This window comes from Coregonus clupeaformis, chromosome 37 (genome assembly GCF_020615455.1).
Source record: "Coregonus clupeaformis isolate EN_2021a chromosome 37, ASM2061545v1, whole genome shotgun sequence".
Taxonomy (NCBI): Eukaryota; Metazoa; Chordata; class Actinopteri; order Salmoniformes; family Salmonidae; genus Coregonus; species Coregonus clupeaformis.
In genome coordinates, this window is record NC_059228.1 from 9811630 (window position 1) to 9883718 (window position 72089).

Consider the following 72089-nt stretch of genomic DNA (forward strand, 5'->3'; position numbering starts at 1 on the left):
GAATTGCTGGAATAAACAAAGGTTAATGAATGCAAAAAAAAAACATGAATTTGCACTGCAAAAAAATAAGCATTTGTAATTGTTTGTTTACACAATGCCAAACACTAATGTTTATAAGGCACCTTGAAAATTCAATAAATAAACTACACATTTCCTACACACAATTAAGTAAGCATTTGTTACCGTTATACAGCACCTTGAAACAAAATGTTCAACTAGTCATAAATGTCTGATTTTATTTAGTAATGTATTTTATGTCTGATTCTAGTGTGCCAATGACCTTGCATGTGATGAGGATGATGTCGGTGGGGTGGATGGGAGAGGGCCGTTAGTTAGTCCAAAAGACCATTCAGATTATCTTAACCTCAGTAACTGAAAGACAACCCCCGACCCAACACAAATTTACACCACTTCAAACTGTCGCCAAAAGATCACACTACATCATCAGCACTTCTTTGAGGTGGGGGTACTGGTTGGGTCCGGAGTCTTGTGATCTATATAAAAGGGCGGTCAATACATTTGGGAGACAGAGCTCTTGAGCACCTTAGTGAAGGAGCATCTATAACTGCACACAGCACACCTACAGATTCTTACACATCTTAGATAGCATCAACCAAACAGCACTATGTGGAAGAACACCAGCATTGGTAAGGAGAGATCACTGGATGGCACAGAATATAGGCTGGATATCAAGTCTGTATTTTTTAGCAGGCCAGGTGAATCATAGATTATAATTATTGTCATTTTTGGGGGAAATGGAACAAAGTTGTTTAATTTTTATTCTTTAAAGCTGAACATTTGCTTTTGTAAGAACATTGGATTTTTGTGGGTGAAACATCAAAGGAACTTTACAGATTTCTGTCTTAGCACCTTTTTTTCTAGAACCTAAAAGGGTTCTGCGGTTGTCCCATAGGAGAACCCTTTGAAGAACCCTCCAGGTAGAATGGTTTTGGTTCCAGGTAGAACCATTTTGGATTCCACGTAGAAACCTTTCTACAGAGGGTTCTACATGGAACCAAAAAGGGTTCTACCTGGAACCAAAAAGGGTTATCCTATGGGGACAGCCGAAGAACCCTTTTGGAACCCTTTTTTTCTAAGAGTGTATGGGGTTTGTTTGCCACTTGTAATGCTGCAAAGTGATATAGAGAGCCACATACTGTACACATTATTGCCTTAGCAACCTATGCTGGAGACAGACTCACTACATGATAAGACCCCCCCCACACCACCACCACCTCTGTCCTGCCATGGGCTCCTGTCTCGCTCCTATCTGACCTGGAACCTGTGTTTTCCCCTCAGATGTCCCTAGACAGGTGGCAGTCACCGGAGCCTTGTCCCGGAGTGCCAACCGCAGAAAGAGGACCAGCTTCTCCAAAGAGCACGTGGAGCTTCTCCGTGTCACATTTGAGACAGACCCTTACCCTGGCATCAGCCTGAGAGAGAGCCTGTCCCAGAACACAGGCCTACCTGAATCTCGCATCCAGGTAAGCAGCTACACACACACAGGCATGCAGGAACACACAAACACACACACGAGTGTAATGGGTGTTGTTTACATTACAAGGGCTCTGTGTTCAAATGTGGTCTGCATGGGTGCTGCTGATACTAGTATCAGGGTTTCTGTTTATCTTTTAAATCACTAAGATGATGTAAGCAGTTTTTATCTGTGGTGTTGTTTGGTCTGATTGGTAGACTGTACAACACTTATAGTAAACAGAGCAGACAACAGCAAGATAAGCCCCAACACTCTCACGATATTCTACAGGTGTTTGTGGGTGGGCTTGGGAAATTATTAACATGGGTACAAAGCAGATCATTATATTTTAGTCATTGGAGTCAACTAACTGCAACACAGTATCTGTTTGCATTTGAGGTGCATTCTAACTGCTGTGTAATAACACAATTGTTTTGTCATCTCTCTCCAGGTGTGGTTCCAGAACAGGAGGGCTCGGACTATGAAGTGTAAGGGAGCTAAGGCCGTGTGGCAGTCCGACTCTGGCTTCCACTCCCCTGGTGAGTTCACCCCTGTCCAGGACCCAGTTTCCCAGCACCGCACCATGGGGACAGGGGCTATCCAGCCTGGCCTAGCCTCTCTGTCCACCTCCCCCTGCCTGCCCCCTGCCTACCCCGTCCAGGTGAAGGAGGAGGTGGAGGACTTTTTCTATGGACGCTGCCGTCCACCCTACCCTGGAGAGGAGGAGACTGGCCACTACAACTCCTTGTTCGAACTGAGGCAGGCCAGGGTGCTGGGAGACAGCTCCAGCCCACCATTTAATAGCCTCAGGCACCAGATGGTTCCAGGAGCCTGGCCCCAGGCAGGTGATCAGACATCCCCAGTGCGGTCCATGTGGAGCCCCTCTCCTCTGGAGGTAAGGAAATACAGCTCAGGCACCAGCCAGGCCTTCCTTTACCATAGCTCAGCCGAGCAGCAGCCCCTCTACAGCAACCCCCAGGAAGCCTATGGAGGCCCCATTTCCCAGACCCAGGCCCCAAACACCCCGGATTCCGGCTGCTGGGAGTTTGGACAAGAGAACACCCCTACGATGGAAGGCCAAGGTTCCCAGTTGGATGGCTCCTGGAGCACGGCTATGTCTACCCCAGAATACCCAGGGCAGGCCCCGTACCATGCCCCCCTGCCAGAGCTCCCTGCCCTGTCCCTGCAGGAGATCCTGAGGGAGCTGGAGGGAGAGTGGTGGGAGGGAGATGGCCTGGACAGCTACCCCCAATGACGACAAACTGGTTAACTGTTGAAATCAGTTATCTAAACTTTTTTTTTACGATGGACAATATCTTTATTATTATAGTATTTTGTATAGTCTTTTGATTTTGTTTGAATAATGTATCAATGTGTATAGTATGAAGAAAATGTACAACATGGGGGTTTGTGGAAAAACAAGAGGGTTTTACTGTATAGCCTGTGTTTCTGGAATGTCAACTATGGACTAAATGTTGTATTCTCAGAGAGAGAAAGGGGATCATCCTTAGGAATTCTACAACGATTGTATTTATTCTCCCATGAACTTCATCCCAATTCATTTTAGGTTATCTATCTATTTATCTATTTATTTATTTATATTTTGTTCTCTGTACTTACATTCTAAATAAATTGTATTAAAACAGTGTTTACATTTGTTTGTTTTATTCTGAAGAACGTTTTCTGAAGAACTCATTGCGTTACAGCAGCTTTGATCAGTGAAGAACTGAGCTGACACCTTTGATTTCAGAGGAAGTAATATAATATCTTGTTGATTCATAAAGTATTATGCCATAATGAAGGGTATTTCAAACATATCAGAGAAACTTAAGTAGGCCTTCAAGATGGTTGTGAGTAAGACTTAAATTTACATTTCTTTACACTCATTTGCATTCGTCACGCATGTGATCAGTTGTCACTCATGCACAGCGTAATGCAACACATCCACTAAGATGGTGGTTGTGAGTCACAGATTCATAGTATGGGAATCCGAGTAGCTGGTCATTGTAGGCCTACTATATCAGTTATAATGCTGTTTCTGACCATAACTCTTAAGTTGTCCATACAAGCTGCTGTGTGAAGTGCCATTTGTCATTGTTCTTGTGTTAAGAGTCACTGGTGGTCAATGATACTGACCGTACCGTATTTTTACGCCAGTTATGTAATTGTGCCACTAGAGGTCAATAGAGAACCATTTATTTTGAATTTCATGGTTATCTCTCAACTCGTCCAGATGTAGTTAGAGATCTACTTTATCTATATGTCTACTACATAAAGGTCTTGGTACATTTTACAACTAGCAACTTAAGCCACAGGGAAGGTGTCACTGTATGAGCTCAAAGACATGCTAGATTACCATGATGACCAATTGAAATTATTATATATCATAGGATACATTTTATAGATTTTAGAAACTTGATTCTGCTTCTATATTATGTATTTCCTCTATTTTGTTTTGTATTTCATGGACCATGTACACTCCCGTGCTGACATTTTCTCAGGTCGCTCTCTCTCAAAAATTCAACCATCAAGATACTTTCTTCCTACTAAAATAAAATATAAATACTTTGGAAAGAATGTACATTTGAAATTATTTAGCTAAAATCACAAACTGTTTTCAATATAAATAGGACAGTCTGTGCCATCCATATTTCTATAGCTCCTGGATATGTCTTAAGATATTGTAAGATTTCTATAGACACCATTGAAGATCCCTCCCATCAACCCATGACCTCACTACAGATCAGCTGAGTAGGGAGGTGCATATTTCTGTTGCTATGACCAACATTTTCCTGTGGCTGCTACCTCTGTAGTCACACCTATACTCCACAAGGGAAAATGGGCTGTGAGACACAATGGAAAGAGAGACGCTCTCTCACACAGCAACACCATTCATTCACAGTAACATCCTTCATTACGCAGGTCATGGAGGAACATGGAGGAAAATATGTGTATGCAGAGGTGAACATAACAAAAGGATTACTCACGTATAGTGATCTTTTGTAGTAGTGTCGGTAATGAGCCTTGATACCTCGGAGACCTAAAGAGGAGACAGAAATGCATGTACGTATGCACACACACACACACACACACACACACACTGTTTTCCTATCCCCTTACGGTCAGCATCAATCAATGGAAGTGAATATGTGCAAAAAGAAAGGAAAGAAATCACAAAGCCGTGAGATGAGGTCTTACGTAAATTAGAACATAGAGTGCAGGACCACACTGAGGGAGTGTGTGTGTGTGTGTATGTGTGTGCACGCGTGCGTGCTTGCATGTGTGTGTCTGTGGATGCATTTGTGTGCACATGTCACATGAAAAGGTCTTATCTAGAAATATGAAGAGCATACCAATCTAATGACAGATCAGCAAAGGAAGTGCTGCAGACTGTCATCTGTTACCGAAGATACTGAGACACTGGATTTAGATTTATTTGCATGGACATTTCATTTAATTTCAATTTTCTCAACAAGAGGTAAATCAAAACAGTCAAACTTTGACTGTCAAAGAGGAGCTACTGGGAAAGCAGCCCTGTCTTTTATAGATGCCTTGACCTTTAAACCTAGTCAGGTTACAAAACAGACAGTTGATATTAAAGTCATCCAATGGGAAATAAGGTCAGCAGCTCACTAATGAACTCATGTAGCTTACCAACATCAAACTTACACCAGTAGCCTAGTTTAGGCCTACTATTCATGCTCTGTAAAATGAAGCAAGGTTTTATATACAGTACATACAGTGGGGGAAAAAAAGTATTTAGTCAGCCACCAATTGTGCAAGTTCTCCCACTTAAAAAGATGAGAGAGGCCTGTAATTTTCATCATAGGTACACGTCAACTATGACAGACAAATTGAGGGAAAAAAATCCAGAAAATCACATTGTAGGATTTTAATGAATTTATTTGCAAATTATGGTGGAAAATAAGTATTTGGTCACCTACAAACAAGCAAGATTTCTGGCTCTCACAGACCTGTAACTTCTTCTTTAAGAGGCTCCTCTGTCCTCCACTCGTTACCTGTATTAATGGCACCTGTTTGAACTTGTTATCAGTATAAAAGACACCTGTCCACAACCTCAAACAGTCACACTCCAAACTCCACTATGGCCAAGACCAAAGAGCAGACACCAGAAACAAAATTGTAGACCTGCACCAGGCTGGGAAGACTGAATCTTCAATAGGTAAGCAGCTTGGTTTGAAGAAATCAACTGTGGGAGCAATTATTAGGAAATGGAAGACATACAAGACCACTGATAATCTCCCCTCGATCTGGGGCTCCACGCAAGATCTCACCCCGTGGGGTCAAAATGATCACAAGAACGGTGAGCAAAAATCCCAGAACCACACGGGGGACCTAGTGAATGACCTGCAGAGAGCTGGGACCAAAGTAACAAAGCCTACCATCAGTAACACACTACGCCGCCAGGAACTCAAATCCTGCAGTGCCAGACGTGTCCCCCTGCTTAAGCCAGTACATGTCCAGGCCCGTCTGAAGTTTGCTAGAGTGCATTTGGATGATCCAGAAGAGGATTGGGAGAATGTCATATGGTCAGATGAAACCAAAATAGAACTTTTTGGTAAAAACTCAACTCGTCGTGTTTGGAGGACAAAGAATGCTGAGTTGCATCCAAAGAACACCATACCTACTGTGAAGCATGGGGGTGAAAACATCATGCTTTCGGGCTGTTTTTCTGCAAAGGGACCAGGACGACTGATCCGTGTAAAGGAAAGAATGAATGGGGCCATGTATCGTGAGATTTTGAGTGAAAACCTCCTTCCATCAGCAAGGGCATTGAAAATGAAACGTGGCTGGGTCTTTCAGCATGACAATGATCCCAAACACACCGCCCGGGCAACGAAGGTGTGGCTTCGTAAGAAGCATTTCAAGGTCCTGGAGTGGCCTAGCCAGTCTCCAGATCTCAACCCCATAGAAAATCTTTGGAGGGAGTTGAAAGTCTGTGTTGCCCAGCAACAGCCCCAAAACATCACTGCTCTAGAGGAGATCTGCATGGAGGAATGGGCCAAAATACCAGCAACAGTGTGTGAAAACCTTGTGAGGACTTACAGAAAACGTTTGACCTGTGTCATTGCCAACAAAGGGTATATAACAAAGTATTGAGAAACTTTTGTTATTGACCAAATACTTATTTTCCACCATAATTTGCAAATAAATTCATTAAAAATCCTACAATGTGATTTTCTGGAGAAAAAAATGCTCATTTTGTCTGTCATAGTTGACGTGTACATATGATGAAAATTACAGGCCTCTCTCATCTTTTTAAGTGGGAGAACTTGCACAATTGGTGGCTGACTAAATACTTTCCCCCCCCCACTGTATACAGTAAATTAATATATGTATTATATGTGTATTCATTAGATTACATAAAAGCAATGCAGATAGTCTCATTTGGAATTTGACTAAATGCTGTTACTTCTCTTCTCTGATTGGTTCATAACACCTACTACACTACATGATTTGAACAGCAAGTATGATGTAATTATTTGATCACGTGACAGCTGCAGCAATTGGGTGAGTTCATTTTGCATGGGCTGGTGCCCTGAGTGGACGGAGTTTGCACATTTTAGACCATTCCATTGGTTTTAAGTGAAATCTCCACTCACCAGGCCCCTTGTCAAACGTTACGATAGCGCTATACTGGAGGTTGAAAGCTACAGCTTCGCAGCTCAGGATAGCCACGCCCCCTGATGCTGATTGGACCGTCGACATCTGGCTAGCGACTATTATCAAAGTGGACATGAACTATAGGGATGTTGTGTGGGAGAATGTATGCATATGTTATCAAATGGAAATAGGGTCGGAGAGAGAAGTCCACGACATCAAATGTTTGCTGGGAGAAACATGTGTAACAAGACAGCTGATCCCACCACTATCAGACAGATGTGTGTGTTTGTTTGTATGTATGTGTGTGCATATTTGCGTGTGTGTGCAAGTTAATTTGTTTACATTTATGTCATTTAGCAGACGCTCTTATCCAGAGCGACTTACAGTTAGTGAGTGCATACATTATCATACTGGCCCCCCGTGGGAAACGAACCCACAACCCTGGCGTTGCAAGCGCCATGCTCTACCAACTGAGCTACAGGGTACTGTTTGTTTTTCTTTTTCTTCCTACTTCTCTTAAGAAAGGTAATGAAGATCATGGGTCTGGGTGCACTAATTCAAGGAGACAGCCCACACCTGTCCAAGTGCAACACAGAGGTCAAGTCATCTCTTCCTATGTATTGTATTTTCACAGCATTCACTCCCTCCTGTGGTGTCTCCATCTGCAAGATCCTCACACTAATCCCTCCACTTCCTCTTCAGGTCATCATGCCATTGTCATACTTTTGTTTTGGCTAATGCAGATTTAGGCTACTGATTTTGTGCAATTATGCCATCATTTGGGATTAATTAGGAATAAAGCCATAGATAAAGTCACTGGATTTAACACCATTATGCGTAGGGTATAGGCTATACCTAAAAAGTTGTGTCTGAAGATGCAAATCAAGTGTAATAACGATGACACATAGGCTATTTGGAGACACTTCAACAACAATATAGCAAAGAATTTGCCTAAAACCTGATATCAATAAACTATCCACAATCTACGGATTTTTACCAAAGCCCATTGGTCTCAGATATAGCCCCGCCTCTACAGCAAGCGAACTCACCTTTTCTATAGTGCCAATGCAAACTAAGCGAGGGACCGAGAGTCAAGGGGCGAACTGGGGAACAGGCTCTGCAGTGGGCTTCCAAGCGCGTCTCGCGAATACATCAACGATAGGGCGGGGGACTGGGGTGAAGCCATTTCGACTGCTGGGACTTTCTAGACTTTTCTGAACTGGTAAATAGCCACCCTGTACAGTGTCTGTGCTGTTTGTGTATGCAATGTGGAAGTAAAACCCATTTAAGGCCACATTTGCAAACTGGACTGCAGCAGGGAGGAAGGAGATATGGAATTTCCATTGGTCTCGGTGAGTCGCACATTTGGTCCTCGTCTCTGGTGATGCCCGTGGTGTGGGGATCTCCGTGCAGCTCAGGAAAACAGGGCGTCGGAGGATGATGGTAATGATAGGATCATCATGGCAAACGGAACTGGTACTATTATGTTGAAATGCGTTGTGGTTGGAGACGGTGCTGTGGGCAAAACGTGTCTGTTGATGAGCTATGCCAACGACGCCTTTCCAGAGGAGTATGTGCCCACTGTGTTTGACCATTATGCAGGTAAAATGATTTTGGAACATGTCATGATCATGCATGAACAGTTAGGCTATGTGTGTGTTATTTCGAATTGAACCTGATCCTTACTAATAAAAGCTGACATCATTATGTTGGTGGTCGGTCTAGTTACAGTTGCATGAGTTTAATCGCTATGCCAATTCGTTTGAATAGTCCCTAAAATTCAATGTTCAGGAGAAGGTTACGTGTCAGAATGGAATGCTTACTTTTTCCACTTTCTTTGTCTCAGATTGCATAGGATTACATCTGTTTCTATAATCAAAACCACTTGTTTGCCTCCTAGGAGAGGGAGGGGATAAGCGATCTCTGTCTGTCTGTCTTTCTCTAAACTAACCTTTGTCATTGCTTTGCAGTGAGTGTCAACGTTGGCGGAAAGCAGTACTTATTGGGACTGTATGACACAGCTGGTCAGGTACAGTGAGTTTATTTTAACTCTGGCTGGATGCCAAGCATGCCACATCCAAGGACACAACCTCTCCCCATGTGCTCCCCCACTGTTAACCAATGGTGCTCTTGACACACCCACAAGCTTGAAATTCTGATCACACTCTAAGCTGTAACAGGTGATGGTTTTCACACATTGCTCTAGTTTCCAGTCAGTCTGGTGTGTGATAGACCGTGGTTGTAGGCCTAGTGAAGCATTTCAATAGGTCTATTATGTAGAGAACAGGGGTCCTATGTCCAGTAGGGATGTTGTCACTGTCCTGTTTATGGGTTGGTTCTTTACAATGTAGCATTCAATCTGCAAGAGTATCACTCAACTCACACTGTACACAGACGCACACAGTCAAATGTGCACATCATCACATTTTCACTCACCACCAGCAAGCTCTCACGTACACACACACTCACTTTTTCCTCTTAGACCTTTAGCTCTGTTTTTCCAAGCTGGGTCTGAAGTTAAGGCATGTCACATGCAGCAATGAATTCTGAACACTCTCCCCTGAACCCGATTTAACTGTAAAGTCCAAATAGGTCCTGAACTGAAACATTATTCACCTGGTGAAAAGGGGAATAGGTTTGAGGTTGAGAAATAGTACAAAAGGCCCATTGTTTGTTCATTAATAAAATATAAGTACATTAATAGTTGCTATTGCCTCCACTGAATCAAAATAATTATTCCCACTCAAATCTGTGGCTAACATAACTAATTCTTTGGAGAAACTACATGATCTTAAAACTACATCTCATTAGTGTTTCACACAGCTTTTTGTTACTCTTTTGTGTTTGATTGCAATTCCATGTCTGGAGCCTTTTTGTTTTAGCTGATTCAGACGTCTGTGAAATGGAGAAGTTTCCCAGATGTCGACTGTGGCCGCAGAGGCCACAGAGAGTAGAGTTACTTCTCTTCAAACGCAGCTCCTCCACTTTGGCTGACCTCTTTATGCTGAGCACAAGGCCAGCTGGTAATGTTTATAGCTTCAGTATCTGTTCAAAGACGGGAGTGCCAGAGAGCTAGAGGGAGGAGAAACCGGAAGAGAGAGAGACAGAGGGGAAAGAGGAATAGAGAGACTGAGGGGCTGGCTGAGAGAGAGGGGGAAAAACAGTGAGGGGGAGCGAAAAACTGCAAATCTGCTCTGGAATCCTGTAATGCAGCCCTATAGGAGGCTCAAGCCGGGGGTGTGGAAGAATGCAATGCTAAATACTGTACCTCTCTCTTGTTGAGGAACCTCATCCAACCCAGCCACCGACCCGCTAATTGACACTCTCCTGCTACAATCCCCACCTTCTGCTCTGCATTAGACATGTTTTATTGGCTCCAAAGACCCTTTAATACTTATGTCCCTGGCAGAGCTAAAGCTCCCAGAATCGTCATAGGGGAAGATGATTAACCATTTGCTCAAAGAGGAGAGAAATTATTCTCATTTCCCTATGTTTTTGTCTGTTTGGCACTTATTCCACCACCTGTGTATTTCATAGATCTATACGTAACACGTTCAGTCACATCTCTTAGCTCTTGAACATGTGGGCCAGAAAGAATAGAATGGATAGTCTTTATTTATTAATTCATCCCCTGCCTGGCTGATGCACTAATCATAGAAAGCTAGCATTGCTGCTGTGGATAGGAGGAGGAAGCAGGAAGTGGATGTTAAGTGCTGTTGTACCCATGGCAACACTGGGCTCTCTTTACTCCTTCTCTTCACTCTCTCCCTTTGTTGCTGCTCAGTTTCTCATTTGCTCACACCCTCCTGCACTCGCACTCCTCACACTCAGTTGCACATGCCTCCGTCACTCTTCTGTGACGGCCCCACCTTTTGTTTTGTACAGTGCCTCGTTAGGTTTTGTGCCCTCCCTGAGATGTGACCCCTAGACATCCCAGCAGGGGGTAGAGCTCTGCTGCCACAGGGCCTTAATCCTCTCCACTCAGCTGAACACCAATGGGAGGTAGCTAGACATGTCATGCCCCTTTGAACACCAATGGGAGCACTAGACATGTCATTCCCATTTGAACACTACAGCTAGATAGAGGCTGCTGATGGATGTTTTAAACTGTTTCACCATTGACCATCATAGGTCTAAAGCTCCATTATTTGGCATAGGATGTAATCACCTTGAATGGGATACCTCAGTCTGAACTATCACTTTAGTCCTGTGTTGGGAAATGCTCAGACAGTTTTGGGGATGAGCCGTGAAGTACTGCAATATGAAATACAGTTACTAGCTGGCAACCAACGACCAGTAAGTTACTGTAAAATTCACAGTAAACCATTTACAGTACAGTGTTCAGACAGTTTTGAGGAAGGGCCATGAAGCGTAGTGCCTGCGCTTGTTATTCTCCTTGCGGCTATGTTGGAACAGGCGTCTCTGACATAGCCGCCGGGCCCGAGGAAGAGTGACTCGCTGATAACATAGACGGTCAAGTCAGTGACTTGACACACACACAGCTGAGATCACATACCCAGCCAGTAAAAAAAAAATGGAAGTATATATGGAGATAGTTTAGTGCCTAAAATAAGGGGGTAAAGAAATAAGGTATAGGACAGACACTTCAAATAAACGTCATGGTGATTTATTTTTTTGACTATCTGTTGTTCCATGTAGTGAATCTGTTATTCAATGCGTTTATATTGGCTAATAGCAGTAATGCTAAATTCAATGTTTCATCCAATAATTTGTAAAACACATTTTTTTTTACCTTAAGGGGTCTTAAAATTCAAAATCAAATAGCTAAACAATCCTTGGTATAACCATCTTAAAACGATATGGCTTTTTCTTTGCAACTCTGCCTAGAAGGTCAGCATCCCAGAGTTGCCTCTTCACTGTTGACGTTGAGACTGGTGTTTTGCGGGTACTATTTAATGAAGCTGCCAGTTGAGGACCTGTGAGGCGCCTGTTTCTCAAACTAGACACTCTAATGTATTTGTCCTCTTGCTCAGTTGTGCACCGGGGCCTCCCACTCCTCTTTCTATTCTGGTTAGAGCCAGTTTGCGCTGTTCTGTGAAGGGAGTAGTACACAGCGTTGTATGAGATCTTCCGTTTCTTGGCAATTTCTCGCATGGAATAGCCTTCATTTCTCAGAACAAGAATAGGCTGAAGAGTTTCAGAAGAAAGTAATTTGTTTCTGGCCATTTTGAGCCTGTAATCAAACCCACAATTGCTGATGCTCCAGATACTCAACTACTATCAAGAAGGCCAGTTAGTTTTATTGCTTCTTTAATCAGCACAACAGTTTTCAGCTGTGCTAACATAATTGCAAAAGGGTTTTCTAACAATCAATTAGCCTTTTTAAATTATAAACTTGGATTAGCAAACACAACGTGCCATTGAAACACAGGACTGATGGTTGCTGATAATGGGCCTCTGTACGCCTATGTAGATATTCCATTAAAAATCAGCCGTTTCCAGCTACAATAGCCATTTACAACATTAACAATGTCTACACTGTATTTCTGATCAATTTTATGTTATTTTAATGGACCAAAAATTGGCTTTTCTTTCGAAAACAAGGACATTTCTAAGTGACCCCAAACTTTTGAACGATAGTGTACATATCTACTTCAATTACCCCTGCACAGCATTCGGAAAGTATTCAAACCACTTTCCTTTTTCCACATTTTGTTATGTTACAGCCTTATTCTAAAATGGATGAAGTACAAATGTTTCCTCATCAATCTACACACAATACCCCATAATGACAAAGCGAAAACAAGTTTGTAGAAATTTTTGCAAATGTATTAAAAATAAAAAAACAGATACCTTACATAAGTATTCAGACCCTTTGCTATGAGACTCAAAATTGAGCTCCGGTGCATCCTGTTTCCATTGATCATCCTTGAGATGTTTCTACAACTTGATTGGAGTCCACCTGTGGTAAATTCAATTGATTGGACATGTTTTGGAAAGGCACATACCTGTCTATATAAGATCCCACAGTTGACAGTGCATGTCAGAGCAAAAACCAAGACATGAGGTCAAAGGAATTGTCAGTAGTGCTCCGAGACAGGATTGTGTCAAGGCACAGATCTGGGGAAGGGTACCAAAAAATGTCTGCAGCATTGAAGGTCCCCAAGAACACAGTGTCCTCCATCATTCTTAAATAGAAGAAGTTTGGAACCACCAAGACTCTTCCTAGAGCTGGCCGCCCAGTCAAACTGAACAATCGGGGGAGAAGGGCCTTGGTCAGGGAGGTGACCAAGAACCCCATGGTCACTGACTGAGCTCCAGAGTTCCTCTGTGGAGATGGGAGAACCTTCCAGAAGGACATTCATTTCTGCAACACTCCACCAATCAGGCCTTTATGCCAAGCGTCACATCTGGAGGAAACCTGGCACAATCCCTATGGTGAAGCATGTGGTGGCAGCATCATGCTGTGGGGATGTTTTTCAGCGGCAGGGACTGGGAGACTAGTCAGGATCAAGGGAAAGTTGAACGTAGCAAAGTACAGAGAGATCCTTGATGAAAACCTGCTCCAGAGTGCTCAGGACCTCAAACTGGGGCAAAGGTTCACCTTCCAACAGGACAACGACCCTAAGCACAAAGCCAAGACAACGCAGGAGTGGCTTCGGGGCAAGTCTCTGAATGTCCTTGAGTGGCCCAGCCAGAGCCCGGACTTGAACCCGATCGAACATCTCTGGAGAGACCTGAAAATAGCTGTGCAGCGATGCTCCCCATGCAACCTGACAGAGTTTGAGAGGATCTACAGAGAAGAATGGGAGAAACTCCCCAAATACAGGTGTGCCAAGCTTGTAGCGTCCTATTCAAGAAGAGTCGAGGCTGTAATCGCTGCCAAAGGTGCTTCAACAAAGTACTGAGTAAAGGGTCTGAATACTTATGTAAATATGATATTTCTGTTAATAAATGTGCAAAAAAATCTAAAAACCTGTTTTTGCTTTGTCATTCTGAGGCATTGTGTGTAGGTAGATTTTTTTTTTTTGGGGGGGGGACAATTTAATCAATTTTAGAATAAGGCTTTAACGTAACAAAATGTGGAAAAAGTCAAGGGGTCTGAATACTTTCCGAATGCACTGTATAGCCAAGTTATCGTTACTCATTGTGTATTTATTATTACGTGTTATTACTTTTCTATTATTTCTCTATTTTCTTTCTCTCAGCATTGTTGGGAAGGGCCTTGTGTAAGCATTTCACTGTTAGTCTACACCTGTTGTTTACGAAGCATGTGACAAATACCATTTTATTTTATTTGACATGTGTTCTCAAACAGTTGGAAATGGACTAGAAAGCAGAAGTATCAGCATATTTTCTGTGAAACATCAGCTAGGTTTCATGAAGGCTATTTCAATTTCCAGCAGTTTTTGAAACCACTGCGCTCACAATAAGTGGTAATAACAGATACTATAGTGGCATCGCCACAAGGTCGTCCAAGACTTCTTAATGATCCAGTGCACAGAATTTAATTCACTTAGATATTTCTGGTTTTTACCTGAGCAATGTTGATTAAGTTAGGTTGTTGAGCTTAAATCAGACATATCAGTCATATTAATGATTTAAGACCGATTTATTTCCTTCCTTCAAGCTTGCCACCTTTGTCCATCACCATTATATCATAACTAGTCTTAATGTGTGCAGTCTGCATATATAATCTCTGGTCATTCAGAGTGTGCTGTAGTAGGACAGCCTGTCAGAATTCGGTATCAGGGAGCGACGAGGAAACGCTTGATCTCATTTACACAGACAGGATCTGTGAATTAGCTATTGGCGCCACACAATAAACTGAGGCCTATCGGAGTTGGCAGTTTGTCTGATGCCTTCCGCACTGCTTCCTGTAAAGTACTGCTAATGTGAAATAATGCCCAATAGCCAGTCAGAGAGAGACCGAGAGAAAAGATGCTGTCTGATGAAGGTCATCTGTAGAAATCTGCACATTCTCTATTTTATAACTACATTCTAATGGCTAAATGTTTGTTTATCACTCCCTTCATATAAAAGTGTTAATTGTTCTCATAAAAAAGCCTGGTAGCTTGGCAGTGTGCTGTGTTGCGCATGGTGAAGTCCGGTAGATAAGCACAGTGTAAGTTAGCGCTCCTTTCTGCCTCAGAGCCTCGGCGAGGAGGAGGAAAAGGATCGCTGCATTTGGAGCTCATTTTCCATACGGTTGAATAATTCATGAATATTAATACTGAGGATGTGGTAGTCTTTTGGTGAATATGATGTAAGGAAGGCTGTTGCTCTCTCTCTCCCCAGTGTCTCTGTTCCCGTCCCCTAACTTCTCTCTCTCTCTCTCTTATTACCCGCCCGTAACGTTTTCCAGGAGGACTATGACCGCTTGAGGCCTTTGTCGTACCCCATGACTGATGTCTTCCTCATCTGCTTTTCTGTGGTCAACCCTGCTAGTTTCCAGAATGTGAGGGAGGAGTGGGTCACCGAACTGCAGGAGTATGCCCCAAGTGTCCCCTACCTCCTCATAGGCACTCAGGTGAGCCACAGCCACACCACCCATTGCCTGTCTCTATACTTTGTCCTGGCCATTTCAAATGGCAAGTTTCACAGAGAGTACTGTATTCACCTGGCATGTGCTGTCCTCATCCACCCTACTCACGCTCTACTTCACATTGACAGGGGAGGGGGGATTATAAAACTGAACCTCCACTTAAATGTACTGTACTCTCTGGTTTATTGTATTCTTAAGACCATTCACGAACATGCATAAAGAAATATAGGTGTATATTTTCCAAATCATTAAAAAGTAGATGGAACTTAATAGTAAGAGAAAATATAACTTTTTTTCTTGACTTTTTCATTTAGTAACTCTCAAATATTTCCGAAAGATCAGTCCACAGACACTTTTCAAACCACACTTATGGGTGTCCCTCCGCCAGCAGTTCCCTGGCCACCAGAAATAGAAAATTGGCATATTGGTGGTGGTGAGTTTAGTGGAGTGGGCCTGTGATTTATCGTTCTGTCAGCTGATATTTACTTCTCTTTTATCAGTCCCACCATAACTCACATTCTCACACGGCATACTTATGTGGACCCAATCAATTCACATACGGACCAGAGCCACAAATCAAACACAACCACAGATGTGTTAATTAATGTTTGCCTCAATAAAGAGTTTGTTGCACGTATCAGTGGGCATGTGCGGGGTAAAGTAGGGTCATTTTTTCCCCCCTTAATCATATCACAATTAACTTTTACCAGTTGAATGTAGACACAAATATAAGACTTTTGTATCACCATTTTCCTGAAATAATGTATTAAAATGTGCAAATGAGGCAATACCTAATTAAATGTGTTTAATTACCATTTTATTTCAGTGGGCTATCTCTTTGAAAGCACTCCTAAGATTATTCACAATGATGTTGGGCTGTTCGCTGATAGGGGAAACTTGCTGAAGCTAAGATTTAAAGTTGGCTTTTTCTAAAGAAACAGATCGTGCCTTTCTCTAAGCAGTAGGAAGCAGATTATTCAGTCAACCTTTTTATCTGTTCTTGATTATTTATCAAAGTGCAGCTGCTACAACTCTTAAACGTTTGGATGCCATCTACCATAGTGCCCTTTGTTTTGTTACAGGCGACAGTTTTGATACGCATCACTGCATCCTGTATCAAAAGGTTGGCTGGACTTCGCTAAAGACCTGTAGATCTCTACATTACTCCCAATTTGTTTACAAGGCCCTACTTCATAAACTTCCGTCTTATCTAACTTTGCTGTTGAAGTATAGACACCTGAGTTGCATAATCTGTTCACAGGATTGGTTAACTCTTAAGGTTCGTAGGGTCTCCACTGAGCTAGGTAAATCTGCTTTTAGTTTTAATGCACCGTATTGCTGGAACAAAATTCTAAATACATTTCATGTTCTGGTGCCGTTCGGGCAATTTAAAGGATTGATTGGGGATTTATTTGTGGATGAATGTAACTGTTTTTTTTGGGTGTGATTTGTGATGTTTTATTTGTGCTTACCATGACTGTGTTTTTGTATTAGTGTGTGTGTGTGTGCGTGCAGTGCATTCGGAAAGTATTCAGACCCCTTGACTTTCTCCACATTTTGTTACGTTACAGCCTTATTCTAAAATGGATTAAATTATATTTTTCCCTCATCAATCTACACACAATACCCCATAATGTCAAAGCAAAAACTTGATAAAAATAAGAAACAGAAATACCTTATTTACATAACTATTCAGACCCTTTGCTATGAAACTTGAAATTGAGCTCAGGTGGGTCTTGTTTCCGTTGAGCATCCTTGAGAGGTTTCTACAGCTTGATTGGAGTCCACCTGTGGTAAATTCAATTGATTGGACATGATTTGGAAAGGCACACACCTGTCTATATAAGGGAAGGGTACCAAAACATTCCTGCAGCATTGAAGGTCCCCAAGAACACAGTGGCCTCCATCATTCTTAAATGGAAGAAGTTTGGAACCACCAAGACTCTTCCTAGAGCTGGCCGCCCAGCCAAAATGAGCAATCTGGGGAGAAGGGCATTGGTCAGGGAGGTGACCAAGAACTCGATGGTCACTCTGACAGAGCTCCAGATTTCCTCTGTGGAGATGGGAGAACCTTTCAGAAGGACAACCATCTCTGCAGTATTCCACTGATCGGGCCTTTATGGTAGAGTGGCCAGACGGAAGCCACTCCTCAGTAAAAGGCACATTACACCATTTACATTACATTTACATTTTAGTCATTTAGCAGACGCTCTTATCCAGAGCGACTTACAGGAGCAATTAGGGTTAAGTGCCTTGCTCAAGGGCACATTTACGTCATTTAGCAGACGCTCTTATCCAGAGCGACTCACAAATTGGTGCATTCACCCTATAGCCAGTGGGAAAAACCACTTTACAATTTTTTTTTGGGGGGGGTAGAAGGATTACTTTATCCTATCCCAGGTAATCCTTAAAGAGGTGGGGTTTCAAATGTCTCCGGAAGGTGGTGAGTGACTCCGCTGTCCTGGCGTCGTGAGGGAGCTTGTTCCACCATTGGGGTGCCAGAGCAGCGAACAGTTTTGACTGGGCTGAGCGGGAACTATGCTTCCGCAGAGGAAGGGGAGCCAGCAGGCCAGAGGTGGATGAACGCAATGCCCTCGTTTGGGTGTAGGGACTGATCAGAGCCCGAAGGTACAGAGGTGCCGTTCCCCTCACTGCTCCATAGGCAAGCACCATGGTCTTGTAACGGATGCGAGCTTCAACTGGAAGCCAGTGGAGTGTGCGGAGGAGGGGGGTGACGTGAGAGAACTTGGGAAGGTTGAACACCAGACGGGCTGCGGCATTCTGGATGAGTTGTAGGGGTTTAATGGCACAGGCAGGGAGGCCAGCCAACAGCGAGTTGCAGTAGTCCAGACGGGAGATGACAAGTGCCTGGATTAGGACCTGTGCCGCTTCCTGTGTAAGGCAGGGTCGTACTCTCCGAATGTTGTAGAGCATGAACCTGCAGGAGCGGGTCACCGCCTTGATGTTAGCGGAGAACGACAGGGTGTTGTCCAGGGTCACGCCAAGGCTCTTCGCACTCTGGGAGGAGGACACAACGGAGTTGTCAACCGTGATGGCGAGATCATGGAACGGGCAGTCCTTCCCCGGGAGGAAGAGCAGCTCCGTCTTGCCAGGGGTTCAGCTTGAGGTGGTGATCCGTCATCCATACTGATATGTCTGCCAGACATGCAGAGATGCGATTCGCCACCTGGTTATCAGAAGGGGGAAAGGAGAAGATTAGTTGTGTATCGTCAGCGTAGCAATGATAGGAGAGGCCATGTGAGGATATGACAGAGCCAAGTGACTTGGTGTATAGGGAGAAAAGGAGAGGGCCTAGAACTGAGCCCTGGGGACACCAGTGGTGAGAGCACGTGGTGCGGAGACAGCTTCTCGCCACGCCACTTGGTAGGAGCGACCGGTCAGGTAGGACGCAATCCAGGAGTGAGCCGCGCCGGAGATGCCCAGCTCGGAGAGGGTGGAGAGGAGGATCTGATGGTTCACAGTATCAAAGGCAGCAGACAGGTCTAGAAGGACAAGAGCAGAGGAGAGAGAGTTAGCTTTAGCAGTGCGGAGAGCCTCCGTGACACAGAGAAGAGCAGTCTCAGTTGAATGACCAGTCCTGAAACCTGACTGGTTTGGATCAAGAAGGTCATTCTGAGAGAGATAGCAAGAGAGTTGGCTAAAGACGGCACGCTCAATAGTTTTGGAAAGAAAAGAAAGAAGGGATACTGGTCTGTAGTTGTTGACATCAGTGGGATCGAGTGTTGGTTTTTTAAGAAGGGGAGCAACTCTCGCTCTCTTGAAGACGGAAGGGACATGGCCAGCGGTCAAGGATGAGTTGATCAGCGAGGTGAGGTAGGGGAGAAGGTCACCGGAGATGGTCTGGAGAAGAGAAGAGGCGATGGGGTCAAGCGGGCAGGTTGTTGGGCAGGATTTTATCTGGAGAGAGAGGGGAGAAAGAAGTCAAAGCATAGGGTAGGGCAGTGTGAGTAGGACCAGCAGTGTCATTAGACTTAACAAACGAGGATCGGATGTCGTCAACCTTCTTTTCAAAGTGGTTGACGAAGTCATCCACAGAGAGAGAGGAGGGGAGGGGAGGGGGGGAGGGGGGGAGGATTCAGCAGGGAGGAAAATGTGGCAAAGAGCTTCCTAGGGTTAGAGGCAGATGCTTGGAATTTAGAGTGGTAGAAAGTGGCCTTAGCAGCAGAAACAGATGAAGAAAATGTAGAGAGGAGGGAGTGAAAAGATGCCAGGTCGGCAGGGAGTTTAGTTTTCTTCCATTTCCGCTCCGCTGCCCGGAGCTCTGTTCTGTGAGCTCGCAATGAGTCATCAAGCCACGGAGCTGGAGGGGAGGACCGAGCCGGCCGGGAGGATAGGGGACACAGAGAGTCAAAGGATGCAGAAAGGGAGGAGAGGAGGGTTGAGGAGGCAGAATCAGGAGATTGGAGGGAGAAGGATTGAGCAGAGGGAAGAGATGATAGGATGGAAGAGGAGAGAGTAGTGGGAGAGAGAGAGCGAAGGTTGCGGCGGCGCATTACCATCTGTGTAGGGGCAGAGTGAGTAGTGTGGGAGGAGAGCGAGAGAGAAAAGGAAACAAAGTAGTGGTCGGAGACATGGAGGGGAGTTGCAGTGAGATTAGTAGAAGAGCAGCATCTAGTAAAGATGAGGTCAAGCGTATTGCCTGCCTTGTGAGTAGGGGGACGGTGAGAGGGTGAGGTCAAAAGAGGAGAGGAGTGGAAAGAAGGAGGCAGAGAGAAATGAGTCAAATGTAGACATAGGGAGGTTGAAATCCCCCAAAACTGTGAGGGGTGAGCCATCCTCAGGAAAGGAACTTATCAAGGCGTCAAGCTCATTGATGAACTCTCCAAGGGAACCTGGAGGGCGATAGATGACAAGGATATTAAGCTTAAATGGGCTAGTGACTGTGACAGCATGGAATTCAAATGAGGAGATAGACAGATGGGTTAGGGGAAAAATTGAGAATGTCCACTTGGGAGAGATGAGGATTCCTGTGCCACCACCCCTCTGACCAGATGCTCTCGGGGTATGCGAGAACACATGGTCAGATGAGGAGAGAGCAGTAGGAGTAGCAGTGTTTTCAGTGGTAATCCATGTTTCCGTCAGCGCCAGGAAGTCGAGGGACTGGAGGTTAGCATAGGCTGGGTTGAAGTCAGCTTTGTTGGCAGCAGAACGGCAGTTCCAGAGGCTGCCTGAGACCTGGAACTCCAGGTGTGGGGTGCGTGTAGGGACCACCAGGTTAGAGAGGCAGCAGCCACGCGGTGTGAGGCGTTTGTGTAGCCTGTGCAGAGAGGAGAGAACAGGGATAGGCAGAGGCATAGTTGACAGGCTGTAGCAAATGGCTACAATAATGCAGAGGAGATCGGAATGAAATGAACTAAACATCTGGGAGAGGAGAGAGCAGGGCCTCCCTCACCAAAACTTCCACCTCAGAAACTATAATTGTTTCACTGAACCACCCGAACAAAAACTCTACCAACTTCCACCTTTAGAAATCAGAATTGTTGTGAACCACAGCGGTTCAATGTTTAAAGGAATAGACTCAACCCACTTTATTCAGCTAGCTAACTATGACACCATAGCTAACTAGCATGCTAGCATCCAATAACACACCGTTTAGCACCAACACTTGGTCACAACAAACCACCAATAGTGTGTTAACACACTAAGCAGATAATTCGTGTCCGTGTCTAGTTCCTTTCATAACGCAGCAATAATTAAACGTTGGCTAGCTAGCACAAATATATTGTATTTAGCTACTACAGTACAGTTAGCTGGTCGTGTTGGCTAGCTAGCAATGGCCACTGTGTTGACCTTGTTTGAAGAACGGCTAGCTAGCTAGCTTCGTGCTACCACCGGCACCGCCGAAAAACAATGCCAACCTACAGTAACTACCCACAACAGCCCACGATGCCTAGCTATGACGCCATAGCTAACTAGCATGCTAGCATCCAATAACACACAGTTTAGCACCAATACTTGGTTACAACAAACTACCAAGAGTGTGTTAACACACTAAACAGATAATTCATGTCCGTGTCTAGTTCCTTTCATAACGCAGCAAAAATTAAACATTGGCTAGCTAGCACATTAACACTGGAAACAACTCTCCACCGTTGCACTAAACAGATAATTACCAATAAACGTTACCAGTAGCTACCCGCTAGCTAGCTAGCATACCAAGAGTGTGTTAACACACTAAACAGATAATTCATGTCCGTGTCTAGTTCCTTTCATAACGCAGCAAAAATTAAACGTTGGCTAGCTGGCACATTAACATTGGAAACAACTCTCCACCGTTGCACTAAACAGATAATTACCAATAAACGTTACCAGTAGCTACCCGCTAGCTAGCCTCGTGCTTCGCCGGGCTCCGCCGTAAACAATACTTACCTACAATAATTACCTACGGAAACCTACAATAACTACCTAAATAACTACCTAAATAAACTACCTACAATACCTAACTACAACTACCTACCTACGATCTAAATACATGGTTTAAGCTTTACTCAACACCATATGAGAAGCCAAGCTTACCTCCTGCTAGAGAAAACACAACCTCTCCCGACGAAGCTCAACTCACCCTGCTTGGAGTTTGCCAAAAGGCACCTAAAGGACTCAGACCATGAGAAACAAGATTCTCTGGTCTGATGAAACCAAGATTGAACTCTTTGGCCTGAATGCCAAGCGTCCCGTCTGGAGGATACCTGGCACCATCTCTACGTTGAAGCATGGTGGTGGCAGCATCATGCTGTGGGGATGTTTTTCAGAGGCAGGGACTGGGAGACTAGTCAGGATCGAGGGAAAGATGAACGGAGAAAAGTACAGAGATCCTTGATGAAAACCTGCTCCAGAGCGCTCAGGACCTCAGACTGGGGCGAAGGTTTACCTTCCAACAGGACAACGACCCTAAGCACACAGCCAAGACAACGCAGGATTGGCTTCGGGACAACTCTCTGAATGTCCTTGAGTGGCCCAGCCAGAGCCCGGACTTGAACTCGATCAAACATCTCTGGAAAGACCTGAAAATAGCTGTGTAGCGACACTCCCCATCCAACCTGACAGAGCTTGAGAGGATTTGCAGAGAAGAATGGGAGAAACTCCCCAAATACAGGTGTGCCAAGCTTGTAGCATCATACCCAAGAAGACTCGAGGCTGTAATCACTGCCAAAGGAGCTTCAACAAAGTACCGAGTAAAGGGTCTGAATACTTATGTAAATGTGATATGTATGTATATATAATTTATATACACTACCGGTCAAAAGTTTTAGAACACCTACTCATTCAAGGGTTTTTCTTTATTTTTACTATTTTCTACATTGTAGAATAGTGAAGACATCAAAACTATGAAATAACACATGGAATCATGTAGTAACCAAAAAGTGTTAAACAAATCAAAATATATTTTATATTTGAGATTCTTCAAAGTAGCCACCCTTTGCCTTGATGACAGCTTTGCATACTCTTGGCATGCTCTCAACCAGCTTCATGACGTAGTCACTTGGAATGCATTTCAATTGACAGGTTTGCCTTCATTACATTTACATTTACGTCATAAAAGTTAATTTGTGGAATTTCTTTCCTTCTTAATGCATTTGAGCCAATCAGTTGTGTTGTGACAAGGTAGGGCTATCTTTTGTATACCCCCCCTATTTGGTAAAAGACCAAGTACATATTATGGCAAGAATACCTTTTTCATTTTTTCTATCTGTGTCACGCCCTGAACTTGAGAGCCTGATATTCTCTAGTTAGTTTGGTCAGGGTGTGAATGTTGATAGATTCTATGTTATCTATTTCTATGTTGGCCGGGTGTGGTTCCCAGTCAGAGGCAGCTGTCGATCGTTGTCTCTGATTGGGGATCATACTTAGGCAGCCATTTCTCCTACCTTTAGTTGTGGGATCTTGTTTCTGTTTGGTTTGTTGGATGTTTAGCCTTTTGAACGTCACGCTACGTTGCTTTTGTTGTTTTGTCTGTGTTTATATAATAAACGACTATGTACGCATACCACGCTGCACCTTGGTCCGATCCTTTACTCAACCAACGTGACATCTGTAAAACATATCAGAAATGATCTCTGGCCTAGTCTGGAGAATATATCTAAGGATAACCACACAAAATGTGGTGAATGCAGATGCTTCTGAAGCTGAGAAATTAGTTGGTGTGTCAGAAGTGTCTGACTTTCGGGAAATGGGAGTTAAGGACAAGTACACGGAATTCAGACTACCAACCATCTCTTCAAAATAAGTTACCAAATATAGTCCAGTTTGTAACATTCTCTATGAAATGGGCTTTTAAATTCTGTAATTTAATGTAGTGAGCTTTTAAAGTGGTTAAAATTTATTAAAATGTAGATGACGGTAGTATGGTAAACTAAAGAAATATACATTTTCATCAAGTTTTTGAAATTTGTATGTTTACTTTTTAAACACAGGGGAATTGGGTGTTGCATAACTTTGTTTATGAAATAAATATGTAATTGTTGTTATTTGTCCACTTATGTTCCCTTTATCTAATATTAGGTTTTGGTTGAAGATCTGATAACATTCAGTATCACAAATATGCAAAAGTAGAGAAAATTAGAAAGGGGGCAAATACTTTTTCATAGCACTGTATACTAGGCCTAGGGTTTCAAGAAAAAAAGTTCAAGAATATGACTAAATCCAATCAAACCTTATTTAAAGTGCATTTAAAGTTTGATTTAATTTAGTCCTATTCTTTAACATAGATTTTTGGTTGAAATGGAGACGTGAATTCAGCGCATCAATTATTAATTTGTAGACAAACTGGAATTAAAGCCAGACTTAGTGGCACAGATGGAACTATCTAAGCAGAATATTAATCTCTTCCAATGTTGATATTTGGTTGTGTTTACAATACCGTAAATAGCCTACTAACTTGTTAACAAATTTATATGTTGGATTCAAGTCTCCATCTCAACCAAAAATAAAAGCTAAAGAATAGGATTAAGCTAGTTGCTCAGATGGAACTATCCAAGCAGTAAATGCATCTCCTTTAAATGTTGATATTTGCTTGTGTTGTTAACCAAACAAAATTCAATATTACTTTTGTAATACAGTAAATAGCCTAAATGTAAGGCTCTTACAAACTAATGTAACAGTATTTTTGTAACTTTAAATGAGTAAAACACTATGGACACATTGAGGTTACTGTAACAAATGTATTCTTATGTAATCATAGAAAGCGTGCATGTTCAAAAGTAGCAGATCTGTGGAGATCTTCACAATTGCGATAATAATCTGTGCAGAATCTCGAACGGCATTGATCAGTTGCACGACATAGTTGAATGATCTCAATTGCAGTAGAGGTCATTTGTTGTGTTAGATGGAGTACAGTGATAACACATTAAGTTGTTGTATAAATACACAAAATATCTGACGTATTCCCTTTTTGAACTTTTTGGTTTTAAATGGCTGAAAGTGAAGCAATAACAATTTTAGGTGAGAACTAAACCAAAAATCAGACATTGAGAATTCGGTTGTGCTTTTAGATGGTTGAAAGGATGGTCATAACACATTGGGGAATTTAACAAACTTTTGGCTGTCTTTTTGAGTGGGTGGAAATAGGTTGTAATCTAATTGATCAACGTATTAACTAAATATTACCCAATTATTCACGTTGAAATGACGTGGTGTGCCGAGTGGGTAGTTGAAAGAACAAGTTGTTCACTCAACTGAAGAAGTTGCTTAAGAAGCAGCCTATCTGCTGCCTTTCTGATTGACTGTGCTGACGGGAATTGTTGTCTCTCCCTGTTTCAGATTGACCTGCGTGATGACCCCAAGACAATTGCCAAACTGAATGACATGAAGGAGAAACCCATCACCACAGAGCAGGGCCAGAAGCTAGCCAAGGGGGTACGTACCACTGTGGGGCCAGGAGGAAGGTTACAGAAGGTATTTTGAGTGTGTAGGAGAGACAAGTGGTCTACCTTACTTTACACAGATGGTCTGTCCCTCGTCAAACCAATTCTGTATTAAAATTATGATAAAGCTTGTATATATTCAGTTTTGGGCATTTGTTGATTGAGTCTCACACACAAGACTTCCTCCCCAAGCTAGCTTGGGGACGAGGTTAACCCTTTGTTGATAGTTTTGAGTGACAGCCTGTTCCTCTCCAGATCGGTGCGTGTGTCTACGTGGAATGCTCGGCTCTCACCCAGAAAGGACTGAAAACTGTGTTTGATGAGGCCATTATTGCTATCCTGACCCCCAAGAGGAAGAAGGGAGTCCTGAAGAGCAGACTGGGGCCACGCTATATCAACTGCTGCCTCATCACGTGAGAGAGATGGAAACATCCAAAAACACCTGGGTCATATTTATTAGGGCATGCAATGGAAAATGTTTTAAAACATGTGAAAACAGAAAACAAAAACAAGCATTTCTTATTGGATAAGATCAGGTAGCCCCACCCTGTTTCAGACTGTTTTCTTCCATTTGGTGCCTAATGAATACACCCCTGAATACAAACCAGAACGAATGACCGAGACCGCAGAGAGGTCATAAGAGGGAGAGAGAGAGACAGAAGGACCGAAATGGACAAGGACCCTATTTTTAGTTCGGGGCTCTTGAGCGGTTTTGTCTCTCTCCTGCTGTCGACCAATGGAGTTAGGGGGCAGCTTTACAACAAAAGGAGCACAATACCCAAGTCAACAACGCCCTTCAGTAAGACTTTATTTGCCTTTAAAAGTTGTTTGTTTTTAAATGTTTTAAAATATTTTTCCTGTACAAAAACATGCTGTCAGAAAAGGTATCATGGTGTCCATTTAACTCCTGATATGATGTGTATTTTTTGTAATATATGCTGTAGAAATGAATGGGTGGATTGCATTTATTGAAAGCGCTTTCCATCAAGCCTCCAAGAGCTTTACATTGTGTGTTGAGGAACTCACCTCAGCCACTACCAATGAAATACATTGTTTAAAAGAACAGGCTATTCCCCTCAACTATGGGGAGTTGTTATGAGTTGTCTTTGTCTTTTTTCTACTAATCCCATATTTTATGACATTATCTGCTCTTCTTGCTCAGTTTGCGGTGCTTGCAGTATTATTACAAAACATGGACTTGAATTAGTCAGTAACCCAATGGTGGCCAAATAATTGAATGCACACAGCTGCATGGGATACAGGGATGTGGGGAGAGGGACACAAACAGATACTGTATCTCTAGCACACAACATGAAGCACAGTCCACATACCTATCCCTGTCCATTAAAGCACAGTTAAAAGTCAACCTGCCCACCCCTACCCTTAGCACTATCATGCTGACCTGAACATACTGTGTACTATGGTGGATGCAGAAGTTGAACCAGCCCATCCCAATTCAGCTCAGTTTGGCTTGGCTCAGTAGTGTGAAAAGGGTACCTCTCAATTCTGCCATTGAAGCACAGAACATACCATGGTTACAACATCCACCCCCAATGGCTAAGGGGGCGCACGCATTAGCACAATAAGCCTCCTCCAACCATATTCCCACCCCCGCCTTTAAGAAGACCCTCTTTATACACATATACCCTCCGTCCCTTCCCCAGCCGGAAGATATTTCTCTTTATTGTATTTTTTGTGTTTTGATTTTTTTTCTATCCATTGGGAAGGTGCTTGCTGACTGCCTGGTCTTACAGTTGTGTTTTTTTAGGTCCGAGTTGGACTTGTTGATTAAAGCTTTAAAGTAAATGGTGCTCCTCTCTTTCTCATTCTCTGTCCCAGCCTGCAGTGCTGTGTACCATTTTTCCTAGAAGAGCAGAATGGATTATTGAGTGTTAACATTCTCTCTTTACCAGGAAATTGTTGCACATGCTGATACTGAGGTAAATTGAATGGATCTATAGCAGTGCAGAAACAAATGCAGCTTCCGGTTAATCCTTTCTCTACTCAATAAATGTGTTTACTATCTATTATGTGTTATTAAAGCCTTTCTTTGGGGTCTTCCTTGAGGATGAACTACTAAGAGGATGTGTTACTGGGCATATTTTTCTGTTTGGTTATGTATAGATGTTGTTTTTATAAGTACAGTATTGGGCACAATTGGTTTGGCTCAGTTGCTAGCTAGGCCGTGGTGACCTCATACAGGAGTGTCTTAGAAGTGTGTTATACATGAGTGATTCCTCCCGAAACCCAGAAAAATTTTATTTGGCTAATTGTTTAATATATTTTCAAACATATACTCTACCGGCACATCAAAGTTCCAGAGTGGGATCTCTACTACTTTTAGAGTTATGATCCAATTTGTAAGCATTACCAACATAGTGAATGTGAAAATGGTCACCCTCTGCTGGTAATTTGTAAGATGTGCAATGATACAAGTATTGTAAAAGGAGGGCTGTTATTGTTTACATTGCCTACTATTTCTCTGTAAAAAATGGGCCATAACTTTCAAACTTTGTTGAAGCCCCTTTGGCAGCGATTACAGCCTCGAGTCTTCTTGAGTAGGACGCTACAAGCTGGGCACACCTGTATTTGGGGAGTTTATCCCATTCTACTCTGCAGATCCTCTCAAGCTCTGTCAGGTTGCATGGGGAGCGTCGCTGCACAGCTATTTTCAGGTCTCTCCAGAGATGTTCGATCGGGTTCAAGTCCGGGCTCTGACTGGGCAACACAAGGACATTCAGAGAGTTGTCCCGAAGCCACTCCTGCGTTGTCTTGGCTGTGTGCTTAGGGTTGTTGTCCTGTTGGAAGGTCAACCTTCGCCCCAGTCTGAGGTCCTGAGCGCTCTGGAGCAGGTTTTCATCAAGGATCTCTCTGTACTTTACTCCATTCATCTTACCCTCGATCCTGACTAGTCTCCCAGTCCCTGCCGCTGAAAAACATCCCCACAGCATGATGCTGCCACCACCATGCTTCAGGTTTAGATTATAGGTTTAGATTATAGGTTTCCTCCAGATGTGACACTTGGCATTCAGGCCAAAGAGTTCAATCTTGGTTTCATCAGACCAGAGAATCTTGTGTCTCATGGTCTGAGAGTCCTTTAGGTGACTTTTGGCAAACTCCAAGTGGGCTGTCATGTGCCTTTTACTGAGGAGTGGCTTCAGTCTGGCCACACAACCATAAAGGCCTGATTGGTGGAGTGCTGCAGAGATGGTTGTCCTTCCGGAAGGTTCTCCTATCTCCACAGACAAACTCTGGAGCTCTGTCAGAGGGACCATCGGGTTCTTGGTCACCTTCCTGACCAAGGCCCTTCTCCCCCGATTGCTCAGTTTGGCTAAGAAGAGTCTTGGTGGTTCCAAACTTATCCCATTTAAGAATGATGGATGCCACTGTGTTCTTGGGGACCTTCAATGCTGCTGAAATATTTTGGTACCCTTCCCCAGATCTGTGCCTCGACACAATCCTGTCTTGGAGCTCTATGGACAATTCCTTCAACCTCATGGCTTGGTTTTTGCTCTGACATGCATGGTCAACTGTGGGACCTTTTATATAGACAGGTTTGTGCCTTTCCAAATCATGTCCAATCAATTGAATTTACCACAGGTGGACTCCTATCTAGTTGTAGAAACATCTCAAGAATGATAAATGGAAACAGAATGCACCTGAGGTCAATTTTGAGTCTCATAGCAAAGGATCTGAATACTTATGTTAATAAGGTATTTCAGTTTATTTATAATACATTTGCAAACATTTCTAAAAACCTGTTTTTGCTTTGTCATTATGGGGTATTGTGTGTAGATTGAGGAGAAAAAATTATTTCATAAATTTTAGAATAAGGTTGTAACACAACAAAATTTGGAGAAGGGGTCTGAATACTTTCCGAATGCACTGTACATCAACACCGACATGAGTAGAGACCTCTACAAGAAACAGGCCTATTCTGCACAACTACGGGTGAAATGGAAGGAAGGACTCATCACACTGAAATCAGCAAATTAAGCTACCTGATTCTTGGATAACCTGGACAAGAGGAACTGTAGAAATGGCATTGAACGAAATGTATAGACTACAGGACAGCCTCTCAACAGACGATGTACGACAGATGGGGCACTGTACTATTGAACTGTTTAGGCTACTGAAATGAGGTGAATGATGGACTATTATACACCACCACATCAAAGACACAAAAGAGAAAGGTATGTGTTGTTAATGCCTTCCCTCACACGCCTATTGAAAATTACAGCACCACTCAGGCGATCTGTCTAAATGAATAACACTTTAATAACTATTGGATATGTAGCCTAAATGACAACCCATTCATTGGTTGCTATAGCCATGATCTATTTGTTTAAGTAACGAACTGACAAGTGAACAAGACAACATGATGATTGCTATGATCTGGATAATTACTTTTGAATGCAATCCAGCCGATAGGCTATAAATACATCAAATCAAATGTTATTGGCCACATGCGCCGAATACAACAGGTGTAGACATTACAGTGAAATGCTTACTTACAAGCCCTTAACCAACAATGCGGTTTTTAAGATTAAAAAAAGCAAATAATTAAAGAGCAGCAGTAAAATAAAAAGAACAGTCGGGAGGTTATAAACGGGGTACGGTACAGAGTCAATGTGCGGGGGCACCGGTTAGTCGAGGTAATTGAGGTAGTATGTACATGTGGGTAGAGTTAAAGTGACTATGCATAAATAATAAACAGAGTAGCATCAGTGTAAAAGAGGTGGTTTGGGTGGGGGGCAATGCAAATAGTCTGGGTAGCCATGATTAGCTGTTCAGGAGTCTTATGGCTTGGGGGTAGAAGCTGTTAAGAAGCGGAGTCTTTGATAATTTTTAGGGCCTTCCTCTGACACCGCCTGGTATAGCGGTCTTGGATGGCAGGAATCTTGGCCCCAGTGATGTACTGGGCCGTACGCACTACCGACTGTAGTGCCTTGCGGTCGGAGGCCGAGCAGTTGCCATACCAGGCGGTGATGCAACCAGTCAGGCTGCTCTCGATGGTGCAGCTGTATAACTTTTTGAAGATCTGAGGACCCATGCCAAATCTTTTCAGTCTCCTGAGGGGGAATAGGCTTTGTCGTGCCCTCTTCACGACTGTCTTGGTGTGTTTGGACCATGATAGTTTGTTGGTGATGTGGACACCAAGGAACTTGAAGCTCTCAACCTGTTCCACTACAGCCCCGTCGATGAGAATGGGGGCATGCTCAGTCCTCTTTTCTTTCCTGTAGTCCACAATCATCTCCTTTGTCTTGATCACATTGAGGGAGAGGTTGTTATCCTGGCACCACATGGCCAGGTCTCTGACATCCTCCCTATAGGCTGTCTCATCATTGTCGGTGATCAGGCCTACCACTGTTGTGTCGTTGGCAAACTTAATGATGGTGTTGGAGTCATATCTGGCCATGCAGTCATGGGTGAACAGGGAGTACAGGAGGGGACTGAGCACGCACCCCTAAGAGGCCACCGTGTTGAGGATCAGAGTGGCAGATGTGTTGTTACCTACCCTCACCACCTGGGGGCGGCCCATCAGGAAGTCCAGGATCCATTTGCAGAGGGAGGTGTTTAGTCCCAGGGTCCTTAGCTTAGTGATGAGCTTTGAGGGCACTATGGTGTTGAACACTGAGCTGTAGTCAATGAATAGCATTCTCACGTAGGTGTTCCTCTTTTCCAGTTGGGAAAGGGCAGTGTGGATCATCTGTGGATCTGTTGGGGCGGTATGCAAATTGGAGTGGGTCTAGGGTTTCTGGGATAATGGTGTTGATGTGAGTCATGACCAGCCTTTCAAAGCACTTCATGGCTACAGATGTGAGTGCTACGGGTCGGTAGTCATTTAGGCAGGTTATCTTAGTGTTCTTGGGCACAGGGACTATGGTGGTCTGCTTGAAACATGTTGGTATTACAGACTTCATCAGGGACATGTTGAAAATGTAATTGAAGACACTTGCCAGTTGGTCAGCGCATGCTCGGAGTACACGTCCTGGTAATCCGTCTGGCCCTGCTGCCTTGTGAATGTTGACCTGCTTTAAAGTCTTACTCACATCGGCTACAGAGAGCGTGATCACATAGTCATCCGGAACAGCTGATGCTCTCATGCATGCTTCAGTGTTGCTTGCCTCGAAGCGAGCATAGAAGTGATTTAGCTCGTCTGGTAGGCTTGTGTCACTGGGCAGTTCGCGGCTGTGCTTCCCATTGTAGTCTGTAATAGTTTTCAAGCCCTGCCACATCCGACGAGCGTCAGAGCCGGTGTAGTACGATTCAATCTTAGTCCTGTATTGACTCTTTGCCCGTTTGATGGTTCGGAGGGCATAGTGGGATTTCTTATAAGCGTCCGGGTTAGAGTCCCACTCCTTGAAAGCGGCAGCTATACGCTTTAGCTCAGTGTAGATGTTGCCTGTAATCCATGGCTTCTGGTTGGGGTATGTACGTACGGTCACTGTGGGGACGACGTCATCGATGCACTTATTGATCAAGCCAGTGACTGATGTGGTGTACTCCTCAATGCTATCGGAAGAATCATGGAACATATTCCAGTTTGTGCTAGCAAAACAGTCCTGTACCTTAGCATCTGCGTCATCTGACCACTTCCTTATTAACCGAGGCACTGGTGCTTCCTGCTTTAGTTTTTGCTTATAAACAGGAATCAGGAGGATAGCGTTATGGTCCGATTTGCCAAATGGAGGGCGAGGGAGAGCTTTGTACGCGTCTCTGTGTGTGGAGTAAAGGTGGTCTAGAGTTTTTTTCCCTCTGGTTGCACATTTAACATGTTGGTAGAAATTAGGTAGAACGAATTTAAGTTTCCCTGCATTAAAGTCCCCGGCCACTAGGAGTGCTGCCTCTGGATGAGCGTTTTCCTGTATACTTATGGCCTTATACAGCTCATTGAGTGCAATCTTAGTGCCTGCATCGGTTTGTGGTGGTAAATAGACAGCTACGAAAAATATAGATGAAAACTCTCTTCGTAAATAGTGTGGTCTACAGTTTATCATGAGATACTCTACCTCAGGTGAGCAAAACCTCGAGACTTACTTAGTATCAGATTTTAGGCACCAGCTGTTGTTTACAAATATACACATACCGCCACCCCTTGTCTTACTGTAGTCAGCCGTTCTATCCTGACGATGTAGCGTATATCCCTGCAGCTGTATGTTATCCATGTCGTCGTTCAGCCACAACTCTGTGAAACATAAGATATTGCCGTTTTTAATGTCCCGGTAGGATAACCGTAATCTTAGGTCGTCTAATTTATTTTCAAATGATTGAACATTGGCTAATAGGATTGATGGAAGAGGCAGTTTACTCGCTCACCATCGGATCCTTACACGATATCTCAGTCTCTTTCTCAGGCGAATGACAGGGATTTGGGCCTTGTCGGGTGTCTGTAGGATATCCTTCACCTCCGACTCGTTGAATAAAAAATCTTTGTCCAATATGAGGTGGGTAGTCGCTGTCCTGATATCCAGAAGCTCTTTTTGGTCATAAGAGACGGTGGCAGAAACATTATGTACAGAATAAATTACAAATAACGCAAAAAAACACACATAATAGTACAATTGGTTAGAGGGCTGTAAAACGGCAGCGATCTTCTTCGGCGCCATCTCTCATAAAGTCCAGAGAGGACATATTAATAAAAAATATAGTTTGCTCGTTATGTCGAGATCACGACTTATTTATCTCATGATCACTACATAACAAAAGTTGCTTTGTCGAGATCACAAGATAATCAAAAGTATCATCCATTAATTTCTTCAGATGCACGATAACCACTTCATCAGGGAGCCCTGCAGCTCTGTTGATCGCAATGTGGGGCATTTAAGCCCTGAACGATGCCTGACAGGCAACACTGTCTCCCAGGCTGCGTGCCGCCCCAAAGACTACAGCCAATCGCTTGCAAGGAACAACTCAGCTAGTCTTGTGAGCTAGCTAGTTAGCTAGGTAGTCTTGTTAACTAGCTAGCTAGAAATCTAGCTTGTTATCTATGCTGGTTGTTAGCTTTCATAACTGATATGTGTACAATTATAAGGGACACTTCATGTTTTGTGGATAATATTTACATTTACAGTGGGTGAGCTCCATTCCTGACAGGCTGATCATATTCAATTTAAGCCTCGGCGGCTGATAAGTCAGGATGCTGCCTTGTAGGCTGTTTCATAGGCAAAGCTCCTTGCAGGCAGATTAGCTGTCAGCGCTTTATAGGCTGATGCATATAATTCAGAGTGGGTGAGCTCTATTCTTGGCAGGTTGATCAGATTCAATAGCAGCCTCAGAGGTTGATAAATCAGGATGCTGCCTTGTAGGCTGTTTCATATGTAAGCTCCTTGCAGACAGCCTACAAGTCAGCATCCTGACTTATCAGCCTCTGAGGCTGCTATTGAATCTGATCAAGTTCTGATGCTGAAATTTAATCTGATCAACCTGTCAGGAATGGAGCTCACCCACTCTGTAAATGTAAATATCATGCATAAAACATGAAGTGTCCCTTACAGTTATACACATTTCAGTTATGCAAGCTAACAACCAGCATAGATAACAAGCTAGCTAGCTAACAAGACTACCTAGCTAACTAGCTAGCTAGCTAGCTAGCTCGCTCACAAGACTAGCCAAGTTAGCTGTGTTGTTGTTGCATGCTGTGGTCTTGGGGGTGGCACACAGCCTGGGAGACAGAGCTGCCTGTCAGGCATCGTTTAGGGCTTAAATGCCCCACAAGGGCTTAGATGTCCCAAGAGCTCTTAGCTCCAGGTAAGGGACATTTAGCTTGCTAACATTCTAACATAAACTGATAATGAGCTCCAAACACAAATGAAAGCATGAAATGTACAATTCCTTAGTGTAGCAATCAATAAAAACATATGCGCTGCCGCCTCAGCCATACTGGCAATCTGTCATCAATACGTCCACTCCTATTTATAGAGTTTATCTCCTCATCTCGACAAAAACAACGTTTGTTATGTCATGATCACAAGAAAATGATCTCATGACCTCGACAAAACAACTTTTGTTTTGTCGTGATCATGAAATAAATAAGTTGTGATCTCGACATAACGAGGGAATCATATTTTTATTCATATGTCCTCTCTGGACTTCAGTATATAAAGGCCTGAGTGGGTGAGAAGAATTTAAATGGCCCATATATGAAAGAAAGACTGGGAGAGCTCAAATATCATACAGCCTAAGAAGCTGAAACTCTAAGCACACAGTACTTTTGTTTCCGTTGCTTTCTCTCCCTTCCTTTTTATTGTATTTTTAATTTAAATTACTTTTGCCCAAATTTAAGGCATGATAACGGGAAATTGATATATGAATTGAAAAATGTGGTATCAATGTGGGCAACATAATATCGTCACCTGTCGATTATCCTTTTCTTTTTCTTTCTCCTAAAGAAAGTACAATGAATAATGTTAATGAATTGGTTCAATGAATGTTGAAGAAACTTGGGAAATTGCCGAGTTTATAAAAGAGAGAGACAAACAAGCAGGCTATGTGGGAGAAGCCCACAATTATGCACCTTTCAATCCAGCTGTTTGTAAGACAATTATATCTAAATTAATTCATTAACTGAATCCCAAGGTGGAATGTACAAAAAAATGTAGCTAGGCCTGAACAAAATCAAGTGAAAATATGGATGCACTAGCTTTGGCTCTACCAGTTCCCAGAGCGTACCCGACTCCATGAGGGGGCTAAAGGGGGCTTAGCCCTCAGTTCAAACTTGTGCCCCCTTGGTTTTAGTTTTATTTCCCGATTATAAAAATAGCAAAAAAGTTGAAATGATTGAGTGACAGGTTGGTGCCGAAATAATCTGTATCTCCGCTGTGCTGTGTCAGCACAATGGACAGAGAGCCCTGCAGTGTGTGTAGGGGGGCTATGGAAAGCCACTAGGGCGCTTAGGTATGACTCCTTTGGCACTTCTCATCTCTGTGGTAGGCTAAGTGAATAACTTGATACTCCTCCGCCTGTAATATTAGATTTATAAGTTTACCAGTCGGGCCCTAGTGAGGACGTTGTGTTGGAGGCCGAACTGTCTCCTTCCTGCTCCTCTGCTGTTCCTATGGGGGCGTTCTGCAGGAGTGTCTGCCCTATGATGGGTCTGTGAGGTTTTAATCCCGACATTGGCTGACACTGAATTGATTATGACCGAGCTCTCTCCAGAGCCTGGAGAGGAGAGGGTGTGCTCTGACCCTTTCCCCGGGCTTGGAGCGAAAATGAGTGCAGCGCACCTTCCTGGGTGTGGCACGGAAGTTGTGTCACTGCTGGGGGTCTGGAGACAACCACAGTGTTCACTGTGCATCGTTCAGGAGAGAATGCTCCGAAACCAGCTTTAACAAAGGCCCATGCGGGGAAGTTTATGCCCCCACATCGCCAAAAGGTTAGTGGACAGTGTTTAGGGCCTGGGCAAAGTGTTAATCTGCCTCGGGGCAACTGCTATGAAGTTCCTTTATTTGCTCAGCCAATCTACATTCACCAAATGGACATACCATGTTGGTCAATATGTATCATGTACCCAGTGCTCGTTTGGAATGTGCCATTCTGCCTTGCTGTCACATGTCCGTTAGTTTGGGTAGTGTGTAGGTTTTTAAAGGGGGTGGTTAGAAATACTGAACTGTAATGATTTCAATGTTTGAGGTTACTGCTTATGTCTCAAGCATAATTTAAAATATTGAGACCAGAATAAAGGGAGGGGTGTGTGGCGAAAAGACACACTATAGGCACGTCTCTCTCCACTATTGCACACCGACTCCCACCAATTCGTTTGCACTATTTGTTTCATTGTGTCAATTGTTTGTCAATGTTTATCAAAGCCCCATGAAATATATATTCATCAGTGCAGTTACTGTTAATCCCAACATATTCCCCTAATTCATTTAGAATGTTTGGTTAAGGAAAATTTGATAATTCATTAAATATAATATACAGTGCTATGAAAAAGTATTTGCCCCCTTTCTAATTTTCTCTACTTTTGCATATTTGTGATACTGAATGTTATCAGATCTTCAACCAAAACCTAATATTAGATAAAGGGAACATAAGTGAACAAATAACACAACAATTACATATTTATTTCATAAACAAAGCTGCGCTTCAGCTCACAGACAGATGGTCTGACATTCTCCTGTAGAATTCTCTGATACAGAGCAGAATTCATGGTTCCTTCTATTAAGGGAAGTCGTCCAGGTCCTGAGGCAGCAAAGCATCCCCATTTTTTTTTTTGGGGGGGGTAGGGGTAGGGTGGGGGTAGAAGGATTACTTTTATACTATCCCAGGTATTCCTTAAAGAGGTAGGGTTTCAAGTGTCTCCGGAAGGTGGTCAGTGACTCCGCTGTCCTGGCGTCGTGAGGGAGCTTGTTCCACCATTGGGGTGCCAGAGCAGCGAACAATTTTGACTGGGCTGAGCGGGAACTGTGCTTCCGCAGAGGTAGGGGGACCAGCAGGCCAGAGGTGGAAGAACGCAATGCCCTCGTTTGGGTGTAGGGACTGATCAGAGCCTGGAGGTAAGGAGGTGCCGTCACACCACCACCGCCATGCTTGACCTTTGGTATGATGTTCTTACTGTCGAATGCAGTGTTTGGTTTTCGCCAGGCATAATGGGACCCATCTCTTCCAAAAAGTTGACTCAAGTTTGCCAAAAAGCACCTGGATGATCATCAAGACTCTTGGAAGTACGTTCTATGGACAGATGATTCAAAAGTATAACTTTTTGGACGACATGGTTCCGATAATGCCTGGCGAAAACCAAACTGAATTCCACAGTAAGAACATCATACCAAAGGTCAAGCATGGTGGTGGTGGTGTGATGGTTTGGGGATGCTTTGCTGCCTCAGGACCTGGAGGACTTGCCTTAATAGAAGGAACCATGAATTCTGCTCTGTATCAGAGAATTCTACAGGAGAATGTCAGACCATCCGTCTGTGAGCTGAAGCTGATGCGCAGCTGGGTCATGCAGCAAGACAATGATCCAAAACACACAATCAAGTCTACATGAAAATTGCTAAAAAGCAACAAATTGGAAGTTTTGGAATGGCCAAGTCAAAGTCCAGACCTAATCCCAATTGAGATGTTGTGGCAGGACTTGAAACGAGCAGTTCATGCTTGAAAACCCACACGTCACTGAGTTAAAGCAGTTCTGCATGGAAGAGTGGGCCAAAATTCCTCTGATCAACAACTACAGGAAGCATTTGGTTGGAGTCATTGCAGCTAAAGGTGGCACAACCAGTTATTGAGTGTAAGGGGGCAATTACTTTTTCACACAGGGGAATTGGGTGTTGCATAACTTTGTTTATGAAATAAATGAAATAAATATGTTGTGTTATTTGTTCACTTATGTTCCCTTTATCTAATATTAGGTTTTGGTTGAAGATCTGATAACATTCAGTATCACAAATATGCAAAAGTAGAGAAAATTAGAAAGGGGGCAAATACTTTTTCATAGCACTGTACATTCATACCAACGTTGTTTGGAGAGCTCACAAACTGCGCAACACTTGTGATAAAGAACATTTGGTTTATTTAATTGCATTTACCAGTTTACTATCAATTTCTTCATTGTCTTTGTTTGGAGAGCATGTGTCCGGTCTCTCCGTCATGTTTAATGTTGCGTGAACGCTTGCGCTTTAGCGTGCATAGATATACCTGGCCTGCGCGCCAAGAAAAGGTGTGGCCAAATGTATTTAAGTGCCAGTATGGGGATGTTCTAGTTAGTTCACTTTTGGGGAATTCAAGGGGAGGCTGTATCTGAGCCTGCAAACCCCGCCTGTGCTTTATTGGTTGAGACAGGTTTTGCCTGATGAAAGGCTTTTTCTTTTGAATGCTGACATTTTGAAGTCAGAACTATGTATATACACTGCTCAAAAAAATTAAGGGAACACTAAAATAACACATCCTAGATCTGAATGAATGAAATAATCTTATTAAATACTTTTTTCTTTACATAGTTGAATGTGCTGACAATAAAAATCACACAAAAATTATCAATGGAAATCAAATTTATCAACCCATGGAGGTCTGGTTTTGGAGTCACCCTCAAAATTAAAGTGGAAAACCACACTACAGGCTGATCCAACTTTGATGTAATGTCCTTAAAACAAGTCAAAATGAGGCTCAGTAGTGTGTGTGGCCTCCACGTGCCTGTATGACCTCCCTACAACGCCTGGGCATGCTCCTGATGAGGTGGCGGATGGTCTCCTGAGGGATCTCCTCCCAGACCTGGACTAAAGCATCCGCCAACTCCTGGACAGTCTGTGGTGCAACGTGGCGTTGGTGGATGGAGCGAGACATGATGTCCCAGATGTGCTCAATTGGATTCAGGTCTGGGGAACAGGCGGGCCAGTCCATAGCATCAATGCTTTCCTCTTGCAGTAACTGCTGACACACTCCAGCCACATGAGGTCTAGCATTGTCTTGCATTAGGAGGAACCCAGGGCCAACTGCACCAGCATATGGTCTCACAAGGGGTCTGAGGATCTCATCTCGGTACCTAATGGCAGTCAGGCTACCTCTGGCGAGCACATGGAGGGCTGTGCGGCCCCCCAAAGAAATGCCACCCCACACTATGACTGACCCACCGCCAAACCGGTCATGCTGGAGGATGTTGCAGGCAGCAGAACGTTCTCCACGGCGTCTCCAGTCTCTGTCACGTCTGTCACATGTGCTCAGTGTGAACCTGCTTTCATCTGTGAAGAGCACAGGGCGCCAGTGGCGAATTTGCCAATCTTGGTGTTCTCTGGCAAATGCCAAATGTCCTGCACGGTGTTGGGCTGTAAGCACAACCCCCACCTGTGGACGTCGGGCCCTCATACCACCCTCATGGAGTCTGTTTCTGACCGTTTGAGCAGACACATGCACATTTGTGGCCTGCTGGAGGTCATTTTGCAGGGCTCTGGCAGTGCTCCTCCTGCTCCTCCTTGCACAAAGGCGGAGGTAGCAGTCCTGCTGCTGGGTTGTTGCCCTCCTACGGCCTCCTCCACGTCTCCTGATGTACTGGCCTGTCTCCTGGTAGCGCCTCCATGCTCTGGACACTACGCTGACAGACACAGCAAACCTTCTTGCCACAGCTCGCATTGATGTGTCATCCTGGATGAGCTGCACTACCTGAGCCACTTGTGTGGGTTGTAGACTCCGTCTCATGCTACCACTAGAGTGAAAGCACCAACAGCATTCAAAAGTGACCAAAACATCAGCCAGGAAGCATAGGAACTGAGAAGTGGTCTGTGGTCACCACCTGCAAAACCAGTCCTTTATTGGGGGTGTCTTGCTAATTGCCTATAATTTCCACCTGTTGTCTATTCCATTTGCACAACAGCATGTGACATTTATTGTCAATCAGTGTTGCTTCCTAAGTGGACAGTTTGATTTCACAGAAGTGTGATTGACTTAGAGTTACATTGTGTTGTTTAAGTGTTCCCTTTATTTTTTGGAGCAGTGTATATACTGTATATATATTTGTAAATATCACCATCATCTTTGAAACAACAGCGCTGTGTAAATAAATCCAACACTCATTTGCACGGATCATCATGAATGCATCATGAATAATGATGAGTGAGAAAGTTACAGAGGCATAAAAATATCATACCCCCCCCCCTAAAAAATGCTAACCTCCCCTGTTTGTTTTTTTGTTTGTTTGTTTTTTAATGGTAATGGTGAGAGGTTAGCATTTCTCTTGTCATAAAGAAATGTACACGATTATCAAAACGTCACGCCAGGGTAAGCCTACACGGAACACAGCCCTTATTTTAAGTGTTTCTAAAAAATAAAATAAATGGGGAAAATGAATGGTGGAAAAACGATTGGAACCATTTCCCTGTTTGACAGCTAGGTTTTATGGGTATAATGACTCATACTGTGGTACTCTATTGCGCCGACTGCAAGCTGGGTTCATTTCACATCGCCCTCGGCCTGTGCCGCGAGAGGGTGGAATTAGCTGTTTGAGAGAGTGATGAATGTGCTGCTAAAAAAGCAAATCCAGGGGCGCAGGCGCAGGCGAACATAACGAACAAACCACCGTTCATGATTCCACTCGTTCGCAAAGAGGCAGGCGCGATTAGAACTCAATCAGATCAAGAATGTAAGCTTTCTGAGCTTTGATCAACGTTAGGAGCAATATTAAGATGTTAAACCCGTTATGGATTTTCTTTATTGTGTACAATATATACAGTGCCTTCAGAAAGTATTCATACTCCTTGACTTATTCCACATTCTGTGTTACACACTGAATTCAAAATGGATTAAATAGATACACAAAATAACCCATCATGTCAAAGTGAAAACATGTTTTTAGACATTTTTGCAAATGTATTGAAAATGAAATACCGAAATATCTAATTTACATAAGTATTCACACCCCTGAGTCAATACTTTGTGGAAGCACCTTTGGCAGCGATTACAGCTGTGAGTCTTTCGGGGTAAGCCTCTAAGAGCTTTCCACATCTGGATTGTGCAACATTTTCCCATTATTCTTTTCAGAATTCTTCAAGCTCTGTCAAATTGGTTGTTGATCATTGCTAGACAACCATTTTCAGGTCTTGCCATAGATTTTCAAGTAAATTTAAGTAAAAACTGTAACTCAGTCACAATCTTCTTTCTAAGCAACTCCAGTGTAGATTTGGCTTTATGTTTTAGGTTATTGTCCTGCTGAAAGGTGAATGAATCTCCCAGTGTCTGGTGTAAAGCAGACTGAACCAAGTTTTCCTCTAGGATTTTGCCTGTGCTTAGCTCCATTCCATTTATTTTCTATCCTGAAAAACTCCCCAGTCTTTTACGATTACAAGCATACCCATAACATGATGCAGCCACCATTATGCTTGAAAATATGGAGAGGGGTACTCAGTAATGTGTTGCATTGGATTTTGCCCCAAACATAACACTTTGTATTCAGGACAAAAAGTTAATCGCTTTGCCACAAAAACGTCATTCCACTTTGACATTATGGGGTATTGTGCGTATGCCAGTGACAAAAAAAATCTACATTTAATACATTTTCAATTCAGGCTGTAACACAACAAAATGTGGAAAAAGTCAAGGACACTGAATATACACTACATGGCCAAAAGTAGGTGGACACCTGCTCGTCGAACATCTCATTCCAAAATCATGGGCATTAATATGGAGTTGGTCCCCCCTTTGCTGCTATAGCAGCCTCCACTCTTCTGGGATGTCTTTCCACTAGATGTTGGAACATTGCTGCGGGGACTTGCTTCCATTCAGCCACAAGAGCATTAGTGAGGTCGGGTACTGATGTTGGGCGATTAGGCCTGGCTCACAGTCGGCATTCCAATTCATTTCAAAGGTGTTCGATGAGGTTGAGATCAGGGCTCTGTGCAGGCCAGTCAAGTTCTTCCACACCAATCTCGAAAAAATAATTTCTGTATGGACCTTGCTTTGTGCACGGGGGCATTGTCATGCTGAAACAGGAAAGGGCCATCCCCAAACTGTTGGCACAAAGTTGGAAGCACAGAATCGTCTAGAATGTCATTGTATGCTGTAGCGTTGATTTCCCTTCACTGTAACTAAGGGGCCAAGCCCGAACCATGAAAAACAGCCCCAGACCATTATTCCATACCATTATTGGCACTATGCAGTCAGGCAGGTAGCGTTCTCCTGGCATCCGCCAAACCCAAATTAGTCCGTCGGACTGCCAGATGGTGAAACGTGATTCATCACTCCAGAGAACGCGTTTCCAATGCTCCAGAGTCCAATGGCAGCGAGTTTTACACCACTCCAGCCAACGCTTGTAATTGCGCATGGTGATCTTAGGCTTTTGTGCGGCTGCTCGGCCATGGAAACCCATTTCATGAAACTGCCGACGAACAGTTATTGTGCTGACGTTGCTTCCAGATGCAGAACTCGGTAGTGAGTGTTGCAACCGAGGATGCATATAATCCAGAGTGGTGCTTAAACTGACAGATTTTTATGGGGAATTTCGTATTATGCTAATTATTTCCGCAGACAGCGACCTTAGGGGGTTAACATTATTTTTGAATGACTACTTCATCTTTGTACCCCACACATACAATTATCTGTAAGGGCCCTCAGCCGAGCAGTGAATTTCAAACACAGATTCAACCACAAAGACCAGGGAGGTTTTCCAATGCCTCGCAAAGAAGGGCACCTATTGGTAGATATGTAGCAAATACAAAAGCAGACATTGAATATCCCTTTGAGCATGGTGAAGTTATTAATTACACTTTGGATGGTGTATCAATACACCCAGTCACTACAAAGATACAGGCATCCTCAGTTGCCGGAGAGGAAGGAAACTGCTCAGGGATTTCACCATTTCACCAGTCCAATGGTGATTTTAAAAAGGTTACAGAGTTTAATGGCTGTGATAGGAGAAAACTGAGGATGGATAAACAACATTGTATAATTTCCACAATACTAACCTAATTGACAGAGTGAAAAGAAGGAAGACTGTACAGAATAAAAATATTCCAAAACATGCATCCTGTTTGCAACAAGCCACTAAAGTAATACTGCAAAAAATGTGGCAAATCAATTAACTTTTTATCCTCAATAAAAACGGTTATGTTTTTATTGACGTTTCTTGTAGTTGGCCACCAGGTTTGCACACATCTCAGGAGGGATTTTGTCCCACTCCTCTTTGCAGATCTTCTCCAAGTCATTAAGGTTTTGAGGCTGACGTTTGGCAACTCGAACCTTCAGCTCCCTCCACAGATTTTCTATGGGATTAAGGTCTGGAGACTGGCTAGGCCACTCCAGGACCTTAATGTGCTTCTTCTTGAGCCACTCCTTTGTTGCCTTGGCCGTGTGTTTTGGGTCATTGTCATGCTGGAATACCCATCCACGACCCATTTTCAATGCCCTGGCTGAGGGAAGGAGGTTCTCACCCAAGATTTGACGGTACATGGCCCCGTCCATCGTCCCTTTGATGCGGTGAAGTTGTCCTGTTCCCTTAGCAGAAAAACACCCCCAAAGCATAATGTTTCTACCTCCATGTTTGACGGTGGGGATGGTGTTCTTGGGGTCATAGGCAGCATTCCTCCTCCTCCAAACACGGCGAGTTGAGTTGATGCCAAAGAGCTCCATTTTGGTCTCATCTGATCACAACACTTTCACCCAGTTCTCCTCTGAATCATTCAGATGTTCATTGGCAAACTTCAGACGGGCATGTATATGTGCTTTCTTGAGCAGGGGGACCTTGCGGGCGCTGCAGGATTTCAGTCCTTCATTTTCGTCATTTAGCATACGCTTTTATCTTATACGGCGTAGTGTGTTACCAATTGTTTTCTTGGTGACTATGGTCCTAGCTGCCTTAAGATCATTGACAAGATCCTCCCGTTTAGTTCTGGGCTGATTCCTCACCGTTCTAATGATCATTGCAACTCCACGAGGTGAGATCTTGCATGGAGCCCCAGGCCTGATTAAAATTACCATCCTACCCATGCTAGATTACGGAGACATAATTTATTGATCAGCAGGTAAGGGTGCTCTCGAGCGGCTAGATGTTCTTTACCATTCGGCCATCAGATTTGCCACCAATGCTCCTTATAGGACACATCACTGCACTCTATACTCCTCTGTAAATTGGTAATCTCTGTATACCCGTCGCAAGACCCACTGGTTGATGCTTATTTATAAAACCCTCTTAGGCTTCACTCCCCCTATCTGAGATACCTACTGCAGCCCTCATCCTCCACATACAACATCCGTTCTGCCAGTCACATTCTGTTAAAGGTCCCCAAAGCACACACATCCATGGGTCGCTCCTCTTTTCAGTTCACTGCAGCTAGCGACTGGAACAAGCTGCAAAAAACACTCAAACTGGATAGTTTTATATCCATCTCTTCATTCAAAGACTCAATCATGGACACTGTTACTGACAGTTGTGGCTGCTTCGCGTGATGTATTGTTGTCTCTACCTTCTTGCCCTTTGTGCTGTTGTCTGTGCCCAATAATGTTTGTACCATGTTTTGTGCTGTTATCATGTTGTGTTGCTACCATGTTGTTGTCATGTTGTGTTGCTACCATGCTGTGTTGTCATGTGTTGCTGCCATGCTATGTTGTTGTCTTAGGTCTCTCTTTTTGAGTGTTGTGGTGTCTCTTGTCATGATGTTTGTTTTGTCCTATATACACTACCGTTCAAAAGTTTAGGGTCACTTAGAAATGTCCTTGTTTTCGAAAGACAAGCAATTTCTTTGTCCATTAAAATAACATAAAATTGATCAGAAATACAGTGTAGACATTGTTAATGTTGTAAATGGCTATTGTAGATGGAAACGGCTGATTTTTTATGGAATATCTACATAGGCGTACAGAGGCCCATTATCAGCAACCATCAGTCCTGTGTTCCAATGGCACGTTGCGTTTGCTAATCCAAGTTTATCATTTTAAAAGGCTAATTTATCATTAGAAAACCCTTTTGCAATTAGGTTAGCACAGCTGAAAACGGTTGTGCTGATTAAAGAAGCAATAAAACTGCCTTCTTGAGACTAGTTGAGTATCTGGAGCATCAGCAATTGTGGGTTTGATTACAGGCTCAAAATGGCCAGAAACAAATAACTTTCTTCTGAAACTCATCAGTCTATTCTTGTTCTGTGAAATGAAGGCTATTCCATGCAAGAAATTGCCAAGAAACGGAAGATCTCATACAACGCTGTGTACTACTCCCGTCACAGAACAGCGCAAACTGGCTCTAACCAGAATAGAAAGAGGAGTGGGAGGCCCCGGTGCACAACTGAGCAAGAGGACAAATACATTAGAGTGTCTAGTTTGAGAAACAGGCGCCTCACAGGTCCTCAATTGGCAGCTTCATTAAATGGTACCCGCAAAACACCAGTCTCAACGTCAACAGTGAAGAGGCGACTCCGGGATGCTGACCTTCTAGGCAGAGTTGTAAAGAAAAAGCCATATCTCAGACTGCCCATCTTAATCTTTTATTTTTATTGGTCTGAGATATGGCTTTTTCTTTGCAACTCTGCCTAGAAGGTCAGCATCCCGGAGTTCCTTGAAACATGAAGTGTGACGTACTTCATGTAAAGCCTAGGTTAAGTCAGATCAAAGTTGGTGAGCATTCTGCAAAGTTGTGTCCACTGGACACAATGTTAGACCAGACCCACACAAAAAGAGAAAGAATATAGTGAACAACAGCTCATAGTGATGTGACGTAGTGGACAAATAAAAAGAAGCGGACAAATACATGAAATTAACTTAGAGTTAACTTAACAGCCGTAGAGAGCATATCATGTTACTTTAAGACATTTCTAGAATTGATTATTAACTCATCTATGATTCGCAACAACTCATGATCCGTGCAGAACAACTGTGGTATGTCGTTTGATGAAGAACATCCCAAGAACATCCCATACATTATTAACTATTCAAGGATGGACAGTACTTATTTGCTCTATTGACATTGGTTCTCAGACCACGACCAGTTTAAAATCAAGTTGCTCTAGTCTATTTCACTGGCAAGCAGACACATTATCTGTAAAACCCAAGTGGATATCGCTGAGAGTGAAATAAGTACTATTAGAGATGAAATCCACAGAACAATCTCATCATCAACCCTTTCTTTAACTTTCTTCATAATGTGTGGACTATGTGAATGACTTGCCGGAAGATCGTTAATGTCAAATGCCAGCCCAATTGCCAGCTTGTTGCACATGCACAACTAATGTTCATATGCACAACTAGTTTTCACATGCACAACACATTTTGCATAAGTGAGTTCCAAAACTGACTCAATGCATGATCACATGGACATGGTGTGCCTGCCATCCAGTGGCAAAATGAAATAATTTGGTCCCACTTTAAATGAATTACAATTTATAAAGGCTTTATTTGCTTTATCTTGGCCAGGTCACAGTTGTAAATGAGAACTTGTTCTCAACTGGCTTACCTGGTTAAATAAAGGTGAAATAAAATTAAAATAAAATATAGCATACATTAAGTCTTCATAAGCACAACATAAATGCTTCACAAATCATCTATAAGCTTAAGTCATACTGTATAAATGGTGGTTACTTTTTTTATTTAAAAGATAGAGAAAGATAAGTGTTTCCAATGATGTCATCTGGTGTGTATCATATGATTTTAACCAACTATAATCAGGCATGCCTACTCATAATTGGTTAAAATCTCATGATACACACCAGATGATGTCATCGTAAATGCTTATCTTACTCTATCTTTTTTACTACAAAACATACAAACGCGCCATTTTCACATACACTCTCTTACGCTATAAGTGACTTCGTCCAAATACTTATGACACCTTCAAATGGGGGGATTAGATACATAAAGTGCATTCATTTCTAAATGGTAAAACAGATATGTATGAAAATAACCTCAAATAAAAGGTGACATGCTGTACTGTCGCATCATATAAAACATTTGATCTCGAATCCAAATTAAACGTTTTAGCTTCACTGTCCAAATAAATATGTATTATATTTAGTCAATAGTCTAGTATTTGGTCCCATATTCCTAGCACGCAATGACTACATCAAGCTTGTGACTCTACAAATTTGTTGGATGTATTTACACATTATTTTGGTTGTGTTTCGGATTATGTTGTGACATTTTGGAGTCACTTTTATTGTAAATGTTTTGGGGGTATGATATTTATGCCTCTGTAACTTTCTCACTCATCATTATTCATGACTCATTCATGATTATCTGTAATCATGGTAGCATCCACATTAATGTAGAAGTGTTGAGAAACATTCCTATTCTTATTTTAAAAAGATGAAATCCAAAATGACACAATACATTATTTACCATTAATTTCTATTGGGCACAACGTAATCCGAAATGTATCCAGTCACAAGCTTGATGTCACAAGTTTGATGTAGTCATTGCATGCTAGGAATATGGGACCAAATACTCAACTTTTGACAAAATTGTATACACTATAAGTGAATTTGTCCAAATACTTATGACACCTTGAAATGGGGGAACTAGATAAATAAAGTGCTTTCATTTCTAAACAGATATGTATGAAAATACCCTCAAATAAAAGGTGACATCCTGTACTGTCCCCTCATATATTTTTTACACCTTAAATCCAAAATGATGGAGCATAGAGCCAAATTAAAAGTTTAAGCTTTACTGTACAAATAAATACATAGGGGAGTGTATGTTGATGTTGGGGTGGTGTTGGATGTGATGAATATGAAGTTGATTTTTTAAATGTATTTCCCTTTAACCAGTTTCTCTTTATCTGTCTCCCTATCTGTACTTATATCTGTCCTGTCAAAAACATTCAAATATGTAAGGGAATCGGAACTCTGATCTCCTTTAAAAAAATAAATAAAATACAATTGTGTATGCTATCAGAAAATGTATCTAAATGTAACTGTGTGAAACTTGTGATGCATGTGTTCTTGCCAGGAGAGACTGTCATGTCACGCTACAACTGTACCTGTCATCTACTGAGCACATGTGAAAAAAGAACATTTGTGTAAATACAGACAGCTATAAATCCTATAACTTTATTTATTCACCACATTCTTAATTTACCTGGTCAGTTTACTTAGCGCATGTGTTATTGGCTTAGCTTAGCATAAAACATAGGCCTGACATGGGCGCCGACAGACACGGTCACCCTGTTTCTAGCTCCTAGCCAACTTTGGAGTATTTTTATTTATTTCTTATTTCTTACAGTAGTAGTGGTTTTTTTGCAGCAATTCGACCATGAAGGCCTGATTCACACAGTCTCCTCTGAACAGTTGATGTTGAGATGTGTCTGTTACTTGAACTCTGTGAAGCATTTATTTAGGCTGCAATGTCTGAGGCTGGTAACTCTAATGAACTTATCCTCTGCAGCAGAGGTAACTCTGGGTCTTCCTTTCCTGTGGCGGTCCTTATGAGAGCCAGTTTCATCAGAGCGCTTGATGGTTTTTGCGACTGCACTTGAAGAAACTTTCAAAGTTCTTGAAATATTCCATATTGACTGACCTTCATGTCTTAAAGTCATGGTGAACTGTCATTTCTCTTTGCTTATTTGAGCTGTTCTTGACATAATATGGACTTGGTTATCTTCTATTTACCCCGCTACCTTGTCACAAGACAACTGATTGGCTCAAACGCAGTAAGAAGGAAATAAACTCCACAAATTAACTTTTAAGAAGGCACACCTGTTAATTGAAATGCATTCCAGGTGACTACCTCATGAAGCTGGTTGAGAGAACGCCAAGAGTGTGCAAAGCTGTCATCAAGGCAAAGGATGGCTATTTGTATAAAATATACATAAAATATATTTTGATTTGTTTAACACTTTTTTGGTTACTACATGATTCCATATGTGTTATTTCATAGTTTTGATGTCTTCACTATTATTCTACAATGTAGAAAATAGTAAAAATAAAGAAAAACCCTTGAATGAGTAGGTGTTCTAAAGGTTTTGACCGGTAGTATATATATATATTTATTTATTTAAACATTTCCTCTAAGTAAGCTATGTTGTACAATTAAAGGTCAAATACACTGCATTTCAAACAGTCAGCAATAATCTAATGAATTCAGGGTTTGTGAAATTATACCTAGGCTAAATATAAGCCTTCCACACTAATAATTTAAAATAGTTTAACCAACTTTTTTTTTTGCAATAATCCCTGATCTGGTTTTCAAGTCTGTTTATGAAAATGCCCTTTTTGTTACTAATTTTACGAGAACAATGAATAACGCACATTCACTAATCATGAATAACTTATTGTAGCAGGCATTATAGAAAAGGTCTCATAAACAATCTCTCAAGCACAAGCCCACGTGCTAGTGAGTAGACAGCTAATCTTTATATTTCAAGTTTAGCCAACTTGGATCTATTTGCTAGCTAACAAGGTAGAACAGTTGAATTGTTATGAACACACCCCTTTGTCCTTCTCCAACTGTTTGAACAGCATGCTAGCCTGACCACTTTGTTCAGATGTTGAAATCAAGTGGCCTTCCTTATTTCTCAGAATGAATTGCCAATTCCTCATATAATTTTGTTTTATGCTTATTGCACATTTATAAAACACTGACTAGAGAGCTAGTATAACCGTCTTTGGCTAAAATGCTGCTAGCGGTCTCGCAATGTAATGTGCGACAAACTGAGCATTTATTTTCCTCCCGTTTTAGTAGTGTCTGCTCTGCAATTAATTTGAGGAGTTGAGAAATGTTAACTTCTCCTCTATTACAGTAAAATAACAGCTTTCCACACCTGGATTGTGCAACATTTGCCCATTATTATTTTCTAAATTCTTCAAGCTCTGTCAAATTGGTTGTTGATCATTGCTAGACAACTATTTTCAGGTCTTGCCATAGCTTTTCAATTAGATTTAAGTCAAAACTGTAACTCGGCCACTCAAGAACATTCACCGTCTTCTTGGTAAGCAACTCCAGTGTAAATTTGGCTTTGTGTTTTAGGTTATTGTCCTGCTGAAAGGTGAGTTCATCTCCCAGTGTTGTGTGCAAAGCCGACTGAACCAGGTTTTCCTCTGGGATTTTTCCTGTTCTTATCTCCATTCCGTTTCTTTTTTATCCTGAAAAACTCCCCAGTCTGTAATGATTACAAGCACACCCATAACATGATGTTAGTACTCAGTAATGTGTGGTATTGGATTTGCCCCAAACATAACACTTTGTATTCAGGACAAAACGTTAATTGCTTTGCCACATTTTTTTGCAGTATTACTTTAGTGCCTTGTTGCAAACAGGATGCATGTTTTGAAATACTTTGTATTCTGTACAGGCTTCCTTCTTTTCACTCTGTCAATTAGGTTAGTATTGTGAAGTAAATACAATGTTGTTGATCCATCTTCAGTTTTCTCCTATCACAGCCATTAAACTCTGTCACTGTTTTAAAGTCACCATTGGCCTCATGGTAAAATACCTGAGCGGTTTCCTTCCTCTCCGGCAACTGAATTAGGAAGGATGCCTGTATCTTTGTAGTGACTGGGTGTATTGATAAACCATCCAAAGTGTAATTAATAACTTGACCATGCTCTTTGCAAGGCATTAGAAAGCCTCCCTGGTCTTTGTGGTTGAATCAGTGTTTGAAATTCACCGCTTGACTGAGGGACCTTACAGATAATTGTATGTGTGGGGTCGATCCCGGCTGTGTTGCAGGCGACAGGGAAAATTGACATTGAGGGAGAGGTTGTGTCTCTCTCTCTCTCGGCGGGAGGTAAGCTTGGCTTATATGGTGTCGAGTAAAGCTTAAACCATGTATTTAGATTGTAGGTAGGTAGGTATTGTAGTTAGGTATTGTAGGTAGGTTATTGTAGGTAATTATTGTAGGTAAGTATTGTATTCGGCTGAGCCCGGTGAATCACGAGGCTAGCTAACTCACTACCTGGACCAATAAAGCTAGCTAGCTAGCGGGTAGCTACTGGTAACTATTAGCAACTAAACAATAGCTGGAACGACCTAGCTTTAATATTGTTGGGACAGACGCGAACTGGCTGAATCGATTCAGTGTCTAGCTTTGCACTTAACTGGCTAACAGTAGCTACCAAGGGTAAGTTATAACCTACATTTTTATTTCTGTTTTGTTTTTACATACTGGTAACCAAAGTCATTCAAGGGAATTCGGGACATGGGTGACTAACTAACCCAAAACTTTACACAACGTTAGACACGGACACGAATGATCTGCTTGGCGTGTTAACACACTGGTGGTTTGTTGTAACCGAGTATTGGTGCTAAACCGTGTTATTGGAGGCTGGCATGCTAGTTGGCTTTGGCATCATAGGATTCGGTGCCCTGGACGGTTTTTACGGAAGAATACTGTACCAAGTTAGCTAGCTGAATAAACTAAGTTAGAGTCTATTCCTAGAAAACATTGAACCGCTGTAGTTTACAACAATTATAATTTCTAAAGTGAAGTTGGGAGAGTTTTAATTGAGTGTTTTCCTTGAAACGTAAGTGAGGGAGGCCCCGCTCTCTCGCTTTCCCAGATGTTTAGTTCATTTCATTCCGATCTCCTTTACATTATTGTAGCCTTTTTCTGAAGCCTGTCAACTATGTGTCTGTCTATCCCTGTTCTCTCCTCTCTGCACAGGCCATACAAAAGCTTCAAACCACGTGGCTGTTGCCACTCTAATCTGGTGGTCCCTGCGCACACGACCCACATGGAGTTCCAGGTCTCTGGCAGCCTCTGGAACTGCCGTTTTGCGGCCAACAAGGCAGAGTTCATCTCAGCCTATGCTACCCTTCAGTCCCTCGAATTCTTGGCGCTGACGGAAACATGGATTACCACAGAAAACTGCTACTCCTACTGCTCTTTCCTCGTCTAACCATGTGTTCTCGCATACCCCGAGAGCATCTGGTCAGCGTGGCGGTGGCACAGGAATCCTCATCTCTCCCAAGTGGACATTCTCTCTTTTCCCCCTGACCCATCTGTCTATCTCCTCATTTGAATTCCATGCTGTCACAGTCACTAGCCCATTCAAGCTTAATATCCTTATCATTATCACTGTGAGGGGTGAGCCATCCTTACCAGGTTCCCTTGGAGAGTTCATCAATGAGCTTGACGCCTTGATAAGATCCTTTCCTGAGGATGGCTCACCCTCACAGTTCTGGGTGACTTTAACCTCCCTACGTCTGCCTTTGACTCATTTCTCTCTGCCTCCTTCTTTCCACTCCTTTCCTCTTTGACCTCACCCCTCTCACCGTCCCCCCTACTCACAAGGCAGGCAATACGCTTGACCTCATCTTTACTAGATGATGTTCTTCTACTAATCTCACTGCAACTCCCTCCAAGTCTCCGACCACTACTTTGTATCCTTTTCTCTCTCGCTCTCCTCCAACACTACTTACTCTGCCCCTATTCAGATGGTAATGTGCCGTCGCAATGTTCGCTCTCTCTCTCCCGCTACTCTCTCCTCTTCCATCCTATCATCTCTTCCCTCTGCTCAGGTTTCAAGACTGGTCATTCAACTGAGACTGCTCTTCTCTGTGTCATGGAGGCTCTCCGCACTGCTAAAGCTAACTCTCTCTCCTCTGCTCTTATCCTTCTAGACCTATCCGCTGCCTTTGATACTGTGAACCATCAGATCCTCCTCTCCACCCTCTCTGGAGTTGGGTATCTCCGCGCTGCTCACTCTTGGATTGCGTCCACCTGACAGGTCGCTCCTACCAGGTGGCGTGGCGAGAATATGTCTCCGCACCACGTGCTCTCACCACTGGTGTCCCCCAGGGCTCAGTTCTAGGCCCTCTCCTATTCTCTCTATACACCAAGTCACTTGGCTCTGTCATATCCTCACATGGTCTCTCCTATCATTGCTACGCAGACGACACACAATTCATTTTCTCCTTTCCCCTTTCTGATAACCAGGTGGCGAATCGCATCTCTGCATGTATGGCAGACATATCAGTGTGGATGTCGGATCACCACCTCAAGCTGAACCTCGGCAAGACGGAGCTGCTCTTCCTCCCGGGGAAGGACTGCCCGCTCCATGATCTCGCCATCACGGTTGACAACTCCATTGTGTCCTCCTCCCAGAGTGCAAAGAACCTTGGTGGTGACCCTGGACAACAACCTGTCGTTCTCCGCTAACAGTACGACCCTACCTTACACAGAAAATAGCACAGGTCCTAATCCAGGCACTTGTCATCTCCCGTCTGGATTACTGCAACTCGCTGTTGGCTGGGCTCCCTGCCTGTGCCATTAAACCCCTACAACTTATCCAGAACGCTGCAGCCCGTCTGGTGTTCGACCTTCCCAAGTTCTCTCATGTCACCCCGCTCCTCCGCACACTCCACGGGCTTCCAGTTGAGGCTTGCATCTACTACAAGACCATGGTGCTTGCCTACGGAGCTGTGAGGGGAACGGCACCTCCTTACCTTCAGGCTCTGATCAGACCCTACATCCAAATGAGGGCACTACGTTCATCCACCTCTGGCCTGCTGGCTCCCCTACCTCTACGGAAGCACAGTTCCCGCTCAGCCCAGTCAAAGCTATTTGCTGCTCTGGCACCCCAATGGTGGAACAAGCTCCCCCACGACGCCAGGACAGCGGAGTCTCTGACCACCTTCCGGAGACACTTGAAACCCTACCTCTTTAAGGAATACCTGGAATAGTAAAAGTAATCCTTATACCCCCATAAAAATAAAGTGGTTGTCCCACTGGTTATTATAAGTTGAATGCACCAATTTGTAAGTCGCTCTGGATAAGAGCGTCTGCTAAATGATGTACATGTAAATGTGGGTCCAGAGATAAGGTTGTCATTCAAAAATAATGTTAAACCCTATTCCATGCAACATATTATGTGACTTGTTAAGCAAATCTTTACTCCTGAACTTATTTAGGCTTCCATAACAAAGGGGTTGAATACTCATTGACTCAAGACATTTCAGCTTTTCATTTTGAATACATTTTGAAAACACAATTCCACTTTGACATTAAGGGGTATTGTGTAGGCCAGTGACAGACAAATCTCAATTTAATGCATTTTAAATTCAAGCTGTAACACAATATAATGTGGAAAAAGTCAAGGGGTGTTAATACTTTCTGAAGGCACTGTAAATGGGAAGGTGCACACAGCACAGAAGGAGCGAAGGAGACGAGACCAAAAATACAACATGAGAACAAACCATCCACGCTTCCAAGGAGATGATCGTGGACTTCAGGAAATAGCAGAGGGTGCACCCCCCTATCCACATCGACGGGACCGCAGTGGAGAAGGTGGAAAGCTTCAAGTTCCTTGGCGTACACATCACTGACAAACTGAAATGGTCCACCCACGCAGACAGTGTGGTGAAGAAGGCGCAATAGAGCCTCTTCAACCTCAGGAGGCTGAAGAAATTTGGCTTGGCACCTGAAACCCTCACAAACATTTACAGATGCACAATTGAGAGCATCCTGTCGGGCTGTATCACTGCCTGGTATGGCAACTGCACCGCCCGCAACCGCAGGGCTGTCCAGAGGGTGGTGCCCAACGCATTACCCGGGGCAAACTACCCGCCCTCCAGGACACCAACAGCACCCGATGTCACAGGAAGGCCAAAAAGATCATCAAGGACATCAACCACCCAAGCCACTGCCTGTTCACCCTGCTATCATCCAGAAGGCGAGGTCACTACAGGTGCATCAAAGCTGGGACCGAGAGAATGAAAAACAGCTTCTATCTCAAGGCCATCAGACTGTTAAATAGCCATCACTACCACATTAGAGGCTGCTGCTGCCTATTGAAATCACTGACCACTTTAAGAAATGGAACTCTAGTCACTACAATAATGTTTACATATCTTGCATTACTCATCTAATGTATATACTGTATTCTATAATATTCTACTGTATCTTAGTCCATGCTGCTTTTTCATTGCTTGTCCATATATCTATATATTCTTAATTCCATTCCTTACTTAGATGTGTGTGTATTGAGTATATATTGTGAAATTGTTAGATATTACTTGTTAGATATTACTGCACTGTCGGAGATATGAAGCACAAGCATTTCGCTACACCCACAATAACATCTGCTAACCACGTGTATGTGACAAATAAAAATTGATTTGATTTGAGTATATTACTCGCTAACGTTCAGTCCCTGGACAATAAAGTAGATGAGCTCTGGGCGAGGATCTCCTTTCAGAGATACATAAGGGACTGTGACATACTCTGTTTTACGGAATCATGGCTCTCCGGATATACTGTCCCCGTCCATACAGCCAGCAGGGTTCTCTGTTCATCACAAGGACAAGAAGAAAGAACTCTCAGGGAAAAACAAAGGCGGAGGGGTATGTCTCATGATAAACAACTCATGGTGTGATTGAGGTAACGTACAGGAACTCAAGTCCTTTTGTTCTCCCAATCTGGAAGACAGCACCATCAAATGCAGACCGCATTAGATCCCGAAATTATTTTCTTCAGTTATTGTCACTGCCGTATATATTCCCCCCCAAGCCGACATCGTGACGGCTCTCAAGGAAATACACTGGACTTTGTGCAAACTGGAAACCGCATATCCTGACGCAGCATTTATTGTAGCTGGGGATTTTAATAAAGGAAATCTGAGGAAAACGCTCCCGAAATTCTACCAACACCTCTCCTGTGCTATACGCGGAGAGAACACGCTTGACCATTGTTACTATCCCTTCCAGGAAGGCTACAAGGTCCTCCCCCACCCTCCCTTCGGCAAATCAGATCACACCTCCATCCTGCTCCTCCCCGCCTATAGGCAGAAACTTAAACAGGAAGCACCCATAGTAAGGACTGTTCAAGGTTGGTCTGACAAATTGGAATCTATGCTTCAAGACTGTTTTCATCACGCAGACTGGGAAATGTTCTGGGTCGCCTCTGGGAATAGTATCAATGTATACACTAACTCGGTGACTGGGTTCATCAGGAAGTGCATTAAGGAGGTTGTTCCAACTGTGACGATTAGAACTCATCCAAACCAAAAAACGTAGATAGATGGCAGTATTCGAGCAAATCACTGAAAGCTCGAACCACCGCATTTAACCATGGCAAGGTGACTGGGAACATGGATGTGTACAAATAGGCCAGCTATGACCTCCGTAAGGCAATCAAAGAGGCAAAACAATAGTACAGGGACAAAGTGGAGTCGCAATTCAACGGCTCAGACATGAGACGTATGTAGCAAGGACTCCAGACAATCAAGGATTCTAAAGGGAAAGCCAGCCATGTCGCAGACACCGACACCTCACTCCCAGACAAGCTAAACACAGAGCCGCCATCGTGGGCCCCCACCACTCACAAGGACTGTGTGCTCCCGATCTCCATGGCCGTCGTGAATAAGACATTGAAGTGTGTTAACCCTCACAAGGCTGCCGGTCCAGACGGCATCCCAAGCTGAGTCCTCAGAGCATGTGCAGACCAGCTGGCTGGAGTGTTTGCGGACATATTCAATCTCTCCCCATCCCAGTCTGTTATCCCCACTTCCTTCAAGATGTCCACCATTGTTCCTGTACCCAAGAAAGCGAAGGTAACTGAACTACACTGAACATAAATATAAACGCAACATGTAAAGTGTTGGTCCCATACGCACAAAAAGCTTATTTCAGTACAATTTTGTGCACAAATGTGTTTCAGTCACTGTTAGTGAGCATTTCTCCTTTGCCAAGAGGAGGAGTTTTCTGTCTGTAATAAAGCCCTTTTGTGGGGAAAAACTCATTCTGATTGCCTGGGCCTGGCTCCCCAGTCATGTGAAATCCATAGATTAGTGCCTAATGAATTTATTTCAATTGACTGATTTCTTTATATGAACTGTAACTCAGTAAAATCTTTGAAATTGTTGCATTTATATTTTTGCTCTCACTTCTGTCATCATGAAGTGCTTTGAGAGGCTAATTAAGGATCATATCACCTCCAACTTACCTGACACCCTAGACCCACTACCATTTGCATACCGCCCCAACAGATCCACAGGCGACGCAATCGCCATTGCACTGCACACTGCCTAATCCCACCTGGACAAGAGGAATACCTATGTGAGAATGCTGTTCATCACTAAGCTCAGGGCCCTGGGTATGAACCCCTCCCTGTGCAACTGGGTCCTAGACTTCCTGACGGCCGACCGCAGTTGGTGAAGGTAGGCGACAACACCTCCGCCATGCTGATCCTCAACATGGGGCCCCACATGAGTGCGTGCTCAGCCCCCTCCTGTACTCCTTGTTCAACCATGACTGCGTGGCTATTCAAGTCTCCAACTCAAGCATCAAGTTTGCTGACAACACAACAGTGGTAGGCCTGATTCCCAACAACGGTGAGACAGCCTACAGAGAGGAGGTGAGAGCCCTGGCGGAGTGGTGTCAGGAAAATAACCTCTCCCTCAATGTCAACAAAATGAAGGAGCTGATTGTGGACTACAAGAGACAGCAGAGAGAGCACACACCAATCCACATCGTCAGGGATGCAGCGGAGAGGGTAAAAAGCTTCAAGTTCCTCGGCATGCACATCACTGAGGACCTGAAATGGTCCTGCCACACCGACAGCATGGTGAAGAATGTGCAACAGCCCCTCTTCAACCTTAGGAGGCTGAAGAAATTCAGCTTGGCCCCTAAGACCCTCAATAACTTCTACAGATGCACTATCGAGAGCATTGTCGGGCTGTATCACCTCCTGGTACGGCACTGCCCGCAACCACAGGGCTCTCCAGATGGTGGTGCGGTCAGCCCAACGCATCACCGGGAACACACTGCCTGCCCTCCAGGACATCTACAGCACCCAGTGTCACAGGAAGGCCAAGAAGATCATCAAGGACCTCAGCCACCCGAGCCACAACCTGTTCACCTACCATCTAAAAGGCAGAGACAGCACAGGTGCATCAAAGCTGGGACCGAGAGACTGAAAAACAGCTTCTATCTCCAGGCCATCAGACGGTAAACAGTCATCACTATGCGGCCCCTGCCTGGCACCCTGCCCTGAACCTTAGACACTGTCACTAGCCGGCTACCACCTGGTACTCTACCCTGCACCTTAGAGACTGCTGCCCTATGTACAGTGCCTTGCAAAAGTATTCATCAACCCTTGGTGTTTTTCCTATTTTGTTGCATTACAACCTGTAATTTAAATTGATTTTTATTTGGATTTCATGTAATGGACATACACAAAATAGTCCAAATTGGTGAAGTGAAATGAAAAAAATAACTTGTTTCAGAAAATTCAAAAAATGAAATAACGGAAAAGTGGTGCACGCATATGTATTCACACTCTTTGCTATGAAGCCCCTAAATAAGATCTGATGCAACCAATTACCTTCAGAAGTCACATAATTAGTTAAATAAAGTCCACCTGTGTGCAATCTAAGTATCACATGATCTGTCACATGATCTCAGTATATATACACCTGTTCTGAAAGGCCCCAGAGTCTGCAACATCACTAAGCAAGGGGCACCACCAAGCAACCGGCACCATGAAGACCAAGGAGCTCTCCAAACAGGTCAGGGACAAAGTTGTGGAAAAGTACAGATCAGGGTTGGGTTATAAAAACATATCTGAAACTTTGAACATCCCACGGAGCACCATTAAATCCATTATTAAAAAATTGAAAGAATATGGCACCACAACAAACATGCCAAGAGAGGGCCACCCACCAAAACTCATGGACCAGGCAAGGAGGGCATTAATCAGAGAGGCAACAAAGAGACCAAAGATAACCCTGAAGGAGCTGCAAAGCTCCACAGTGGAGATTGGAGTATCTGTCCATAGGACCACTTTAAGCCGTACACTCCACAGAGCTGGGCTTTACGGAAGAGTGGCCAGAAAAAAGCCATTGCTTAAAGTAAAAAATAAGCAAACACGTTTGGTGTTCGCCAAAAGGCATATGGGAGACTCACCAAACATATGGAAGAAGGTACTCTGGTCAGATGAGACTAAAATTGAGCTTTTTGGCCATCAAGGAAAACGCTATGTCTGGCACAAACCCAACACCTCTCATCACCCCGAGAACATGTTTTTCATCGGCAGGGACTGGGAAACTGGTCATAATTGAAGGAATGATGGATGGCGCTAAATACAGGAACATTCTTGAGGGAAACCTGTTTCAGTCTTCCAGAGATTTGAGACTGGGACAGCGGTTCCCGTGTAGCTCAGTTGGTAGAGCATGGCGCTTGCAACGCCAGGGTTGTGGGTTCGATTCCCACAGGGGGCCAGTATGAAAAATGTTTGCACTCACTAACTGTAAGTCGCTCAAAATTGTAGACCTGCACCAGGCTGGGAAGACTGAATCTGCAATAGGTAAGCAGCTTGGTTTGAAGAAATCAACTGTGGGAGCAATTATTAGGAAATGGAAGACATACAAGACCACTGATAATCTCCCTCGATCTGGGGCTCCACGCAAGATCTCACCCCGTGGGGTCAAAATGATCACAAGAACGGTGAGCAAAAAATCCCAGAACCACACGGGGGACCTAGTGAATGACCTGCAGAGAGCTGGGACCAAAGTAACAAAGCCTACCATCAGTAACACACTACGCCGCCAGGGACTCAAATCCTGCAGTGCCAGACGTGTCCCCCTGCTTAAGCCAGTACATGTCCAGGCCCGTCTGAAGTTTGCTAGAGTGCATTTGGATGATCCAGAAGAGGATTGGGAGAATGTCATATGGTCAGATGAAACCAAAATAGAACTTTTTGGTAAAAACTCAACTCGTCGTGTTTCGAGGACAAAGAATGCTGAGTTGCATCCAAAGAACACCATACCTACTGTGAAGCATGGGGGTGGAAACATCATGCTTTGGGGCTGTTTTTCTGCAAAGGGACCAGGACGACTGATCCGTGTAAAGGAAAAATGAATGGGGCCATGTATCGTGAGATTTTGAGTGAAAACCTCCTTCCATCAGCAAGGGCATTGAAGATGAAACGTGGCTGGGTCTTTCAGCATGACAATGATCCCAAACACACCGCCCGGGCAACGAAGGAGTGGCTTCGTAAGAAGCATTTCAAGGTCCTGGAGTGGCCTAGCCAGTCTCCAGATCTCAACCCCATAGAAAATCTTTGGAGGGAGTTGAAAGTCCGTGTTGCCCAGCGACAGCCCCAAAACATCACTGCTCTAGAGGAGATCTGCATGGAGGAATGAGCCAAAATACCAGCAACAGTGTGTGAAAACCTTGTGAAGACTTACAGAAAACGTTTGACCTGTGTCATTGCCAACAAAGGGTATATAACAAACTATTGAGAAACGTTTGTTATTGACCAAATACTTATTTTCCACCATAATTTGCAAATAAATTCATAAAAAATCCTACAATGTGATTTTCTGGATTTTTTTTCTCAATTTGTCTGTCATAGTTGACGTGTACCTATGATGAAAATTACAGGCCTCTCTCATCTTTTTAAGTGGGAGAACTTGCACAATTGGTGGCTGACTAAATACTTTTTTCCCCCACTGTAAATGTCTTGGAATGGCCTAGTCAAAGCCCAGACCTCAATCCAATTGAGAATCTGTGGTATGACTTAAAGATTGCTGTACACCAGCGGAACCCATCCAACTTGAAGGAGCTGGAGCAGTTTTGCCTTGAAGAATGGGCAAAAATCCCAGTTGCTAGTTGTGCCAAGCTTATAGAGACAAACCCCAAGAGACTTGCAGCTGTAATTGCTGCATAAGTATTGACTTTGGGGGGGTGAATAGTTATGCACGCTCAAGTTGTCTTTTTTTTGGTCTTAGTTCTTGTTTGTTTCACAATACAAATATATTTTGCATCTTCAAAGTGGTAGGCATGTTGTGTAAATGAAATGATACAAACCCCCCAAAAATCCATTTTAATTCCAGGAAAAAGGGGGGTGAATGCTTTCGCAAGCCACTGTAGATAGAGTTATTGAACACTGGTCACTTTTAATAATGTTTGCATACTGCTTCACCCACTTCATATGTATATACTGTATTCTAGTCATGTCTCATCCTATATAACTACTGCTGTAAACACCTTTTCTATTCATATACTGTCCATACTGTCTATACATTTATACAGTACATATTTATATTGCTTGTTCTGATATTTCTTAATTTATTTTCTTTTTTTATTATGTGTGTATTGTTATTGTATTGCTAGATATTACTGCACTGTTGGCGCTAGAAACATAAACAATCTGTGTAGGCGACCAATAAACGTTGATTTGATTTGATTTCGACAGATACACCTGCCCTGCGCCAGGCCAGAACTCTTTCACACTTTATAAAGCACAGCTTTTGGGGGGAATTGACATAGGGGTTTATGTTACATTTGGCAAGCCTTTATACATTTGTTATAAGTGGGTCCAATAAGGTAATCTACAGTATTAAGGTTGGTGGTGGGGAATGAACTATCGTTGATGGGATGAACATAAAACTCTTTCTGACAATACACATGAAGGAGAGAGGAGACTGACGGCTAACCTGGTGAGATCTAATGAAACAAGGTTAATTGCTTGAATGCACATCATATTATGATGCAGGTCTTGCATTGTATCTCACTATTGCTGGTTCATTGGTTCAGTAAACATGCCCGCATATTTTATCAGTAATAGATGTGCATTCACATCTTCACAAATGACTCATTGCTGGTGATTTTTGCTTATATGACCGTTCTCACTATCTCGCTAATACACTTTCTGTCTTAACCCCTCTAGATGTCAACATTTCCTTTTTTCATAATGACTAAAAGAGCACATAAAGCAACCCAATCTCACATATTCATGGCCAAACACATACCCTAGATCAAAACACAAGTATATAAAACCACGGTTATGTATGTAAATGAAATTCATTGTTACCTAAAGAATATACCATGACTGCGTTTGGACTAGTTTTGTGGGTGAAAGTCTTGCAACTCCCTTCTAATCAGAGCTGAAGTGTTATGACTCTTGATTGAATTCCCATCTTACTAACTCTGCTGAGCCAAAACTTTACAGAACTTTATTGTATACAAACAATGCTTTACGCCATTCAAGATACTCATCCCTACATGTACAGTGGCATGACACTGATAGTCAGAGGAGTTGGCTATAACACATGTAGATCTGGGCCCAGGCAAACATACTTGTCTGGTTACCAAGACTCCTTACGGCCAAACGCTATGCCATGCCCACGGACGTTAGTTTCTTCTCCTCAATGAGTCTGGATCTGAGTTCCTCCCGGACCTGTCACAAAATGCGAACACATTCGGGGTTGTCTGATTGGTCCAGAAACTGATGGGTTGGGCCAGAGCCAGGACACACGTTGGTAAAGTGGCGGTTTGAAAATTCGTCATTGGCATTGATACTCCAATTGGTTAGAGACGATCCAATTGCTGATGTCTTTGTTTTGTACAATGCCCCTCATGCCCCTGGTCACCAAAAACGACTTCAATGATGGCAGTCTCAGACTAAAGTATGTAGTGAACGACAGAGCAGCAGAATAATTTAGTGTGAGTTGTCAGGCTACTAACATACCCCATCTAAAAAGGAATGATCACTAACTTGGAAGCCCTTGACTTCCAAACCAGTCTAACTATTCTGGTTTACTGGAGGGGACTTTCAGAATCGGCGAGCCCATTTAAATTCAATTAGGAGTGCCAGTCCCTGATTGAAAGCACTTGATGCACATCACAATTCAAATGTAATAAGGTCTGACATCTATATTAGCCAACAAACTTTAAAGCAAATCTGGCAATTACACAAAATAAATCTGAAACAAATGGTGATGAAACAGATCTAAGAACCTTGTTGTTTGCTTCAAGCAGGTTATGTGAAAAAAGTAACTAGGACCTAAAAGAAGAACTGCAATTTCCGTCAAACATGCCATGAAAACCTTTGAAAGATATCTTCTGCATCAGACTGCTTTGGAGAGATTCAAATAATTGAATGTATGGTCTTCTAAATAGAGTATCTCATTCGCACCCCATCACATTCTCTTCTGTACATCATTGCACAATACTCTCCCATAAATCTTGTGCAGTTATCTGATTCTTTACATTAGGCCTACTAAGAATTCAGAAGGCCTCAGAATGCTTGCAAATCACTGAATGTTCTTCCTCTTATGTGAGTGAGACAAATGCAGTTAAAAATATAATTCCCCCAAATTATACAATTACATATTGGTTTCCTTACCCTGTAAGCAGTCTATGGACAAGGTATGACAGCAATTCCTACCACATTACTCACAGCACCTCCTGTTGCTCACATTGACCGTGTTCAAGAGCATCAAAACTGTGATATATCATGGGTAAATTGTGACTAACTTACAAGTAATATTGACTAGTTATTTATGATGCAAGGGGATTTGTAGATCAGTCAGTCTTGGATCACCTTTAAAGTCGGCTGCAATGTCGAACATGCCTATTGTGTCCTATCACATGGCCATTCATGCGCTGACTCCAACAGATGACATCACCTATGGGTGGGTGAGTATGAATGTTCCTCTGAGACTCATTGTGATAAGATGTATTAGTGTGTACTGTGTAGGCTAGATTTAATTATACTATATGGCCATATGGGGATAGCTGGGGCTGTTCACTCTTCATGTTTTCATCCCACCCTTGGGATGCCAGCTTACATTTTGCCCCTTTCTCACAGAATGTCATTTTTAGTGGTTGTCAACATTGCACACAGAGAAAGAATAGTCTATGGTTTCGAAATTAATATATTATTGAAGTGTCCACATCAAGGTTGAAAGCAGAAGTTCTCCAGTTGGGCTGGTCTGTGATTCACTTACACCTATGACCCCCTAGTCTGTAGTCTCTCTGGCACCTTCAGGGGATGGGTGGAGTAAGATGGTGATGAGAGACTAGAGGGCCATTAACTTGCTCCTCAAACTAGCATGACCCCTCCAGGCCACTGATTGGTTGCTATAGGTCAGGTTGGCAGTCCTTTTGCCTGCTCAGGTCAGTGCCTTCTCAGTCTCTCCAAGTGGACATGTGTGATGGAGTGCGTGGGCCCACCAGGACACACCATTGGCAGTGGGAATTCTCAACAAAGGTCTTATTGCGTCTCATTACAGCTTTACTACAGCTCAATGTCAACATTTAAACTGAAAAATAAATTGATTGAGTGGACAATGTGATTTCAAATTAGTAGGCTATTCAAATCAGCAGGCCCCTAAACTTACGTGTATTCCTGGTGACCCATGATTTGGTCACACCCAAAAATATTATACGTATTAAGTCATTCACAATGCTTAATAAGAAGTATAATTTAGAATACTGATATGGTATTCAATAAATAAGTTACATCCAACATGTCCAAGCAGGAATGCAAGATTCAAGATATTGTGATATGCAACCTAATCCAGTGACTGTCATGAATTTTGGGTTGACAATTAGGCTATTTGTGTTATATTTTACCATCAAAATAGGGCTCCAGGATTGTTTTTGTTCAATCGAGATGAATTTAACTTAATCTTTATGTGCACTAAAATAGCATATAGGTCTAATTCAAATAGTACTCTAGGGCCCTATAAATTCTACTTACTTTTTTTCTCACACTTTTTGGGTAGAAAACAACAACATTGGATGTTCTATGTCCACAACATTGCTTAAACCACATCAGGAGAAAAATGTTGAGGTCTGCGAAAAATTTAATAATTTTGAAATCAAGTGCACACCCATAGAATTATGTTAATAGGATCTCTATGTGCACACCTAGACACTGTTGTTTTGTAGCGCACGTGATGGTAGAGTTTGCAAATCAAATACCCACTGGATTGATGCAAATAATCATGATATTGTTAGGCCATGTATGCATATATGGAGGACCAAACCTGCCATAATTCTAAATAAATAAATGCACACGTAAATAGATACATAAATACATAAATCCACACATAATTAAATAAATGAGCAAGGAAATACAAAAATACAGACTAAAATTATGTAATTTTCTCTACATACATTATCTGTATGTATTTCATTATTTGTCTATGTATTAATGTAATTATTCAAACTTTAATTCATTTTATTAATTTATATATATAAATTAAAAAATAAAGGGAACACTTAAACAACACAATGTAACTCCAAGTCAATTACACTTCTGTGAAATCTAACTGTCCACTTAGGAACCAACACTGATTGACAATAAATGTCACATACTGTTGTGCATATGGAATAGACAACAGGTGGAAATTATAGGCAATTAGCAAGACACCCCCAATAAAGGACTGGTTTTGCAGGTGGTGACCACAGACCACTTCTCAGTTCCTATGCTTCCTGGCTGATGTTTTGGTCACTTTTGAATGCTGTTGGTGCTTTCACTCTAGTGGTAGCATGAGACGGAGTCTACAACCCACACAAGTGGCTCAGGTAGTGCAGCTCATCCAGGATGGCACATCAATGCGAGCTGTGGCAAGAAGGTTTGCTGTGTCTGTCAACGTAGTGTCCAGAGCATGGAGGCGCTACCAGGAGACAGGCCAGTACATCAGGAGACGTGGAGGAGGCCGTAGGAGGGCAACAACCCAGCAGCAGGACTGCTACCTCCACCTTTGTGCAAGGAGGAGCAGGAGGAGCACTGCCAGAGCCCTGCAAAATGACCTCCAGCAGGCCACAAATGTGCATGTGTCTGCTCAAACGGTCAGAAACAGACTCCATGAGGGTGGTATGAGGGCCCGACGTCCACAGGTGGGGGTTGTGCTTACAGCCCAACACCATGCAGGACATTTGGCATTTGCCAGAGAACACCAAGATTGGCAAATTCGCCACTGGCGCCCTGTGCTCTTCACAGATGAAAGCAGGTTCACACTGAGCACGTGACAGACGTGACAGAGACTGGAGACGCCGTGGAGAACGTTCTGCTGCCTGCAACATCCTCCAGCATGACCGGTTTGGCGGTGGGTCAGTCATGGTGTGGGGTGGCATTTCTTTGGGGGGCCGCACAGCCCTCCATGTGCTCGCCAGAGGTAGCCTGACTGCCATTAGGTACCGAGATGAGATCCTCAGACCCCTTGTGAGACCATATGCTGGTGCGGTTGGCCCTGGGTTCCTCCTAATGCACGACAATGCTAGACCTCATGTGGCTGGAGTGTGTCAGCAGTTCCTGCAAGAGGAAGGCATTGATGCTATGGACTGGCCCGCCCGTTCCCCAGACCTGAATCCAATTGAGCACATCTGTGACATCATGTCTCGCTCCATCCACCAACGCCACGTTGCACCACAGACTGTCCAGGAGTTGGCGGATGCTTTAGTCCAGGTCTGGGAGGAGATCCCTCAGTAGACCATCCGCCACCTCATCAGGAGCATGCCCAGGCGTTGTAGGGAGGTCATACAGGCACGTGGAGGCCACACACACTACTGAGCCTCATTTTGACTTGTTTTAAGGACATTACATCAAAGTTGGATCAGCCTGTAGTGTGGTTTTCCACTTTAATTTTCAGGGTGACTCCAAATCCAGACCTCCATGGGTTGATAAATTTGATTTCCATTGATAATTTTTGTGTGATTTTGTTGTCAGCACATTCAACTATGTAAAGAAAAAAGTATTTAATAAGATTATTTCATTCATTCAGATCTAGGATGTGTTATTTTAGTGTTCCCTTTATTTTTTTGAGCAGTGTATATATATATTCATTTCTGTAGCCTATATTGGGTGTACAATTCCAGCACTGTTTAATCTGCAATTATTCTTCTACTATTTATTCTGTTACCAATACTATTTACATGTTAATAGTATCTTCTGATTACAATTATTGTCTCTAACTAAATGCAATCTATAACCTTTCAAAATGTAAGTAGGTAGAAAAACCCAGAGTGCATTGTAAAAACCCAGAGTGCACTGAGTAAATATTGGAAAAAGATCTTGGGTTCTTTCTAAACATAGCAATGTGAATGCAAAGCGGACTCTGGCAAAATAGTTGAGTCCTCATTCAAAGGCAAGGGCAGTGTGAATACAGAGAACTGAGTTGTTAAGCTTTTTTTCCCCCAGAGTTCACTTTAAAGAGGACTGAGATTGGTTCTTTTAAAGAATGATTAAAAATACTATATGTTGAGGTCTGCGAAAAATCTAATAATTTTGACTGGCTCGATTCGGTCTTATGTAGCAATATTTGAAATTGTGTTTTTTACATTGAATAAAAGTAGAGCTAGAAAATGGTATATCATACACTACAGTTGAGGAACAATGGGAAAGTAATTCTGCTTTGAAAGTTGATAAACTTGTAACCTCACTTTTGAGATAATGGCCTTTGTCTACACCCATTCAGCATCGTTCACACCCTCTTAAGCTATAGCCCCGCCCATAGATTCAGAGTGTTTCGCTCTCGGAGCGCACACTGGACGCTCTGGCCGAGGAGTAGGGTTGATCCGAGCGTTCTGTCCTAACAACAGCAGTCAAGCACCCAAGCTAACTGGCTAACGTTGGCTAGCTACTTCCAGACACAAATGAGAGAACAGCTCACTGACCATTTTACTCGCCCTAGCAGTGCTGGTTAGGCTGTTTTTATGTTATTCAGAGCATTGGTGACTGCAGCTGTGCTGCTGGCAACAATTTAATTATGCTTTTATGCCAACATTTACTGACACCGGCCATATTCAACGGGAGTTGAGCGTTCGTAATATTCGTCAGTTATTCTGCGCTCTAGCACACTCAGACGAGACTGCTCTGAAATCGGCATAGATAGCCAGAGCAAATTTACCAGCTACGTCTATCAACAGTTGTCACATTGACATCATTAACATTCTATTGAAATGGTTCCTTGCATAGTGGAGTCTTTTGTTAAGACAATGAACCATAATCCCAACTCATGACGTTACTACCCTGCATGAATCTGCAGGTACAGTGAGGGAAAAAAGTACTTGATCCCCTGCTGATTTTGTACGTTTGCCCACTCCCTTTAAGAGTGTGCTCCTAATCTCAGCTCGTTACCTGTATAAAAGACACCTGGGAGCCAGAAATCTTTCTGATTGAGAGGGGGTCAAATACTTATTTCCCTCATTAAAATGCAAATCAATTTATAACATTTTTGACATGCGTTTTTCTGGATTTTGTTGTTGTTATTCTGTCTCTCACTGTTCAAATAAACCTACCATTAAAATTAGACTGATCATTTCTTTGCCAGTGGGCAAACATACAAAATCAGCAGGGGATCAAACACTTTTTTCCCTCACTGTAGCTCACCAATCATGTTCAATGTTAGCTATAACTAGCAAAGCAAATGTCTCTGAGATACGAATAATATTACTACACAGATCATACACGTAACGTTAGCTAGTGAGCCAGCCAGCTAATGTTAGCTAGCTAGCTAACAGTACACTTTAACTTGTAATGAAAACGACTTTCTGACAAAATTAGAAACGTGTAATATCTGAAAATGTAGCTAGCTAGACTATCTTACCCGTATACATGGATGGACGCTTCTCACTCTCTGCAATTTACAGCCTAACCTATGGATTTTGGGTCCATGAAATGGGGTATCAGCCGACTCAGTCTACTCAGAGACACCCACAGAACACAACTGTGAAGAGTTTACACAAATATTAAGGTTGTAGCTCTTATTGCAGGACTTTGACATGACTGTGAAATGAAACCACTGTGAAATGAGCCACATTAGCTCACCAGTCAATAGGCTGAATAGTGAGGTGATTTCCCACGGTCAAAGTCCTGCAATAAGAGCTACGACGCTAATATTTGTGTACACCCTTCACAGTTATGTTCTGTGGTGGTCACTGAGTAGGCTGATACCAGGGATGTAGTGCTGCCATAGCGCGGTGGAGTGGCGCTCCCTCACTTTTTTCAATTTGAGAATACACGGAAAATGTATTCTAATAAATTCTAAATAAATTATATTTAATTACTACTAAAACTCCATGAAAACGATAGAATGATAAACTAAATAAATATGTAGCCTATAGGTAAGTAAATTGTGATTTCTTCAATGTCTTCTCTCTCTCTGGAGGTGGCGCGAATTATGAATAACTGTAGGAGTGTGTGCAGAGGCCCGTCGGTTGGAGACTTGACCACTTTGAGTGGGCCAAATCCGACGTAACAAGAACAGCCACAGACAGAAAACTCTACCAGGGGTTGATAAAACGGCTGTCCACAAAACAGTTTGTTATGGACTTCGGGCTCATGTAGGCCTACGACGCACTTGAACTCGCCCTACTGTCTGAGTGCTTAGCTTACAGAAACGTACCACCTCTATTGCGTATGAAGACAAACTGATCCACTGCATGAACCTTATCATCACACCAATGAGATCTAGGATCCAAATTCACCGCGTCTCCCTTGCTGTTCATTAAACTCCAAGGGACCCCTCTTGCACAGTGGAACCCAGAGTGATGTGTGACCACTTGGTTACGGTGCTGTCCTTTCACCACCACGATTCAAAGGGCGCTCAAATCACTTCAAATAACCCTCATCATTGATTGAAAGAAAATTGGCCTACAAGAAAGGCTAATAGTTTGTTAACACCGTCTGCTTTAATTCACCCACGAAACAGTAATTCAAAAAGATCTAAATAAATATTCCAATGAAACTGATTGAGATCAAATGATTTGCATGCAGTTTGGACATTTCACCGGTAAAACGTGAAGAATTATCATTCACGATTGACAGTGATGATGGCCTATTTTGAAATTAGGTACAGTGGGGGAACAAGTATTTGATACACTGCCGATTTTGCAGGTTTTCCTACTTACAAAGCATGTAGAGGTCTGTCATTTTTATCATATGTACACTTCAACTGTGAGAGACGGAATCTAAAACAAAAATCCAGAAAATCACATTGTATGATTTTTAAGTAATTAATTTGCATTTTATTGCATGACATAAGTATTTGATACATCAGAAAAGCAGAACTTCATATTTGGTACAGAAACCTTTGTTTGCAATTACAGAGATCATACGTTTCCTGTAGGTCTTGACCAGGTTTGCACACACTGCAGCAGGGATTTTGGCCCACTCCTCCATACAGACCTTCAGGTTTCGGGGCTGTCGCTGGGCAATACGGACTTTCAGATCCCTCCAAAGATGTTCTATTGGGTTCAGGTCTGGAGACTGGCTAGGCCACTCCAGGACCTTGAGATGCTTCTTACGGAGCCACTCCTTAGTTGCCCTGGCTGTGTGTTTCAGGTCGTTGTCATGCTGGAAGACCCAGCCACGACCCGTCTTCAATGCTCTTACTGAGGGAAGGAGGTTGTTGGGCAAGATCTCACGATACATGGCCCCATCCATCCTCCCCTCAATACGGTGCAGTCGTCCTGTCCCCTTTGCAGAAAAGCATCCCCAAAGAATTATGTTTCCACCTCCATGCTTCACGGTTGGGATGGTGTTCTAGGTTTTGTACTCATCCTTCTTCTTCCTCCAAACACGGCGAGTGGAGTTTAGACCAAAAAGCTCTATTTTTGTCTCATCAGACCACATGACCTTCTCCCATTCCTCCTCTGGATCATCCAGATGGTCATTGGCAAACTTCAGACGGGCCTGGACATGCGCTGGCTTGAGCAGGGGGACCTTGCGTGCGCTGCAGGATTTTAATCCATGACGGCGTAGTGTGTTTCTAATGGTTTTCTTTGAGACTGTGGTCCCAGCTCTCTTCAGGTCATTGACCAGGTCCTGCCGTGTAGTTCTGGGCTGATCCCTCACCTTCCTCATGATCATTGATGCCCCACGAGGTGAGATTTTGCATGGAGCCCCAGACCGAGGGTGATTGACCGTCATCTTGAACTTCTTCCATTTTCTAATAATTGCGCCAACAGTTGTTGCCTTCTCACCAAGCTGCTTGCCTATTGTCCTGTAGCCCATCCCAGCCTTGTGCAGGTCTACAATTGTATCCCTGATGTCCTTACACAGCTCTCTGGTCTTGGCCATTGTGGAGAGGTTGGAGTCTGTTTGATTGAGTGTGTGGACAGGTGTCTTTTATACAGGTAACGAGTTCAAACAGGTGCAGTTAATACAGGTAATGAGTGGAGAACAGGAGGGCTTCTTAAAGAAAAACTAACAGGTCTGTGAGAGACGGAATTCTTACTGGTTGGTAGGTGATCAAATACTCATGTCATGCAATAAAATGCAAATTAATTACTTAAAAATCATACAATGTGATTTTCTGGATTTTTGTTTTAGATTCCGTCTCTCACAGTTGAAGTGTACCTATGATAAAAATTGCAGACCTCTACATGCTTTGTAAGTAGGAAAACCTGCAAAATCGTCAGTGTATCAAATATTTGTTCTCCCCACTGTATGCCTAACTTGATGTTTGAGGGTATTAAACATAGAAGAAAATGTTTTGACAATATTTGTGACAATATGTGTGGGCATATGAAGATGTTGCAATTGGAGGATGCATTTTATGCATAGGCCTATTCTATAATGATTTTCAATAGGCTACACCTGTCAGTACAAACTTTGATTGAGAAATTATAATATCATTTTTTTTTTTTAAATAGCGCTCACTCATCTGATTACACCACTGGCTGATACCCCATTTCATATACCCAGGATCCCTAGATTGTACATCGCAATATGAATGTTCAATACACAAAGTAGGTTGACTGGTGAGGTGATTTCCCACAGTCAAAATCCTGCAATAAGAGCTACAATGCTAATATGTGTAAACTCTTCACAGTTGTGTTCTCTGGGTGTCACTGAGTAGGCTGATACCCCATTTCATGGACCCAAGATCCATAGGTAAGTCTGTACAGTGCAATATGAATGTTCAATACAAACAATAGACTGCCTGGGGAGGTGATTTCCCACAAGTCAAAGCCCTCTAATATGAGCTACAACGCTAATATTTGTGTACACTCTTCACAGTTGTGTTCTGTTGGTGTCACTAGTAGGCTGATACCACATTGCATTTATCCACAATCAATAGGTAAGGCTGTACAGAAAAATATAAATATGTCCCCAATGCAATTATGAAATCTAATAATGGTGCGATTTCAACTGATTTGTCATTTTTGGTCAAATTAACGAATTATTGTCTGTTGAATTTATATAAAAACATTCCAAACAGGTTAAGCATTATCTAGTCCAAATATGGCATGATTTCACTTTTTTGTATCAGTTTGCATCAGTTTCAATGAATGACTTCGAAGTCGAACCGCAAAATCCACTATTGTGACTAAACATTATTGTGGCTTGCTTAACATAGATCACTCTGGCAGTGCTGGCGGCTGCTGAAAACAACGGATCTCCACATTACCTGCTTTTCCGTGTGGAGGCATGCATCGAAAACTTGGGTTAGCTAGCTGCTACAAGGGACACATACAGTGAGGGAAAAAAGTATTTGATCCCCTGCTGATTTTGTACGTT

The 72089-nt window shown here is 43.0% G+C and overlaps 2 protein-coding genes across 2 annotated transcripts; both read left to right on the top strand.

The window, feature by feature from the left end:
- Positions 1-625: 625 nt before the first annotated feature.
- LOC121553285 (homeobox transcription factor phx1-like) lies at positions 626-2729 on the top strand. The gene is made up of 3 exons (XM_041866310.1): positions 626-647; positions 1300-1484; positions 1926-2729. Exons 1-3 carry the CDS (start codon positions 626-628, stop codon positions 2727-2729), a joined length of 1011 nt encoding a protein of 336 aa, XP_041722244.1.
- A 5442-nt stretch (positions 2730-8171) lies between these two features.
- On the top strand, positions 8172-27513 carry LOC121553471 (rho-related GTP-binding protein RhoQ). Its single transcript, XM_041866597.2, has 5 exons — positions 8172-8701; positions 9070-9128; positions 15426-15590; positions 25383-25478; positions 25742-27513. The coding sequence occupies exons 1-5, from the start codon at positions 8560-8562 to the stop codon at positions 25901-25903; spliced, it is 624 nt and encodes a 207-aa protein (XP_041722531.1). The 5' UTR covers positions 8172-8559; the 3' UTR covers positions 25904-27513.
- The last annotated feature ends 44576 nt before the right edge of the window (positions 27514-72089 follow it).

Excerpts from the sequence above, each read along its gene's own strand:
- LOC121553285 (XM_041866310.1), top strand. The coding sequence starts at position 626 with ATGTGGAAGAACACCAGCATTG. Across the intron at positions 648-1,299 it reads GTGGAAGAACACCAGCATTG|ATGTCCCTAGACAGGTGGCA; the intron begins GTAAGGAGAGAT and ends TTTTCCCCTCAG. Across the intron at positions 1,485-1,925 it reads TACCTGAATCTCGCATCCAG|GTGTGGTTCCAGAACAGGAG; the intron begins GTAAGCAGCTAC and ends ATCTCTCTCCAG.
- LOC121553471 (XM_041866597.2), top strand. The coding sequence starts at position 8,560 with ATGGCAAACGGAACTGGTACTATTATGTTGAAATGCGTTGTGGTTGGA. Across the intron at positions 15,591-25,382 it reads ACCTCCTCATAGGCACTCAG|ATTGACCTGCGTGATGACCC; the intron begins GTGAGCCACAGC and ends TCCCTGTTTCAG. Across the intron at positions 25,479-25,741 it reads GCCAGAAGCTAGCCAAGGGG|ATCGGTGCGTGTGTCTACGT; the intron begins GTACGTACCACT and ends GTTCCTCTCCAG.